General features: G+C 37.9%; 1 protein-coding gene across 1 annotated transcript; it reads left to right on the plus strand.

The window, feature by feature from the left end:
• The first annotated feature begins 368 nt into the window (after window positions 1-368).
• hs3st2 (heparan sulfate (glucosamine) 3-O-sulfotransferase 2) lies at window positions 369-31,583 on the plus strand. The gene is made up of 2 exons (XM_084089618.1): window positions 369-1,385; window positions 29,446-31,583. Exons 1-2 carry the CDS (start codon window positions 853-855, stop codon window positions 30,062-30,064), a joined length of 1,152 nt encoding a protein of 383 aa, XP_083945744.1. The 5' UTR covers window positions 369-852; the 3' UTR covers window positions 30,065-31,583.
• The last annotated feature ends 40,506 nt before the right edge of the window (window positions 31,584-72,089 follow it).

Here is a 72,089-nt window from a genome sequence, read left to right on the forward strand (position 1 = left end):
ACCTCTGGTGTGATAATCTCGTAAATTATAGTTTTAAGCAGAGAGTTGTTTGCTTTCGGGTCTAAGAGAAGTAATTTTCTAAAACTATAAACATAATTTAGTATAATTGAAGAATCGATTAAGATTCCACTCCCTGGTCGCAAGCAATTCGTTTAGACGCGGGGCAAATGAGAATTTAAGCAGAATAATGGCACTTAGTGTAATGGTACACGCAGCCGTGCAGTAGCCTACTCCTTTAAAAAGACAAACGCACGAGGAATATGAAAATATGACGTGACGTCAGGCGTCGTCTTTAAATATTGATCTCGAGCGCTTGACTGCCGCAAAGCCGCTCTTGAGAACTTCAGAAAGACACAAACATGAGCTGAACGGTGACCGGGCGAGCGATGCGCGGCTTCGCGTTGGGAACTTGGAAGCAAAATGTGCCTTTTAGACCTGGAATATGCGATTTCCAAACCGGATTACATTTAGTAAGATGCTGTGTCACATTACCAGGTCTAACAAAGGAATTACTTTAAACATTGTCAACACTATATCAGCACAGAATCAAGTCAAGTCAAGTTGCTGGAGTCCAGATATATGAGGTGATTTCACGTAGCCTACAAAAGTGACGCGACGTCGAAACTAAAGGGCAGTGGAATTACATTTGTTTTTTTTGCTAATTTGGAAACTTTACCTTGTTCTTCTCAGACTTCCTGTCATCTTATGTGTCCGCTCGGAAATATTAACTATCATTTTCCCAAATGAGATGTAAGTTCGCGCAGTCGGAGTTGATGGGGAGCTCGAGACAACCAGCAAATCTCACAGAGAAACTTACGGGGAAAAACATGCCTTGTTTTCATCCATGGAGACATGGCATATAGGTTCCTGTCCAGCCGAATCGTGCCATCCTCAAACAGATTAAGCAGAAGATTTATTTTTATATTCACTATATCTTTGTGTTTCATGTATCTATGCTACAGCATCCTCTTCTGCTCCGGTACAATCATGCCTAGCCAGAGATTGGAGGATCACCGCTGCGTCCATCTGAAGAACATGGGAAGTAAAAAACTTTTACAGAAGTCACATTATTGCACTATATCAGCGAAAGCGAGAGTTCTCTCGGATGAGACGAGGGCTGTGGGTCTCTTGAACCTTACTGGCAACCAAAGCAAGCATTCAGCCTTCCAGAAAACACAAGATGTGGTAGATCACAAGCAGAGTAATAACAGTAATTCGCCAAAATACGGGAATAAGAAGTTGCCCAATGCACTTATAGTTGGCGTTAAGAAAGGAGGCACCAGGGCAGTTCTGGAGTTCATCCGGATTCATCCAGATGTTCGAGCTCTTGGGACCGAACCACATTTCTTTGATAGAAATTATGACAAAGGATTGGAATGGTACAGGTAAGTTTTTTTCTGGCTTTTTGCATTGGCATTCTAGTTAGTAAATTCAATAACCTAAGGCAATTGTATAATACCAAAAAAAAAAAATGTTTTACAAATGTCTTTATTAAATGAACGCAATATCACACAAGTGATGCTGTACTGAAAATTGGCAGCAGGTAATCACAGCCATGCGAATATTCAATACTACAGCACAATTGCAAGAATTATATTAGTATTAGGCCTACTAGTTATAATGAAGTCAATATTGAGTAACTTGCAGTTCAAACAAAAAAATAAAAATAATTAAAAAAATCGCAAGTTAGTAGGCTATGTTTATTTTCCACCAATGAAAATACTTCCAACTTCCAAAAGTCAAGCATCAAGCTTTACTGTATGTGTCATCAAGCAGTGCACTGACTAAAAGCCAGAATGGATTTGATAATATATGATTATCCATTATACCACAGATTTATCTTCCCTTCTCAAAAATCTCTTTACAATCAGCATGAAACAGAAGTTGCAGTGTTCTCTTCTTCCCTATTTTTACGTACTGTATATCTGAGTAAAATGGCTTCTCGAACAAGAAAAAAATTAGGGGAGGGCTTGATTTTGTCTTTTGGGAATTGATTGAATGATTTGTTATTGCTATGATCTCATATGAGTGACAGGTTGTCCCGCCCTCCCTCCAGTAGACACATCATCAGAGAAGAGAAGAGATGTTGTTGCAAGACGGAGAAGTTATTTTGATTAAAGATTACAAGAGCACATAAAATAGAAAAAAATAATAATGATGATGTGCATGTATAAATCATAATAAATACTGAAATATTCCATAAAAAAAAATGTATTTAAAATTTTTGATTTCATGGTGACTTTAATCACTCCAGCTCACTATGGGTTTTACATTCAGTTACTAGTGAGGGAAACCTGATCGTGGAGAGAGATAATATATATATTATCTTATATATAATTAATTTTTTTTACTAAACCAGCTCCATTTTCTCTGATGCTGTTTACAAGAAAAAGACGGGGAAAATCCCAAAAACCTTTTTTGTTCTAGGCAAACTCTAGTCAATCAAGTTACCCATAAAATGATGTGCTCAGTAAAACTACCCAGTATTCTGAACATGACAAAAGTTGTACAAATTATTTGTGATACTGTGCGTGCATAAACAAATATTCAATATTAAATTGTTTATATTAGGTTTTGGTTTAAAAAGGAAAGTTATTCCTTGGATAGCAGCCATCATGGTCCAATATAATAAATATAAACAAACAAAAAAACTAATTTAATCAAATAATATTAATAGAACAGTCAAAATGTCAATTTTAAGCAAAACATTCTTCAAAATTGCACACATTTGAAAAAGAAAAAGAACTGCCTAATGGGTGAAATGTCATAAAGGTAATATCAGCAGAGTGCAAAAATGATGAAAACTGCCTTTTTTTGTGGTGGCAGTAAGACAAGAGCTGAAAACTCGAACTGCTGACAAGGAGATGTTAGCAGTAAGTCATACCGAGAGAGCAGGAATGATAGCGTTTTGGCCAGAGACCCAGAGCGGAATGACACAGAGTGATTGCAGTGTTCGGTTTCAGGGGGAAAATATGCAGATAAAGGCCAATGGATCTCTTTCAAGAGTAAACCTTCCATAAACCCTGCCAGAGAAAGGCATGGATCATATTGATCAGTGGGCAGATTAAAATCAACTCCTTCCTTTCCTTCTTCCCTTTCTACTGATGGGCTGCCATTCAAATACCCATCGGGGAGCCGTTCGACTGTGCAAGAAGTCGGTGTCGATTCTGTGTGGCGTGTAGGGCCGTGATGCAGGGGTCTCTGGGAGACAATATCAGCCCTCCCTGTTTCAGAACGGCATCTGCCTGCAGCACAGCTTCAGTTATTACACACACACATCACATCCCAGCTCAGACAGGACAGAGAGGACTCCCCATGGGTCATGTCCAAACGTGAGGTGGAAAAGACATAGAAGCCAACAGTACATACTTGTGTGAGAGCAGCCCTTCAGCCATTAGCAGGTGTTGCTGCTTGTTCAGTCTGCTCGTTGTCTGGAAACCACCATAAAACACACTTCTCCTCTATTTACGTTCGTTCAGGGGCAACTCCACTCACCCACAGTCTTCTGGGCTTAAATCAATTGAAGCAGATGTGTTTGTGAGATGTGCGGATCGATGCTAGTCCCTTGTATTTGGACATGGGGAGATGCGGGATTCAAAGATGTCGTCATTTACAACATTATTACCGGTAATCTACAGCCACAGCAATCGGTCATGGGTGCGTTCACGATCAAATTTTTGGGTGAGCTATCCCTTTAAGTTTTATCAATACATTTAATTAGAATAATAAGACACTGTAGGGCTGTTAGCAAATGAAATCATTATCAACAAAATTTCCACTGCAGAGGAAACACAGAAACTGCATCTGAAGTGGCATCTAGATGTATTTAGACTGTTTAAAGGGTTAGTTCACCCAAAAATGAAAATTCTGTCATTAATTACTCACCCTCATGTCGTTCCAAACCCGTAAGACTTCCGTTCATCTTCGGAGCACAAATGAAGATCTTTTTGATGAAATCTGAGAGATTTCTGTACTCTCCATTGACAGCTACGCAACTACCACTTTGACACTTCAAAAAGTTCATAAAGTGATCGTAAAACTTTTTTTTTTATTTTATATACATTAATATAACACGTTGTGAAAAATGCAATGATACTTTTAAATATGAAACTAAACCACCAGTAGGCGGCGGCAAGTGACTGTCTTAAGTCATTGAGTCATTCATTCAACTGATTTGTTGAAATGGCTGAATGGGTCAATGTGTCATTAGCCCCTTTAACACAATCCTGGTAAATTACCGTAAAATTTCCAGAATGAAATTCACTGAAATTCACATGCTATTCACAGAAGCAACGGCGTTCTGCCTTTTTACCAGTAAAAGACCATTCACACATCAGCAGCAAAATACCGGTAAATTCTGTGATGTCAGCCATCGGAAATGATCTTTTAACGCCACGCCGTTGTTTTCATTCACCCGTATGAGGAGAAGCGCTTTAGTTTCACTATCTGTTCAATTTGACAACATTTTTTGATGTCTGAGTGAAAGGCATAATGGGTAATCAAACAGAATGCATTGTTACCCTTAAAAACACGAGATGCACATAATAGTAAGTAACCAACTGCAGCACTGATGAATGGACAAATTGAAAAAGTTGCAAGACAGTTAAAAATGATAATTTAGCGCAGATATTTAAATAGAAAAACTTTTAAAAAGCGTACTGTAAACAGTGCTGAGTAATCACGTCATCTTCATAAGTCTTTATTATTGGCCAAAAGCAGACTTCTTTCGTCATCGAGTTTTGACTTCGTACCTGCAAATACCAGTAATCTTCATTCCATATTCACACAGAGCACTCTACCAGTGGTAATGTTACAACTTCCCTTACTGGTAAATTGCCTGAACCAATTTATCGGTATTTTTTAAAAGGTCCTGTTCACACATGATCTGTTACCACTAATTTACTGGTAAATTAGCACTTCTAAGAATTGACCCAATTCTTTCAAAAACAGTGAAACATTCTGTAATGAAACTCCACTGTGTGTTGCTCGGATGCACAACAGTTATGCTCTGGCTTTGTTTGGAGCTATGTTCATTGGCGAAATAGAGCAAAGTAGTCAATATTGTGTCTAAAATGCAAGTCATTTAATATTAACTACTTGTTTGTTGAACTGTTGTATAAAATCAATGTCACATTTGCAACCGTGCTGATATTTGGGAAAACAGCACTTATTGGTCATGTGGTGATGTAATATATGTAATATATTGATAGTTCATCCATGAAAGTCTATTTGTGCTCTGATAGGTCGTTTCAACGTAACGTACACAATCCAATCAAATTCACGTATACATTACCACTTCCCTTTATAATCATGACGTATCCAAATAAATTCACTAACTCTGCGCATTATGCATATTCTTATGCTTGCCCTTCACCTCCCCAGCACCACCTGCTTAGATCTGGTACAGGGGTCTTCCTCTGTCTAGCAGCAGAAGCTTGTTTCCATTAATTTCATGATCTGCGCATTTAGCAGAAGCAAGTTGTACTTGCTCTGCAGCAGCAGTAACCTTAGCACCTTCGGCAGTGTAGCAGATCTAGTCCAATTATGTTTTGTTATTGATGTTTTAAAAAATGATACTTGTCTGGTCGGGAAAGTAAGATTCTCTTTCACTTGCCGCTTCAAAAAATAATTTATCCTGCCAAGCGGACAAGCGTTAATCTCAAGCATATATATATATATACATATACACATACAGTGCCATGCCTATAAAATAGGCCTCTTATTCTCACACTAAGACACTGAAATAGTCCCCCTAATCCTCACTGAAAGCCATTTTATTTTAGCCACTGACTTCTTGCAATGAGAGGACCAATAAGGGCTGCAATAAAGGGCAGAAGTAATGAGAAAGATGAATTGGCTGATTAAGTCAAAAGTTTCTTATAAAGCCCTTTAATAATGTGTTTTAGAGTCTTGTTTTTCATTTTACTTCAGTCTTTGTCTTGACAGGGCCCATTCATTAAATTCACGTAGCGTTGTTGAGATTACCCCTGGGCTTTTACTAAAAGTTGTCCTAGATGGAGCAACAAAGTCCTTGCTTGAAATAATAAGATCTCTTCTTTTACCTTAAAAAAGTGCAAGCAAGGTTCCTGGACAATTTCATAAATGAGTTTTGTGTGCTCTACCACTCCTCCGAAGCCTACGAGAGACTTGTAATACATATGTGGATGCTCATTACTTTATTTTTAGAATGGACAAGGATCCTTATGGCCTCATTTGTTGTAGGCAAACCTGTTTTCCCATTATGAGTGGACACTTGTGAGCCTGCTGATGTAGGTTTCATATTCATTGGGTTCATCAAATCAAACAAATATTCTGCACTACACACCATCTAAACTTAAAAGGGCATCTGAATTCTATTGATTTTACTATGGTTGGAAGTTCTTCAAGCAGATTCCCTAAGAAATCCTCAGATTGTACGAGACGTCTTTTAACATTTGCTGGAGCCAAGAAATTCCTCCTGGTCCTCCATTAATTGGCTCGAAAGGGAAAGGAGCATTCAGAAAGGTTGACAAGGACAGAAAGTTGGACAGAGCTTATTTAACTGGGAAAACCGCACATTTCTCCATGCACATGAGAGACCTTTCTATTCCCCTGCATCACTAACGGGAATGGCTAATCCCAGTATGGTTCAGAGAGTTGTAGATCTTCCTGTTGCATTAATTACCTACACACGTCTTTCTTGGATGTGCCCCAGAGAACGGCAAGCTACCGAGATGTTTTGATTTGGTGATTTTAGTGTAAATTACTCATTAGACATGAGTGCCACTAGCAAGAGCGGCGAGTAAATATGAGCTACTCCGAGAAAGTGCGTCTACTGATGGGAGTCCATTATGGGACTGGCTAGATTAAGGATGAATGTTGAATGCTCCGAGTCACTCTAGAGACAAACCACAGAACCGCTGAGGAGCTGAAGGTGAGGGCTCGGATTCACTTAGAATACTTGAAGAGAAGCAGTCATCATATATTATCATACATTATGGCATTCCACTGGCCCTCTGCTGTGCAAATTAAATTGTGCATATACCTGGCCTATAAAATGCATTCACCCCTTTAGAATTTAGCACATTTTATTGAGTTACTCTGAAATGCATTGCCAGGCAATTTACTAAATAAATTTAAAAAACGTGGAACTAAATGAAATTCATGAAAATCTTTCCCTTGTAAATCACCCCTAAAGTTTTCTTCTATGCACAATAACATCAGCTGAGGTGTTTCAAGTACTGTAAAAACACATATGCGTGTTGGAGAATGTGCTTCAATGTAGTACATTTGTAGGAAAATTGTACACCATAAAGACCACTTCATACACTTCAAGTTGAAATATTTTGTTGGAAAAATAAAGCCCCATGAACCTTTAACACTATAGGGCTGTGTTTCGTTATAACCAAGCATTGCATATTAGAACAAGTTCCCTACAGTGAAGTGCAGGTTTTCATGCTTGAATGTTCCAAAAATACATTATGTTTCACATATTCTACATTGTTGCAGCACCTCTCTTCTCAGACTGTCAGTAACGCTATGTTTAGTTCCTGTCTCTGTGAAGCCACTCCTTCTGAAAAGCATGATGTGCTCTGATTGGTCGGCTGGATTAGTGTGTCGTGATTGGTCAACCGCTATGAGCGTGAGCAATGATGCTCAAAATTCAGCTTTGCCATCACAGGAATAATTTATTTATATAGAGATATTAAGAATAAAATGGCAAAATTTCACAGTATTAATGTTTACTGTATTTTTTATCAAATAAATGCAGCCTTGGTGAGGATAAAGGCCCGATATACTCATGGCAATGTTCTTTTTCGTTCTTAGTTTAGGGGTAAAACGACCATATTAAACATGAAAAACAGTGTCAGTACAACTGCATTTTTCTACTATTTTTCTACTCTCCAGTGTGTTCATTTTTTCACTCACAGACGTCTGACCAAGACGTCAACTGCACAAGCCAAAGTAACCAGAATTTAGATTTTCATGTGAAATAAGGCGGACCTACCTAGCCAGAGCAAGCTGTTTCGAACTCCCAAAACGAACTCCAAACGAAGTTCGTTTCTAGTCTGATTTTGTTCGAAATTACATCACATCAGTTCGTTCTTTGATTTCGCTTGAAGTATATCAACTTTAACTTTTTAAGCACTCCACGGTCATCTGGTAGGGGGGGAGGGGTTGCTACTATATTTAATAACCGTTTCAAATGTCGCTTGTTAGCAGTACAGGATTATTCTAGTTTTGAGTTGCAACTGGTTAACGTAGATTTAAACTGTCCAGTTATTTGTGCTCTTATATATAGACCCCCGAAATACAACAAACTGTTTATTCAAGTATTCTCTGAGTTTTTAACCACAGTCGTGCCGAGTTTTGAGAGGATTTTAATACTTGGTGATTTTAACTTGCATATCTGTTGCCCTAATCAGCCCATGGTAAAAGACTTTTTACATCTTATTGAGTCATTTAATTTCACCCAGTTTGTCTCAAGTCCTACTCATAAACTTGGTCATACTTTGGATTTGATTTTATCTCTGGGTGTTCCTGTCTTGAATATAGATATTGAGGATGCCTGTTTTTCTGACCATAATCCAGTTATTTTTAATATTTCAGTTTTTAGTTCATCGTTAAATTGTAAGCCTTTAGGTCGGTATGTCCGTTCTATAAAACCTTCAACTGCTAGTGAGTTTTCAAATGCTTATACTACATTATCTTCAGTATTGCGTACCCCAGGGTCCCTATCTTTTGGTCTGGGTTTAAATGATATAGTGCCAATGTTCAATTCCATCTGTAATGAAATTATGGACATGTGTACTCCTTTCAAAATCATAGGTGTAAAATCCAAACCACAGCCATGGCTTAATAATGATACTCGTTGCCTCCGACAAGTGTGGAGGAAAGCAGAGAGGCAATGGAAGAAAGATAAGTTGCAGGTGTCTTATGATATACTGAAGGATGCTATGATTAAATATCAGAAGGCTGCTAAAACTGCAAAGATAAAATACTTCTCTGATCTTATTAAAAAGATTCCAAATAATCCTAAAGTGTTATTCAAGACAATAGACTCAGTTTTAAATCCTGACAAAACAACAAGCCTTGATATTACCCAGATAACATGTGATAACTTTTTAGAGTATTTCATTAACAAAATTGATGCTCTTACAGCTAGTATTACATCTTCAGTCCTCATCCTTGATTATGTCATTCCACCCTCATTAGTACATTATTTAAGTGATTTTAAACCAATCTCACTTCCTGATTTGGTGGACTTAGTCTGCTATTTTTGATATGTTCCAATCGGGATTTAGGGCTCAACACAGCACAGAGTCAGCCCTTCTCAGAGTATCAAATGACTTGTTTTTGGCTGTCGACTCAGGAAAGTGTGCAGTTTTAGTTTTAATTGATTTGACTGCTGCATTTGATACTATAGTGCATGCTATACTGTTGGAGCGTCTAAAAGAGTGGGCAGGGATTCAAGGAAAAGCTTTAAATTGGTTCAGCTCATATCTATCTGGGAGAACTTATTCTGTGGAATTAGGAAATTTTTCATCTCCTTCTGCTCTATTGAAGTGTGGGGTTCCACAAGGATCGATATTGGGTCCAGTCTTGTTTTCTATTTACATGCTTCCATTGGCTGAGATTTGTAAGAAACATAATGTATATTATCATCTTTATGCCGATGATACTCAGCTTTATTTACCTATAAAAATGGGGGATAATTCAGCTTTGCAGTCTCTATTTGACTGTTTTAATGATATTAAGGAGTGGATGTCAGCTAATTTTATCCACTTGAATGAATCAAAGACTGAAGTGATAGTGTTTGGCCCTCCGAGTTCTTCCAAACATTTAATTAATCAATTAGGCCTTTTTAAATCGAAGGTACATAATCAAGCTAGGAGTCTTGGAGTTCTTTTTGATGCCGAGTTAAAGGGGACATATCATGCCAAATGCACTTTTTTAGCCCTTAAATGCATTTTGTTGTATATTTTGAGTGTTTAGAAGTACAGAAAATATGAAATTATTCTCTTCAGGTGCTTCGTTGATATCTTTATATTCTGTTTTGGTCATATTTTTCAACCTGTTCCGATTTTTCTGTTCTCTATGACGTTTTTTGAACTATTACGTCACAGTATTTGCAGCGGAACTGCCAAATAAGGACATTGACTTCCGGCCCACCACTTCGAGCAATCCGCCATTTTTATTTCTCGCTGCAATTTTGTAGTCCAAGCTAAAGGATGCAGAAGTTACGAGAGGGTAAGTTAAAATGTTCGGTTGTTGGATGTAGTAACCCACACGCTTCATTACACCGTTTAATGTAGATGAACTGCTGCGCTTGTTACAGGACGCATGTTTAACTGAAAGAATGAGCAGAGAGAGAGACCCGGTCGTGCGAGCGTGCTCACTCTCTCTCTTCAGAGCCAGGCGAAAGTGTAAACAAGACATCACCGTCTCCAAACTAGACGCTGTCTTGCTCTCTCTCCCTCGCACATATTAATCAAAATAAATCGACACGGTGGTAAAAGGTCGGAAGACCAAAGTTTCATGTGTAAATACAGTACACACCATTGCGATACATCCATATGAAGACGTTGTTCTACAGGTTCGTCGTCTTCATTTTCATCTCGCTCCTGCTCCGACTCTGGCTCAAACATGTAAGGCTGGCTGGACAAGTCTTCCGTTCTTGACATTTTGTTAATAACGTGTGAATAAAAAGTTTCTGTGCCGCTAGATAATCGTATCTCTGCTATCAAACTACAAAAATGGCCGAACGGGGTGGAGTTGAACCGCTGCAACATAGAGAGGGGGCGGGGTATGAAGTGTCTCAGTTGTATTTAAAGAGACCGCACCAAAATGAGTTGCTCTCAGACGCACATCAGAAAAGGGATAGAAAAGGGGCCTGTGGAGCTATAATAATGAGGAATTCAGACCCAAGAATTGCAGTTCCACTTTATATAGACTACAAATGTATGATTTATATGTAAAAAGGAACAATTTAAAAGCATGATATGTCTCCTTTAAAGTTTGATAAGCATATAAATTCAGTGGTTAGAGGTGGCTTCTTCCAATTAAGGAATATAGCAAAATCGAAGCCTTTTTTTGTCTTTTAATGATTTGGAAGTTGTTATGCATGCTTTCATTACGTCCAGATTGGATTATTGTAATTCATTGTATTATGGTATTTCTCATGCATCACTTTCACGTCTGCAGTTGGTTCAAAATGCTGCTGCCAGACTTTTAACCGGGACTAGGAAATATGAAAGTATAACACCTGTAGCATCCCTTCCAGTCAAATTTAGGATTAATTATAAGATGTTATTATTTGTTTTTAAGGGCTTAAATGGGATGGCACCAAGTTATATTAGTGAACTCCTTCAGATACATACATCCTCTAGGCCTCTAAGATCTGTACAAAGGTTTCAGCTAACCATTCCTAAGTCTCGACTTAAATCAAAAGGAGACAGGGCCTTTTCTGTTGCAGCTCCTCGTTTATGGAACAGTTTACCCCTCCATGTTAGATCTTGTGCCACCCTTGATGCATTTAAATCTCATTTAAAGACTCATCTCTTCTCTCTTGCATTTGATTGTAATTAATTTGTAAGAGATTGTTTTATACTTTGTTTTATAATCTTAGACTATATGTGTTGGGCTGTATGTAAAGCACTTTGGCCAACGTGCGTTGTTTTTAAATGTGCTATATAAATAAATGTGATTGATTGATTGATTGATATATCAGGGCCTTAAGAGACCACACAACCCTGATGTTTGTAGATTTGTAGATTTCAATTCAATGAATTTAGTAGCATCACTCCATTGGTAGTCGCCGTGTTGATATGCTTTTGCATGAAGTCTAATTGTATCCAGCCTTTGCTATGTTTGCAGGCAACGTTGACAACTGCTGAGATTTCAGATGAAGGCAACCTTTCAAATATTATTCTAATATTTTAATATGGTAGGTTTTCTGTGGAAGCTTCTCAGTTCATAAAGACAGGGGAGATGCAGAATCCAGAAATAATCTGGAGAAAAACGTGCTGCAGTCTGCTGAAATGCTGAAACTTTGGAGATGATTAATCTTCCAGCAGGACAATGACCCAAAAATATACCAAAAATGTAATAGTTATACTGGAGTGACATAAACTAAAAATAAAAAGAGAGAGAGAGAGAGAGAGAAAAGTTCATGCTCTAAAGTGGCCAAAATCAAAGTCACTCCAGATTAATTATATGCATCTGAAAAATTACTTGCTATTCATAAATTGTCCCCATCAAACTTGGAGCATCAGCAGTTTTGTTAAGGTGGGCAGGCATGTTTTGCATCACCTGTCTCAACCGAAGAAAATAACAGCTGGGGTGAGGGAGAGGAATGCTAATGTTAGGGGTGTAACGGATCCTAGTGGGCCAGAATTATCTCAAACTGCCCATCTTGACTAATATCCTCGTAAACGCAGTTGGTTATGTCTTAAATAAACGTAAACAATTGAGAAATTATATTGGATCCGTGCATTAGCTCTTAGAGTGACAGCAGGCTAATAATCATAAATGTTAATCAAACTACAAAAAAATCATTTTAACAAAGTATCATGTAGCTTTAACAAAGATTCATTATTTAAATACACTGAAGACTAAGCAGTGTTATTTTACATTCGATTTTTCACTTTCTGTACCTGAATACTGTTAGACCTTTTTTGGCTGATCTGAAAAATGATCCGATCAGTGACTCAAACACCGCAATATGATCCGAACCTGAGTTTTGTGATCCGCTGCACCCCTAGCTAATGTATTCAATATTTTTTTCTTATTATCTGTAGTTCAGAAAAATGTGTGTATTTTTCCCTTTGACATCATACAGTACTCTGTATCAATGTGGGAAAAAAATCCAAAAGATTGTATAGTACATATGAGCACCAGAGAGAGCTATAGATATCATGCATCACTTTTGGCTCCAGTGCATAAACATAACCATTTCCCATTTTAAAATCAATTCACACGCCAATGCATATTCACAGGTGCACCTTATGGGAGAAGATGGTGGTGGGAGATGGTCTGGAGTGAAGTTATTTGTAGCTACTGTATGGATGCATGACTTTATTGGGAATGGCTACCATGTCTGCCATTGAACGGCATCATCTGTGATGATTACCCTTAAGTAGCTACATCAAGAAAATGAAATAAAATTAAAATAAAATGCTTATGAACACAGTAGTACAGTGTTATTTAAGGCTTCTATTTTAATGCTAATAGACAAGAACATCTATTTTTTGTCTAAAGTGTTAAGTCATTAATGTGACAATTTGCAATTAAATTCCGTTAAGATCACACTTTACTTGTGCTTCAATGGATCACGTATAAGATGAAATGCAGGCATTCTGTGTTTTGCGTTCAGGTGTCCCTCCATCCATTTGCATTTCTGCCACATACTGAGTAAGCCTGCTTCTTATTATTTCATGATAATGTTCCCATTATATCCTGCAGCTTTGCAATGAACCCTTTAAACCAGGAGAGAAAAATATGAAGCATTTTCTTTGTGGGTGAATCAGGCCCATTCCCCGCTGGACAATGAAAGCTTTGGCTCGCCTCACTTTTTCACTTCCACAACCTTCTGAAGTGCGCAGTACTCTGTCTGTGGCTTTGAAATGAATGATAACATATTGTTTTTTGACAATGCCACTGATACAAGGCTGAAATGAATTGGGATAATGAAGCAACAATACCATAACATTTTTCACCAATTCTTTTAATCGTTGACATATGTTTTTTTTGTTTTTTTTTTGTTTTTTTTACAGAACCATCCAACACAGTTCTCGGCTGTGTGAAATTAGAAGCAATTTAAGTAAGGAATAATTTGAATAATAGTTGTTGTGGGTTTTGGTTCTTTTTCTGTTGTAGTAGGCTATATAGACCTTTGAAATAACTGAAATCATTTGGCGTAGTGATATAGAACTGTAATGCGGTCAAGACCTGGCTGGAACTATTTTAACCATGCGTTTGCCTGAAAATAATTGCACACCTGAGAACGTTCGTCAACCAATCAGATTCAAGCATTCAACTGTCCCGTGGTATAAAGTGATTTAAAGTGCTTGTGAGTATGATTGAGAATACAACAATATTTTTAGACATGTGTTGTGTCCCAAATTATGTAATATACACCATGCACTATGTACTCTATAATCTAGTGTATGAACTTTATACGGTTATTCTGCCATCAAGCATCAGAGTCTGATAGCCTCAAAGCTGTGTGTGAGTGTTGAGTGCATGAATTGTCCAAAATTCCAAACTTTGTTTTTTCAGTTAATTAAGTGCATCATTCGGGCATTTGAAATGCATGTGTTCTTTTTGGAATTTTCAGTGTGAACATACTTCTACTACAAAAGAAAAGCATGAAGAATAGTGCATAAGTATGCAAATTGGGACACACCTATAGAATATGATGGTCGTATTTTACTTCAAATGCATGTGATGTTGCGCATATCACGTTGAAATGTGAGCGTTGGACCACCGTGCTCTGAAGTGAAGCCAGTATCCAGGAGACATCACCTCTTTGAGCTCTCCTCCTCCTCCTCTTGGGGATGTATCTGAAGTAAATGAGACCAAAAATACTGTGGCACTGCTGAGATGCAAAAGATGTTTCAGTTCCAACACAAATGAGTTTGGAGATTGACAAGTCTAGGTCCTTTCATCTTTTTATAGTCTCTGTTGAGGAGCTCTTTGAGCAACAACACATGAAGTCTGCCAACGCGCTGTTCTGAATCAAAATACACTCTTTCCCGGCGAGGTGTACGGTAAAGTTAATTTATCATCGTGCAGCAGCCTTGCAGTCTATTTTGGGGTAGTCGATGGTCTAATTGTTCCTGTTATTTCTGGCTAGATCAATAATACCAACAGATTGTTATTGTTTAATTTCATATGTTGAAATTACGGCAAAGACGTTGCATGATGAATCTATGAGGGCAAGTGAGTCATTTGTAAATGCACACTGAACATGTTGTGTTGACAAAGGTATAGCAGCGCTTTAGCTTTTATAAATCATTCATTAGAAGTGAAGGGCTTGAAGATGAATGTCTGGCTTAAATGATAACACATTTTTTAGGTGTCATGTTATAATTCATTCAAGTGCTGCTTTTAGTCGCATTACTACTGCCAGCAATGTCAACCTACACCCACGGTATGATGCATGTGTGGATGGTTCATGGTTAACTCTTAATAGACTTTCTCTGAGGCGAGTTCCTGTTGCTGACTGGTCATTAATGGTCTGAAAATCTGAGCAGTTGAAATATTCATGATCTGTATTACGGTGATGGAAAAATGAAGCCATTTGCTCTTTCCAGGCCAGGAAATGAGGAATATTAGTAATACTGACTAAAATATGTTCATTGCTCAGGGATTATGTGACTTTGTTATTACTGCACATGATGATGTGACTGAAAAACATTTCACAGCTTCTGCAGTTATGGTAAACTAAATAAACACTTTCAATTAACTTTCTCCTGGCAGTGACACAGAGCATGACACCGTGCCATAACCAGATGCAAAATACAATGTAAGGTATTTTTTTCATTTATCTTTGTTTTATCTTTTTGCATGATGGAAGAACATTGTTTTGGTTGTGCTTCAGCTCTGCTTGACTGTGTGGATGAATGTGGTTTTCCTACTGCAAATAAAACATTCACTACTAGGCTTAAGAAGTGTAATCAGTTTATATTGAAAGAATCTCAAGCTAGCTGAAGACATTACTGTAGCTTTAGCCATTAATAATCACAGTACTTCCTGGAAAAGAAATTCCAGCACAGCGCTACAACAACCATAATGAAATAATCCTTCACAATAAATAATGCTTTACAATGAATACTGTTAGAGAGCTACATATAGCAATTTATCTGTTCAATAAAATACCTTACTCACCTGTTGTAGTAAAAACGCCATCTCCACATTGCTTTTACAACATTTCAAATCCCTCAGTTCCAGTGGTGGGCAGTGCATTTCACACCTAGGACTTCAGTGGTGTCCTACCTGAATTAAGAACTTTTATTAGTGTAGCAGCGCACAGACTCTCTATAATTGTTGTGAAATTGCTGTTTTTATTTTGCACCGGCAGTTATATGGTTAATGCGGTGAGTTCAGAAAAGGCCGGGTAGAGAGAAACGAGCGAGTGAGTTCGGCTTGTGCGTTATAGTGTAGCCTACAGTGGTTCTCGCGTTCCTATTATAAGTTCAGAAACGGAGCCTCCCTTGTATTGTCCTTTAATGGTGTGTTCACACCAAACACGAAGTGTATTCGCATCGCGTTACTCGCTCATCTCGTGGGATGTTGTTTTTCGCGTCAATAAAAACATCCCGCGAAAAGGAGTGTCATCATCATCATCAACAACAACACAATTTCTTTCTGCCATAATTTTTCCATCATGTCTGAAACAAATGATATTGCTGCTCTGTACTTGTTGTGGAAGTCCCAAATACGGAGGAAAGCCAAACGCCGACGTGTCTGGTCCACAGCACCATCCAGAGGCGCACTCAACTCGGTGAATTTCACCGTCTTCACGCGAATTTTTTAACTTGCGCGGAAGACGCGATTGAGGCGATTATCGAGCTTTCGCGGCAAACGCGTCGCCCAATTCGCGCCTATTCGTGTCTTTGCATTGACTTTGTATGTAATTCTACTCGCGCAAATAATTAAATTCGCGTTTGGTGTGAACGTTACAATAGTCCCTTGTCAGACGTTACAATAGTTTGAATGTTAAAAAAAAAAAAAAAACCTTTATCATATATTTCCAAGAAAAATTAAGAAGAAATTAATATTCACCACGGGAAAAACAGGGGCAAAAAAAGCATTATACTCACCAAACCTACTGATTATTTTTTACACAAAATCCATCCTAATTTCTTTCCTCAAAAAGACTTAAATTACTCTGTTGTGCAGGTTATCTGTCCCGTCCTATTTCTGGCATACATTTTAATTCGCTTTAGGGCTGAGACTGTCTGCTCGACAGAAACAGTGGACACAGGGACAGTCACTGCAAAACATGACGATGTGTACAGCTGGCCCATGCTCTCACACAGATTTTTGAAGGAAATCAATGAGATCAGGGGGACTTTTGCCTTCAAAATTAGTCATGGCATACATTACAGTCAGTCAGTTGTGTTATTACCCCGACAGATCGAATAGAGTTCTGTGACTCTGCGTTAAGCTGGATGGCTGAATAAGGGATTTTTTTCCGGTACTTTTGAACTTGGGGTCGAGGAGGGAAAGAAACATTAATTTGTGGGTTGAAAAACTATTAATCTACAGGAATATATTTTAGTTTATGCAGTTCGCTACAGATGCGATTAGCTAGCTCAGCCTCTGACTACCAGTAATAGTATGCGCTCTGACCATCCAATCAAAGGACGTGAAAATGCAGACGTTATTGTACGCCTGCTAGACGGCCGATGCAGTCTAATCGAAATCTGATTGGCTGTTTAAATCTTACTGATTATCTGATTGGTTAAAGCAACAGTTTCATTGCCATTCATTTTAAGCTACAGGCGCCCACACTATTGATTCTGAAGGCCTCAAGGCAGATTTCTTTGGCCATGGCAACACATGATGGCTGAAATATAATTGGATAAAAGCTCTTAACATAAACATACACAACTGGAAGCAGCGCAACCAAGAGAAAAGCTATGAAATTAAAAGAATGGACTATTGGGAATAATTTTATACTTATTCATGGAAAAAATATATTAAAGTGCAAGTCAGTGATTCTGATAGTGTTTAGACCAGCAGAGAATGCCTTGCTCTGTCACATTCTCTTTTTGCCAGCAGACTCTCCTCTGTTTGAAGTTTTTTTTTAAGGCGAGACACCTACAGGTGAATAGGGTAAAAATTTTAACTAGCAGATATCACCATGAAACTTTCCCAGTTGATTACCTACATTAAGATGAGAAAAAAATTTATTACAAGTTTTCTGTAATTTAATGTTTAAATATGCAAATTAGGCAATATCTAATTAAATATGCGCTAATTTGTATATATTTTAAAAAACGAAATCTGAGTATTGGATAAAGCCAGATTAAAAATTATTTTTTCATTGTGTTCACATATTAGATGGGGAAAAAATTATAGAGGGATTTATGGATATCTACTTTTGTTATCCTATAAATCAGAATATACTGTCAATAGTCTTAAAAAAATGATTTTCGCCATGTTTTTTGTAATAAAATGTTATATAAATCAGGCTAGGAATAATATATTTACAAATCCCTCTGTAAATGTCTTCATAATATAACTAGGTACAAGACTGGAAAGTTTGGTGTATATAGGTGCTACTGAAGTGGAGATTTCGTACTTGGAGTATGAGAGAAAGGTCATTTTGAGAAAACGGGCTTTAAAGATTTATCATCAGCCAATGAGATTGCGCATTCAGCCCTTTTACTTTCGCGATTGGTTGCTGATAAAAAGGAAATGACCATATTTGGATCCGACAGCATTGTACAGTGAAGAGAGAGCTTTCCAGCCATGCCTGTGATGACAGAGAGCAGACAGAGATCGCGGATCGGCGGGATGATTTACAACGACAACTTTTGTTGAATTTACGCGAAATCTACAGACGCAAACAGACAAAGTGTAATAAAATAAAGACCTAAATGTGTATTTCGGACTTTTTTTCACCACAGTCTGAAAGAAGACATGTTATTGAAGACAAATATCCAAAAATCTCAAAATTGACCAGTAAAAAAAACCCAATGTTTTTGCCTGCCGTGTCTCGCCTTAAACCAGTGATTCCCCTGAAGTTCAAGATTTAGCTGCTCCATGTCAATCTTTTTCACTCGTTATGACAACTAACATCTGCCACTCCCACACTATACACACCACAAAGTAGCTGGAGCAACTTTTCTCTATTTATGGACATGACGAGACACACAGGCGAGTGACGTATGTATGCAATTTCTCGCAAAAAACATCCCGATAGGTCTAAAATATAAACACTTATAATAAGCTTACCATAGTGAACCAGGGTAAGACAAAAACAGGTTTTGGAAGAAGGATTGATGATGTATTGACATTTACATTTTGACCAAAAAAGTTACATAGTGTACCTTTAAATGACAGCACAGTTGGAGAGACAGGAAACTAAGCAAGAGGTACAATACACACTGGATTCGAACTTGCATCCCCATGAGCCATGCACTTCTTTATACATCAGGAAGCACATGCCTTTCTAGTCTCAGTCTCAGACATCAGGCCCACCCTGACCATCTGATGCAATCGCATATCTGATTGGCTGGTACTTTTTGGAGTCAGGGGCTAAGTTCACCTTGAAATTAAGTTGTTTACAAGGTACAGGGTCAATACTGTTAATCTCTTTGAGGAAGAACTAATCACTGAATTTTCCAGCTTAGTAGTGCTAATTTGTTTTTTGCTTGCTTTTTTGTTTGAAACAAATACTGATACGATCCACCTTTATGCAAAAGGACTGATATTTTAATAGATATAGGAAGTAGGTGTGTCCATAATCTGTAATTCTTGGATGGACAAATATTCAGATTACAAGATTATAAACCCCCACCTAAACAGAACATGAAACAAATCTAACTGTGATTGGCTGTTTTATGTTGGTCTCTTCCTATGTAAGTGGGTGGTTTTTAGACGGATAAAGCTGCAAACTGGGCTAGAGCTTATGTTGTAGTCAAATGTCTGGCTATGCGAGACTAATGCTCTACAGTTTCCAGCAACCTTTGTGCTTAACATGTTGGATACATAGACTGTAAAAAAATATGGACGACGCCCCTTCACTCTCTTCCATTGGTGAGAACTGAAGCCGCCAGTGTCCCGATATGGCGCTGACATCTTGGGGCTTGAGTCTGCGCAGTAGCGATTTCGGGACCAGACCTGCGCAGTAGTGAGCAGGAAGTAAAGCCGTGAAATCAACGCTCCGCCCTCACTCTCGCAGAGTGCACTTTTTAAAAAATTGATTGCAGTACGACTAGAGGCTTGTTAAAATAAAGTAAATACAATCTCCTCAGTCCTCCGAAGATCCCGAAAAAAATGTCTGTTGGTGCTTCAGTGACGGGAGAACCTGTCAATCACAGCTGTCAATCATGACGTTACACCACCGTTTTTATAGCATCACGTAACTAACTAAAAACCAACTTATTTTTGAAACAGACACTTGAACTAACATCAGCGTGATAAAAACGACAGCAAATGAAAGAAACCACCTTTGGAAAAAAGATATTTGAAGTGTAATTTAATTGTTTAGTTGGTCTCACGTCCCGTTGAATAACACGGGGAGGCGGGGTTTATGACCTATACTAGGACCAGTCACCGGGGGGGGGGGCGATCGAGACGTTTTGGCTTCACTTTTCAGGGCTTGTGCGGCACGCTTGGTTGGATACTATGCAAATGCTCTGTTCACAATATTCATGTAATAGAATGCTGAAAAATTTGCATAAGAAACAAACTGATACTTTTTTTGACGATAAGCCACATGGATTAAAATCATTGATGCCAAAAGATTCATAAAACAGTTTGACATTTATACTGTATAAGCCCAATAAACTGTATGTAGCATAGTGATTGAAGATGCAAAGAAACCCAACTAAACTCCTGAGTAAACTATGAAACCATAGATGTTGGCCCGATCCCTACGAAGGCTCAGGAACAGGATATTGTTAATGGGGCTTGGCTCATTAAGAGTGTCAGCGATGACAAGCATTTGAACTCAGACAGGAAATGAGGCTCGCTGTCTAAAACGCTGTGAGCGTATATCCCTACAGCTTTGTCATAGTGATTGATGCTTTTCATTTGATCTACCAATCAGACCAGCACTAGCATGAATATGGTGATCCAATCCTTTGTCCCACCATAAAGCACTTTAATTAGCACAATGAGGCTCAGATTAATTAGACAGAAATGGCAGCATAACTGCCCAGATAATAACCGCATATGTAGGTTTAAGCAAGTCTTCAGCTAATGCAATATTGGAGTGCGTCTGAGCATGCATTATCTAAATATGCCCAGGTTACGCTTAATACCCGTGGATTGAGTGATTCGATTTCTATGGTCTGTTCAGTGTAGGGAATGGACAGCATGTTTGAAAGAATAAGCTGAAAACAAACCTCAGCACGCCGTCACACGTAAATGGACTATCAGCCCTGAATCACAAATAGCTTCAGATATTTAATCCTGAGATTTTATAAGTACAGGATTGTTGGACAGGTCAGAAGTGCTTAAGTGCATGAAAGCTTCAAGCACACGGTAGGGGAAAACAGAGTTATTCCCAGCCATGCTCAAACAGCATCAGGAGTGCGTTTAGTACATCATATCGACTGAACATTCAAATCTGACCTTTTCATCAGACATTGGTACATTTCTAAGGATCAAAATGCTGGATCAGGAGGTAAAGGTTCAGGAATACAAAATTAAAAGAATGCGCTATAAAACATTATGACTTGCAGCAATCAAAGCACAGAGATGACTTTGCTATAGCTGCGCTGTATTCCCCAGTCCGTCTGAACTTTTAGAAAACCCTCATGAGGGTACATCAGAACAGTGTATAAGGATAACTTTTTAAAAAATATATGGATGGGATCTACAAAGTCAGTCAAAGTCAAATTCTTAATGTTTCACAGATAACCTAAACTGGCAATTCCAAGCTAAACTCTTACAGAAAGAGAAAAAGAAAGGCAGATTAATGAGAGCATATGTAGGCAAGTTTATTTTTTTTTATTTTTTTTTTTATTTATATGATCTCTGAAAACATTGGCTGCAGTAACGTAGCTGTCTGAAGTTTTTTCCCTTTCTAGTCATTAAAATACTTTAACATTTGTTCCATTAAGTATTATAAGAGTGTGTGTAAGAAAGAGATGCTCTACATCTATTCAGCTGTGGACCCGTTTATAGGTGACAGTCTTTAGCATGGTGCACTGCCTCACCAGCCAAAATAAGCTGGTTCAGATATTTCCACTTTTCGAATATTGTCTTCATTTTTATTTAAAACATGTGATGGGAAAAGAAAACTCTAATTTGAACTCGGGTCGGTTGCATCAAAAGCTGACGCCACCTGCCTTGCTCGCCACACCACTGATTTTGTCAACATTTTTCTTTTTGTCTGGCGAAATCAGATAATGGTGGGCGGAGTTAGTGTAACTATCCTCTGCCAACGAGACGGGCTATTTGCACTTGGTGTAAATAGACACTCCACACCACATGTCCTCAAACTAACCACTTCTGAACAATGTAAAAAAAATGTAATAGTGTAAAACTATATAGGTGACAACATTCCATTACAATATACTGTTAAATAAATAAAAAATGTATCCGTTATAATGTCAAATCAGGTAAACATGTTCAATAAATGTGATACTATAAAATCAGCATATTAATTCCTTGACTTCAATATTCAATGAATCTAAAAGGATTCACAAACAATCATACTAAAGGTGTTGATTATGTAAAATTCTTACTCTTTAGATGCTGTTAATATGTTAATTTGTGTGTGTGTGTCTGTGCAAACATATGGAATTGTACTTGATCCACATTTGATGTATGAATACTAATGAGATCATGTTGGCACTTCGCTGTCACAGACACGCTTCATTTGCACGGTATCTCTCATTTGAACGCTCTCTGACTATTGCATCTGTGTAAAATCATAGATGCAATGCTATTTATTTACAAAAGTTGTCAAAGCCACATCATCTCATTGTCAAGAAATCCTTAAATTGGCCCAGAGTAGAATGAGATTAGATTATTTCAAGAAGGACTTTAGCGTCACTGCATTCTGTGTCCATTTTACTGCAAATCTGCACTGTCATCTATTAGAGAAACATACCGCAATGTGTGAAACACAAAGGTGTGGCACAGAAGAAAGTCATCTCAGCATGCAGGTTGGCCAGAAGCCTTTTTTTTTATTTTCATCAGAATCAATGACCTCAGTAGGAACGGCACATTGGTTTGCGCTTAGCACGGCATGCACTCAGATTTATTTATTTATTTTTGTCTGATGTTGTGTTTTTTGCATTCATCGTACGGTTCAAAATGTGGCCCAAGCATAGAGATACCTGGGCTGACTAAAGGCCTGCTGGAGACTTTTAATTTAAGAGGATAACTTTAGGTTGATGGTATTAGTATGACACAAGCTGATGTAATTCACAGAGCTTGTTCTCCAGAGCTCTCACGACCTTGTCAGCAGATCCCAGACATGTCAGAAGAGCTGCCTGGCTCTCTGAAAACTTATCTTCAGCAGAAAAGACAACAGGAATACATCGTGCTCTGGCAGACAATTAACTGCACTGTAACTTTCAGATGTAATATCAGACCTTTGCCTGATGCCATTTCTCATTTCTCTGAGGTGGTGGATCTGTTGGCAGCAAGTAGTGACTTAACCCCCTGATGAATTAGAATGTCAGTCTGCATTAAAAGTGAAAGCCAGTGATACCAGACATCAGGATATCCTCAGTTATGTAGGGCTGTGTCTAAAGATACAGTGATATAATGAATCCAGGGCTCAGAAAGATAGCTGGAGTAAATGTTGCGATGAAAACATCTCCCTTGGAACGTTAAGTTTTAAACTGGCGGCAATTGTTTTATGTCTTACTTGTTTGTGATATAAATTCAATTAGGAATTAATTCTCTCTAATTCTGCAAGAGACTGCCTTCAAAGTTAATTCAATGGGAAAAGATAAAATTGTTTCCTTTGCTGCACCATGATAAGCGTATTAATTATGTAATTGCAGAGGAATTATGCCAGTGATTAAAATGTTTACATTTTTTGCATGCTTGCTGTTGCTATTAAAATCTTTCCTATTACAGGGTCTTGGCAATTTCAGGACTCTATGTACACAATTTACATTCAGATTGTCCTTTTATTCTTATGCTAAATAGAATTAAAAAACATCGGGCAAGGGTTGGTTAATAACTGATTAGCATGTGTTTCCCATACAAGAACGTAACTCGCAGCTTAAAGGGATAATGAAATGAAAATTCTGTCATTAATAACTCACCCTCGTGTCGTTCCAAACCCTAAGACTTTAGTTTATCTTCGGAACACAAATAAAGATGTTTTGAATGAAATCTGAGAGCTTTATGTCCCTCCATTGACTGCTACGCAACTACCACTTTGTCGACTCAAAAGATTGAGTGTTTTAGTCCAAATTTTCTGAAGAGACTTGATTGCTTTATATGATGAACATATTTAATTTAGGCTTTTATTCACATGATATTAGCAGATGATCAACATTCAATATTCAATCAATATTCGCTTCACCTGTGACTGGTCATAATGTTTTGGCTCATCAGTGTAGGCAAATATAGGCAATATTTCATTATAGTATAGTAGATTTATTATAGTAATTGTTTAGGGCTCTTTTTCCATCTCCACCACCTTTTTGTTACAGCTCAGGATAGTAGTTCCTGTGAACAATTAAGGGCTGTTTACACGACACCGTTTTCAACTAAAAACGTAAAACTTTTTATGCGTTTTGGCCGCTCGTTTACACAACAACGGCGTTTTGGATGCCTGAAAACGCAAACTTTTGAAAACGGGTTTTAAAGTGCAAGTTTTTGAAAATGGTCTCCTTGTAAACAACAAAAACCAAATCTCTAAAGAGGATGACGTCATGCACATGCGTATTACGAAGAACTGAGCAGATTTCAAATCGCATACTTCCGGGTGGTCCTGCGCCAGCTGAGTAACTGCCATTAAGATTAATAAAAATACTAACAAACAGCTTTCTAGAGGTTTTATTTTGATCTCCTTAAATAAAACATTACTATTTTATGAAAATTAAGGGAAGCTCTAACAAACCTTTACCATTATTCAGTTTTACGTTTATTTCTTGTTACCATCTAGTTTTATTTCTGCATTGTCCACAAAAAGTTAAAAAAAAAAAAATTTTCAAAGTGCCAAGAACTTTCCACTTATGGCTACTTCTCTGGCTATTCTTCATTGTGGACCCAACAGTACGCTTCTGTGCACCACTTTGCAATTAGCACCTCTCTATTCCAGCTTTCAGCTAACTTAGCCTTCACTCTCCTCTCATAATGAATTTTCTTCTAAAAAGACCAGACTCTTATGCAAGCAACAGAGCACCTGCCAGCCCCATCTCAAGACAGCAGATGAGAGACACATCAGTGATGTGATAACAGGCAGACAGGCAAATTCATGGCATCTTTTGATTCTTGCAAACGCAATTAATTAAAGAACTGCGAGTACCGAGGTAGGCAATGGCACCAAGACAAAATAAATTGGAGTTTGGACCGAAGTCTTTCTTTTAATAAATATTCTAAGAGGCACGCAATTGTAAAGAATTGCTTTTCCATGCAGTTTAATAATAATTTCACAAAAATATTCACATAATAAAAAACTGTTCATTCAGTGAGGAAAATTATAGAGTGCACTTCATTTCAGTTAAAGCATAAATTCTCCCTTAGTGATGCATGAAATATTACAGTTTGCAACGAAAATGAAGTCTGGTGTCACCTTCAATAGAATTTTGTTTTTGTGAGTGCATTTTTGATGGATGTCTGGAAAGAAATACACGTTTGATTATGTAACATTGCATCAGGTTGTGATTGGTGCTATGCATTCAGACACACATTAAAGTTGTTTAGTGGGTGAAGCTCCATTGCACCGTATGCAAGATTAATGGCTTACTCTGGCCCTGAACCGCTAAGGCTAACAGAGACACCCTGGCCAGCAGCGCACCATTTATAAATCAAGCTAAATGGATCGATATTTTCAGGACTATGGAAGTAAAGTATGGCAACTCCTGCTTTAGGAAAGACCATAATGAATCGAGGATGAGTCTGAAACTCGAGGAAGCTGGTGGAAATTCGAGGTTATACTCTGACCCCTGTGTTCCATACAATAAGACGGTCAATAAAATTTCCATCTTTATTACAGTCTATAACTAAGATTTAAATTCTTAAGCCCTCACTAATCCTGTCTTATAGCTGTAATTCTCAATTTAATGGATGAACGCTGATGTAATCATGAAAAGTTCATTTATAGCTCTGCTTAAATACCATCTGAGGGAAAAAAAATATAAGGGATTTGTAAATGTAGCAAAAATCTCTATATTAACTAATGTGGATATCTTATATCTTTACATGTTTACTTGATCAATTATATAGAAAAGTACATTAGCAGGGAGCTTGTGTGTTAAATGTTTAACATACAGCATATGTTCCATATATGTTTGTGTGATTTTTGTTTTGTTTTGTTTGTAGGGCATTTCAACACAATCTCATGGGAATCTGTAACTATTTTACGTTTTGGCAAATTGCTGGCTAAATCCTATCATTACTTACTTTTCTTGTGAGATCAGGTTGGACCTTTCCACCACATCTACACCAGATGAGAGCAGTGTGACCCGAATAGCAAATAGAACCCATTATAATCAGTGATGCTGTACTGGATGTGGCACGATGCGACAACAAATTCCCAACAGTAAACTGATGCCCCATTCTATTTCTGACGTACTTCAAGCGTTCGTGCTACTTCTGACATAAAGAACAAATGGACTTGCAATGGTCGCTTTGTCTCATCCAGTGTAGACAGCCTCAAGCTTTAGACATGGTGTTTTAAAATTAGTCGAAATTTACAAATTTACGTTGCGATGTGACGGACATAGAAAAGAGAATGCAAGCTTGCAGTTTATTGTAAGAAAGGGGCGCGGTTTAAGCTGAAAAAATTACTGGAGACAGGAACCAGTTTAAGATGACAAAATGACTAGAGACAGGAACGGGTTTAAGATGACAAAATTATTGGAGAAAGGGGCGGGTTTAAGCTGACAAAAGTGGACAAAATGATTGGAGAAAGGGGCTGGTTTAAGCTGACAAAAGTGGACAAAATGATTGGAGAAAGGGGTGAGGTTTAAGTGGACAACATGATTGGAGAAAGGGGCAGGTTTAAGCTGACAGAAGTGGACAAAATTATTGGAGATAGGGGTGGGGTTTAAGTGGACAAAATGATTGGAGAAAGGGGCGGGGTTTAAGCTGACAAAAGTGGACAAAAGTATTGGAGAAAGGGGCGGGTTTAAGATGACAAAATGATTGGAGAAAGGGGTGGGGTTTAAGTGGACAACATGATTGGAGAAAGGGGTGGGGTTTAAGTGGACAACATGATTGGAGAAAGGGGTGGGGTTTAAGTGGACAACATGATTGGAGAAAGGGGTGGGGTTTAAGTGGACAAAATGATTGGAGAAAGGGGCGGGGTTTAAGCTGACAAAAGTGGACAAAAGTATTGGAGAAAGGGGCGGGTTTAAGCTGACAAAATGATTGGAGAAAGGGGTGGGGTTTAAGTGGAAAACATGATTGGAGAAAGGGGCGGGGTTTTAAGCTGACAAAAGTGGACAAAAGTATTGAGAAAGGGGTGGGTTTAAGTGGACAACATGATTGGAGAAAGGGGCGGGGTTTAAGTGGACAACATGATTGGAGAAAGGGGTGGAGTTTAAGTGGACAAAATGATTGGAGAAAGGGGCGGGGTTTAAGCTGACAAAAGTGGACAAAAGTATTGGAGAAAGGGGCGGGTTTAAGCTGACAAAATGATTGGAGAAAGGGGCGGGGTTTAAGCTGACCAAATGATTGGAGAAAGGGGTGGGGTTTAAGTGGACAACATGATTGGAGAAAGGGGTGGGGTTTAAGTGGACAAAATTATTGGAGAAAGGGGAGGATTAAAGCAGACAAAAGGTATGTTCAACTTCGGCTGCGGCTGGATGTAACCGATTGGAGAGAGTTGCCATTTGCAGTCGGGGAGAAAATGCTGCAAACAGAGAGGTGAAGTCGGACACTTTGTGCTTTGCGTAGTGACACTCGCGCTGTGATTGCATACTTTATCACAGCTGAAGTAAAATAAATGCAATATTTGTCAAATACAGACATTTCAGAGACATTTTCATTTAATACTTTATGTTCTGCTTATTACAGCGTAACTATGTGTACAAGAATAAAGTTCAACATAAGCCTGCACTATTTAAATGCCAATGTAGTGGGGTCTACGTTTTTTTTTATCCGTTTTATTTTGATAAACATGGCACAATATAATATTGCGACTACATGAAAAGAGATTTTACTGTTATAAAAATGCTGATTTGTGAGCAGTAGTGGAACTGAAGAGTGGAACTGAAGGTGTTTGAGTAAACACAAACACTCGTGATCGTTGTCATGCGGTGGATTCGGCCAATTGTGGAACAGTTGTGTCGTCATCAGAGCTTGTGCAGCTCCTCTGGAGAAGCTGCACAGAATGAATCAGCCGGCTGTTCTCGAATCGCTCTCGCGGTACTTTGATGCCATACGTCACAGTCACGTGGCGTCGGCGCTGTCTCAAGTCGGACAATATTTCTAAAATATTAGCCGTTTTGCTAACTTACACCAGTGAATAATGCTGTCCCCTCCCTCAAAAATCCCACCCTGGATTGACATGTTAGCTCTCAAAATGACTTAGCACTTCAGAGCGTTCTGACTAGCTAAACGGTAAAATCCTGCATTCAGATAGCAGTTATTCTGCCTAGGGCTCTCGCAGAAACTAGTGTGATTTCTCAAGACACCTGTTTCAGTGATATCTGTCAGCTGAGAGGGAAGTTTTCTGCGTTTCATTCCAAAACAATTGCTCACGGCACTATTAATACGCTAACTCCTACAACAACAGAATTGTGACCAAGTGGATATCACCTTATGTAGTTCATCAGGTCAAGTAAGAACAACTCTAAAGCTGGACTCGATGGTTTCTTGAAGAAAACTTGTGAAAATAACGACCTATTTCCCATGTCCCAGATTTGCCGAAGCCTTTCTCTCTGTTGTGCATCTGTAATGCAGGTGATGGTGATTTATGAGCAGAAGTAAAGGATGTGCCTGAGATTTGATAATTTCCCCATACCCTTCAGCATCACACTCACCGGGGAGATAAGAGACTGGAAATATTGGCTGCGAGTATTAAAACCTCTTGTGTGTGCTCTGATTATTTTGTCACTTTCTGTAACTGAATTCCTATTTGTCATGCTGAAGTCTACACTAATTTGAGGGGTGACCACATTCCACAAGCTATCTTACTTTTTCCTCACAAGGCTGTGAAAAGAAAATAGCAGTGCTATAGTTTCATCAATTAAATATAATACATTTGAACATGTTCTCTCAGGAAATGTGTGTGTGATTGCAAGGTGATTGCAAGATGGTTGCTTAAGTCAAAAGAGTGGTTCATCCTTCAGTGCATGTCTATAGAATTTTTTTTCCCTTATTTTATTGTTTGTCAAATGTCAGACTGCTTGGAAAACCAATAGCACACCCCAACAATTTGATGTATCATTCATGTCTGCAGGGACATAGCAGTTGCATGCTGCTGCATGTTGCATTGAATTGTAACACTTTTTTTTTTACTGTTGTTTTGCACATATTAACCAAGGGTGCCAATATTAGTGTAGGTGGCTTAAGTGAAAAGCCACCATTGTGAACCTTTCCTATGCTGTTCATTCATTTTGATTAATAATTCTGTTTTCACAGGGGCCTTATGCCGAGGACTCTGGACAGCCAAATCACCATGGAGAAAACACCGAGTTACTTTGTGACACGGGAGGCACCGCGACGCATCTCAAACATGTCTCGTGAAACGAAGCTGATTGTTGTAGTGCGAAACCCGGTAACAAGGGCGATCTCCGACTACACGCAGACCCTGTCGAAGAAGCCCGACATCCCCTCTTTTGAGGACCTAGCATTCATGAACAGGAGTCAAGGCATCGTGGACACCTCCTGGAATGCCATCCGCATAGGCATGTACATCCTACACCTGGAGAACTGGCTGCAATACTTCCGTCTGTCACAGATTCATTTCGTCAGCGGGGAGCGGCTCATCACGGATCCGGCCGGAGAGCTGGGCCGGGTGCAAGACTTCCTGGGGCTCAAACGCATCATCACAGACAAGCACTTCTACTTCAACCGAACGAAAGGCTTCCCGTGCCTGAAGAAGCCGGAAAGCAGCAGCCAGCCCCGCTGTCTGGGCAAGTCCAAGGGCAGAACTCACGTTCAGATTGACCGAGAAGTTATTGAGCAGCTTAGAGAATTTTATAGGCCATTCAATGTGAAATTTTATGAAATGGTGGGTCATGACTTCAGATGGGACTGAGGAGGACCTTGGTGAAACCAGCCTCTATCTTCTGATGATGAGTCCACCTTCAAGGGATTGTTCACCCAAAAATTAAAATTCGGTCATCATTTACTCACCCTAATGTCGTTCCAAACCTGTATTACTTTCTTTCTTGAGTGGAGCAAAAAAGAAAATATTGAAGAAGAATGTGCTGGGTACTGTTTTGTCATTTCATATAAAGTCATATGAACAACTTTTATAATACTTTTATTGTGTTTGTGCACCCTTTTTAAAGTTTGAAATCTCTCTCTATATATACACTATATAACTTGTATTTATATTTACACTACCAATTCAAAAGTTTGGGATCAGTATGTTTAAAAAAAAAATTAAAATTATACTTTTATTTAGCAAGGATGCATTCAGTTGATCAAAAGTGACAATAAAGACATTTACAATGTTACAAAAGATTTCTATTTCAAATAAATGTTCTTTTGAACTTTCTATTCATCTAAGAATCCTGAAAAAAATGTGTCACCGTTTCCACAAAAATATTAAGCAGCCCAACTGTTTTCAACATTGATAACAATAAATGTTTCTTGAGCAGCAAATCATCATATTAGAATGATGTCTGACTGATCATGTGACACTGAAGACTGGAGTAATGATGCTGAAAATTCAGCTTTGACATCACTATACATCATTATGATGGAAACAGTTATTTTAAATTGTAATAATATTTCACAAAATTACTATTTTTCTCTATTTCAGATTTTAAAAAAAGCAGCCTTGGTGGGCATAAAAGTCATCTTTCAAAAACTTTAAAAATAATTGTACTGACCACAAACTTTTGAATGGTGGTACAGTTTTAAACAGGTTTGGACGGTGAATAAATGATGACATTTCATTTTTGGTTGAACTATACACTTAAATCAGTTTGTGGGACAAAAGGAAACAGAACACCTCAAACTGATTAAGACCCAGTGCTCTTAATATATTAAAAAGACAAAATATGGGCAAACAACAAAGTTGTATGTACTGTAGCTCAAGAGACTTTGCCTTTGACATGAAATGCTTTAATACATTTAGAACTCACGCAAGCTCATTAAACGAACAGATTAAGTGAGAAGCTGTTGTTCAGTGTCACAGCGTTTGGTATGCACAGCATTTGTTTCATTCATCACCATCCTGTTACTGTTTAAAACAATCAACCAAGTCAATCATCTTGATATGAAATAGAAACCCATAAAGCATACAGTGACTGCTGAGGTGTGTCATTACGTTTATCTCACGAAATGTAATACAAAAAAAAACAAAACAAATTAAACAAATCCTAAAGAACCAAATTCACTTTCATCCTCACTGCAATACGCGAAGTTGCTTCAAGTTCTGTACATGCAATGAGAACAACTACCTCTGTGTTTAATTTTATTTATTTATTTATGGATATTTCTTAAGGCCAATAGAGAAACTGGTTCAACAGATTTAAGGGGTCATGACATGATTTTTTTTTATTTTAATGTGTTCCTTGAGGTTCGCTTATAATGTTCATAAAAGTTTTTTTGCACAAAACTAATAATATCAAGTATATATATATATGCGGAAACAATATTGTTTTCAAACTTCAATCTGACCCTCTGTCTGAAATTATCTGTTTTTAAGGGGAGGCTTCTTTAAGGCTTGTCAGTAAACAGCCACTGTTTTGATTGCCTAAAGTCATTGCATAGGAAACCATATAAACACCCAGTCACGATTGCATGTGTATGTTTTGAAAACATCATCATCTACAGACAAAGCATTATGAAATCATTTACTTGTGTGATGCAGCTGCTGTCAGATCCAGTACAGGTGGCTGCTTCATCTTTCAACAAATGCTTCTTTGCAAACACTCCATTACAATGTGCGTCATTTAAAAAACTAAATACTCAGAACAAACATAATCCTCCAACGTGACATTAAAATAAACCATTCACTGGTTTCAGATGCTGGGACCCTTCTTAAATCTCTACAGAGAAACAAACAAGCTGTTTAAACTGAACATACCTTTACGGTTCAATTCACTCTTCCATTTGTCCTGCTGTCGGCAGACTCAAGTACGTGGACTATGTCAGAAACTGAATGTGCATCTGTATGCTGTGTCCAGTGTAGACAGCATCAGTGATTATAATGGGTTCCATTTGCTTTTGATGCGACACTCGCATCCAGTGTGGGCCAATACCAGCTGTTAAGCGTCTGAACGCCAGTGGGCGGGGCCTATTGTGCGATGATGTATCAGAGCAAGGCAGTCATATGCAAATGTGTTTGCCCGTGTGACATAACAGATCCCGCAATATCAAAAAAGCTGTTATTGGAGCTTGATTAAATAAATACGGTTGATAATGAGGAGGACGTTTTAAGATATGAAACTTGAAGGGTGTTTTAATGTTACAACGACCTATTAAATGTCAAAAGATCAAGGCAAATTTGATTTCTCATGTCATGACCCCTTTAAATATCTTTTCATTGGTCATTTTGATGCACAATTCAAACAGAAGGAAGAGGTAATTCAGCGCATGACTGTCTATGGTAAAAAGTAAAAATAGGATTTTCTTGCTCTTTTGATGCACCATGTAAACAAACTCTAACATTCAACGCTCAGCTCTCTCCCCAGTCATTCAGTAATCATCACAGCAGCCGTTCATGGTGTTAGCAACAGCCAGGTCAGAGGTTTGATTCTTTGATTCTCTGATGAAACTGATTAAATGCATAGCTTGAATGCACTGTGAACCATGAGCAACGCAATGAAACGCAATGAAAATACAATGCATTAAAATGCAAGAACTGTTAATGCAATGATTTTTTTTTTTTTTTAATTAGTGCAATTCAACATGCTTTTGTGTTTCATTTTGAGTTACTTCCATAAACTTCTATATGTAACAATATAACTTAAAACCAGAAGCATTTTTGAAAAGGTTTGTGTACAGGCGACACCGTTGTCAAATCCGGATCAATGAAAATGACTTTAAACGCTGTATTATGCAAGCTCAGAATTATAATTAGTTCTCTTGGCAGATCTTGGCGATCTTGGCATATGATATTTGGCATATGAACGGCCAAAATGCATAAAAAGTTTTCAGTTTTTAGTTGAAAACCATGTTGTGTAAACAACCCCTCAAATTACAGTGGTTTTGGTACAAGAAACATAAGTAGACTTCAGAAGAAAGAAAATGGTGCAAAAGTGTTCTGGTATGGTTCCTCCTCACTTAAAAAAAAAATGGCTTCAGCTATACAGTGCTTTGGTTAAAATCCATAAATGAGAAAACAATATAGTGGGTGTTTATCTTTTATGTACAGTGATGTCCTTTATTATAAATGCAGTATATTTGCAGCATTTTGAATGAAGCAGGGCCTCAGTCCATCTTTCAGAGCGATGAATCAAGCATTAGCTCGTCCTTTAAAACACATCTGTGAGCTCTGAAAAGGTCTACCATTGATTTGCTATGATCATGAAGGAGGAAACAGCGCAATTACTGGTAGAGGCCAGTTTAACCTTCAAAGTAAATACCGAGAAATAAACAGACAGTGCTGAAAATGTCATGAACTTTGAGCTTTTCAGAAGCATCTTGTACCCTGGCCTTAATAAGTAATGTCAACAAAGTCAGGTATGCCTCGTCTGCCTGTCAGAGATGGTTGGAGAGTGTGAAAGTCCATTAGGATGTTATTCTAGTCTAGTGCTTTTAAATGACATATGAAAGCATCCCACATAATGATCAACCAATATGGAGTTTTTAATGGCTGATGCAGATAGTAATATCTAGAGATGCAGTGGCATCAATGCATCTCAAACTAGCACTGAAGAATCCATATTTTACCAATGACAAGGATAATTAAGATTAATTTAATTGTGATTTTAATTTAGATGTAGTGGATGTTAAAGGTAAGATGCACAATTTCAGCCATTTTTCTAACACAGCCCATAATGACACATCAGCAAACCAATGTTCCCTTAATTGTCTCTGTTGGGTGGACAGTTCAACCACCTGAGCAAAAACATCCCTTATAAAAGGCCTGTACAGCGTACACACAAAAACTGCTTACATCATGCAGTTTCAACATTAAAGTCCTATTTCTATTTTATTTGACCGATCTATTAAATCATTTCAGGAAACATTTAATAGTAATCTAAACACCTGAAACACACACACAAAACCTATTTGAGGCATTTAACTAGGGATGGGTGTCGAGAACCGATTCCATTTTAGAACCGGTTCCAAATTTCCCAGAACCGGTGATTCAATAAGAAACATGCATTTCGATTCCGCTAATCGGTTCCTGTGTGCGCATTAGTTAGGCTAGTTGTTTTTGTTATGGTATTTTTAAAACATAGGCAAAAGTTCCTAGCCTGTTGATTTTTGTTCATGGTTTTCAGCTACAATGAAATGTTTTGTAATAAGACTTAGAATAATCGAAATTAGGAATCGATAAGCAGAATCGGAATCATTAAAATTCAAATGATACTCAACCCTAGTATTGTGCAGTTTTCCTTACCACTATTTTTTTTTATTAATTGTTTTAGCATTTTAATGGAACCGGAATCAGAACCAGAATCGTTTGGCAGAACCGAAATTGGAAAATATCTTATATTCTGGTTTAAAATCGCATTAAAATGCACAGACAGAGACTGATAAGCGGAATCGAAATAAGTGTTTCTTATCGAATCACCGGTTCTGGGAAATTTGGAATGGTTCTCGATACCCATCCCTATTGACCTGCACCCTATTGAAAGGCAATCAAATAGCTTTCCCCTGTCTTCTGCACAGCATTTTTTTTTTTTTTTTTTTTTTTTTGGGGCCATGCAGGTGCGCAGCTTAGAGGGAACACTGCAGCCAACATCCATACTATATAGTACACAAAAAAACAGAATGTGAAAGAATAGGATGTCTGAATTCATAGTATTCAAAAAACTATATCATACTATATAGAACTTTATTTATTAAAGGGACACTCCACCCATTTGCATTAAGCTTTGCATTGTTAGAAACCCAGTCATACTATTGAATGGTCGTGCAACACTCTCTCATTTTCCCCTGAGACGGGAGAAATCCGTTATTTACCTCTTACACTTCCTCCTACAATGACGCAAAAATCGTCATTTTGCATCATTGTAGGAGGAAGTGTAAGAGGGGGAGATTTCTGTTGAGACTACAAGCGCTAGTTCCTCATCTCTCCAATCTTTCCCAGGGGCGGGACCCGCTCACGCTACAGACCTATTACAGATCAGTGGGTGGGACTTGACTCCGAGTTAGGGCGGACTGGTGGCGCCGGTGATCTCACTATGCAACTACGAACCGCTACGAACACAGAGATAGAGTCCGTCTGCGGCAAAGAATTTCAACGATGACAATTTCTCCTGGACGAAATCTCTGAATCAGACGAGGAACACGGACGTTTGTGTTGTGAACTATCCTTGTTTCGCACCGCATATGTTCTGACTGAACATCCAGGTACCATGCAATAATTCACCTTTTCGAAAGAAATACAAACGAGGAGTAATGCACTAATGAGTTCGCCAACTAACTTGACATTTTGTGTGAAATGAATTTCAAGCTCTGGTGGTAGCTAGCCTTGTAGACGGAAGAGTGATTTCTCTTATAGGCAGATATGCGCTTTCTGGATTAGTGGGAGTGGCTTGCGGAGCTGTGCAATGTGGTGCATTGTGGGAGTTGTTGTCTTTCATACAAATGCATCCTTAAGTTATTTTTTGTCTTTCCTTGGTCACGAAGGCACCAAATTCAAAATTTATTTTACATTTCGACTACATATATGACCCACTTTAAATAAAAAACAATGTTCAAATGGGTGGAATGCCCCTTTAATGGTTGTAAAGCAAGTTTCAAACCAAATGTAGTACCTACTATGTATGCGGTTTTGGACGCACAAATGTCCACAAGTCTGAAACATTTCTGATTGGCTTGTTTTCCAAAGGCTAAAAGGCTATTTAATGAACATACGGTTGGCAAAGAAACAGGTGTGATTTCTCAGGACATGTCAGGCATTGTGTGCTATTCCAAAAAATACCAAACTTAAACATCAAATAGTTGTAATTGATCAGTTTAACCTCTAAAAAAAACTTGGACTTAACATCTTAAGCTGATGTATACTCATATAGTTTTAAGGGTTAGGATGTGCATAGCAACAATATGTTGCACCATTACCAACATTAAAAATAGACGTGCTAATGAGCAAAAGGAAGAATACTGCTCCACACTTGAGACATCATTTGAGGTGCTGAAGAGTCAACATCCATCTGCTGAAATTCATTACAATTCAACAAAACAGTGCTCATGGCAAAAAAAATGTTTGCCCTTCATACAACATACATCATTACAATACAACTATACAGAACTTGCCCGGGTTGGCCATATAATTTATAGTGGAAAAGCATTTTGTCATGCTATGAGGAAGAAGGAAAAAAAAAAAAACATTTTTCAAAAAAAAAAAAAAAAAATCTCCCAAGTCAAAAGAACCCAAAACCCACAGATGGGATTGGCAATGGGCGGGAAATACCTGCTGAGAACTGTTCAAAAGTGAGAGTACCGAGGAAAAGCAGGGTTTGCTGAAGCTGAGTTTGTGCATCACTCATAAAAGATGCAATCTTCTATACAGCAAAGTAGTTTGTTTCAAATGTCTGCACAAAAGCACCACAAGTTTTCTGCGAAATGCCTCACAATTAGCATTCCATCTCAATTTGATAAGGCCAACCCCTTGTCACGGCTGTCAAGTCAGAGACAGTTTTGTGTCCTGCAGCGGTTTCAGCATTTAGAGCTCAGACTGGCATGTAGAATGAGCAAGGCCATCAGAGGGCCACGAGTGTCACAACACTGTCTCAGTTAATGAACAGCATGCCAGAAATGTCTGTCTTCATGCAGTATTAGTTAATTCTTGTTAGAGAGAAAGAAAGTAAAAAAGGCTGCTTTTGCACTGAACTTGGTCACGTTTATTTAGGCCACAAGACTGTGGATGTATACCACCTGATTCAGGTGGCAAAGGTAAGCACTTTATTTGGGTCCTTTAATAAGCCATGCAAATGGTAATTTTCATTAATAAAATATGAGTTTTGGGTGTGTTTGTTTTTTCCTTTTTCAATAATAGTCAGTGAAACGAGGTGCATAACAACCTGAAAATACACCACCATTCAAAAGTTTTGGGTCAATGAAAAAATAAAAAATAAAAAATCACTTTTATTTATCAAGGACACAACTGTTTTCAATAATAAGAAATGCTTCTTGAGCATCAAATCAGCATATAAGAATGATTTCTGAAGGATCATGTGACACTGAAGACTGGAGTAATGATGATAAATGATGGTTATGAACATATTTTCACTTACTGAAAGGAAACAATTTCTATTTATTTTACTTCCTGAACTTTTTTGGACAAGTCTACATTTTCAGTAAATAAAAAACACCAGCTTTTCACTGAAAATTGCCTATAATAATGTTGTAATAAATGGCTATAACTTGCTTAGGGATTGTTACATGTAGTCAAAATTTCATCTGGAAATCTAGAATATCCAAGTACAACTTTCTAAAGGAAAAAATTCAAACTTCAGGAGGATTTGTTTGAGTTGAGTTAAAAAAAAAGAAAAAAAAAAAGCCATTTTTCTTAAATCTGGTAAATTCATCCATTCTAAGACAAAATAAATGTAAAATTTGTCATTTAAATGAGCTAGATTTAAACTTCAAGTTCTCCTGTTTAAAATGATATATGGCACTTGATGCTGACTGCTATAATGGGTTAGAAAAACAAAGAAAAGTACAGGCGAGTAAGGTGCTCCAAAATGGTCTAGGTCTAGAGTTTTGTTGTTGTTGTTTTTTTTGTTTGTTTTTTTTTCAATAATATTCAACTCAACCACCGTTCAAAAGTTTTGGGTCAGTGCAATTTCAGAAGGAAATTCAGAAGGAAGGTCAGAAGGATCATGTGACATTGAAAACTAGAGTAATGATGCTAAATGATGTATATATATATATATATATATATATGAGAACCTGGGTCTCTGGCATGGGAGTCAGGCACTCTAGCATCTGTTGAGATCAGAGGAGTGAGGTTTACTTGCACAGCAACTACTAGCTGGCCTCCATTACACTCACCCCCCTAAAACATATATCTCATGAAAGTGACTACATCGCTCACATTTCAGCAAACATTTTAGTATATCTTCTCAAGGGATAATACTATAGAAATGAAACTTGTATATTTTTTAGAGTAGTCAATGTGCTGCTTGCATAGCAGTATATATTTACTGTCCTCTGAAAATAACTCAACACACAGCCATTATTGTCAAAATAGCTGGAAACAAAAGTGAGTAAGTGATAATAGCTGTACGTCGTTTAACCATGCAAAGCCACATGTCCTATTCATCATCTTCATGTTTTTATCTGCTTGACAGGGCCATACAAATTTGTGTATCTTGTATTAGAGCAGTTAAAATTTGTGCTTTGAGTACAATTCTCTCATATTGAACACTGGATGTTCAACATGGCACCTCATGGCAAAGAACTCTCTAAGGATTTGAGAATTAGAATTGTTGCTCTCCACAAAGATGGCCTAGGCTATAAGAAGATTAGTAACACCCTGAAACTGAGTTACAGTACAGGCCAGGGTCATACAGAGGTTTTCCAAGACGGGTTCCACTTGGAACAGGCCTCGCAGGGGTCAATCAAAGAAGTTGAGTCCTTGTGCTGTGCGTCAGGTGCAGAAGCTTGGTCAGTGCTCAGACCATACGCCGCACACTGCAACAAGTCAGTTTGCATGGCCGTCGTCCCAGAAGGAAGCCTCTTCTGAAGCTGGCTCACAAGAAAGCTCGCAAACAGTTTGCTGAAAGCAACCTGTCCAAGAGCATGAATTACTGGAACCATGTCCTGTGACCTGATGAGACTAAGATAAACTTGTTTGGATCAGATGGTGTCCAGCATGTGTGGCGACGTCCTGGTGAGGAGTACCAAGAAAATTGTGTCTTGCCTACAGTCAAGCATGGTGGTGGTAGCATCATGGTCTGGGGCTGCATGAGTGCTGCTGGTACTGGGGAGCTGCGCTTCATTGAAGGAAACATGGATTCCAACATGTACTGTGACATTCTGAAGCAGAACATGATGCCCTCCCTTCAGAAACTGGGCCGAACGGCATGACAATGACCCCAAACACACCAGCAAGATGACGACTGCCTTGCTGAGGAAGCTGAAGGTGATGGAGTGGCCAAGTATGTCTCCAGACCTGAACCCTATTGAGCACCTGTGGGGCGTCCTCAAGGTGAAAGTGATGGAGTGGCCAAGTATGTCTCCAAACCTGAACCCTGTTGAGCACCTGTGGGGCATCCTCAAGCGGAAGGTGGAGAAGCACCATGTGTCTAACATCCATCAGCTCCGTGATGTCATTATGGAGGAGTGGAAGAGGATCCCAGCAACAACCTGTGCAGCTCTGGTGAACTCCATGCCCAGGAGGATTAAGGCAGTGCTAGATAACAATGGTGCTCACACAAAATATTGACACTTTGTATTGACACAGAATATTTGACATGTTCACTTTCAAGTTTCATTTCTTTAGTATTGTCCCTTGAGAAGATATACTAAAATGTTTGCTGAAATGTGAGGGGTGTACTCACTTTTGTGAGACAGGCCATGGGCTGGCGCTTTTGATAATTGAAGTTGTAGGCCTTTCAATAGGCCTCCTCGATAGTCCGGTAGCATAACTTTGATTGTACTCCCCTTGTTTAAAGGGTTGATAGTGCTCTAGCTGTACACTCTAGGCTCCACTATGTTGTGGATTTTAGCAATAATTAAGATCATCATGTTGTAGGCTCCCTTTGAGCCTCCCTGATTCTAGACCAGAGCCTGGTCATATATATATAATTATTTCCCTAGCTAACCCCAGTGTTTCCCCTAGGTTTACAGGTTTGGGGGGGGGGGGGGTTGGTTGGTTGGTTGGTTGGGGAAAATTGACACAGACTCTATCTATCTATCTATCTATGTGTCACATTAATTGGTTGTCTGGGAGGGAAATGCTTTGTAAAAGTTAACATAAAACACAAATGTTTAAAAAAAAATGTTAACATAACATATCTCTTTAAAAAAACAAAAAAAACATATTTAAATCTTTTTAAAATTGACTTTTGCAAATAACCTTTGTTAAATTTATAGAAGTATTTGTTAATATTAATGGACCAGAGCTTAAATAGTTTTATTTTTTAACTAACAACTAAAAAAAGATTTATAAATATTAACAAATATATTGCTCATTCATTGTTCGTTAATGTTAGTTAATACATTTAAGTTATATGACAAACAAATTTTAAATGGGCTTTTTTTGTGAGAAGTTTTTATTTCTATGATGCATTTATTGGAGAGAATAATCCTGTCAGACGCAGCACTGCTGTGAACGCGCGTTCACGTTTAAACACAATTTAAACAATGTATTATTCAATGCATTACTTCTATATAATTATATATTAAGTTGCTCAAGCAAGTGGTAAAATATTTAACCATGTATTTATATTAAAATCTTTTGCATTTAAATTTTAATACAATAAATCTTGCATGTCACAAAGAACTTGTTTTTCCACCTCCACGAATGTCATTATGTCGCCTTGTTGAGGTAAATTGTAGTTTTCCTTGCTTTACCCCGGTCTTAAAGTGAAAAAAGTAGTATTTAATTAAATAAATTTATGGTGAGATTACTACATTTTATTTAATTAATCGCACTTATGGTGAAATGACTACATTTTCAGGTCAATCTGTGTTCATTTTGACCACGAAACATGCGCTGTCACTTTAATTCAGCGTTTGCAGCACAGCAGAAATCATAGACAGTATATAAACGGCAAAAGTAGACTCGGTGCGGAAACGATCGCTGCACTGCTGTATACGCACCGCAACTGGAACGGATCGATCATCGACGGACTGCATCCGCGTGCAGTGTGAAAGCTCTGTAAACATGGGTACGGAAAAAAATACTCACTGCACACGCACTGCAAACGAAATATGTGTGAAACGGGCGTAGACTTGGAGCAGGAGAGCTACTCCGGCTGCTACTCGCAGTAGAGCGAGTGTTGCCATCTTCAGTTCAGCGACATATTTCGCGCCGCGCGCTCTCTGTCCGCTAGTGCTCATCTGTATTTGACGCAAGTGTTTGTTTGTGTGCGAGTGTGCGCGCTTGCGCACTCATTGGGATAATTGTAAACGCGGAAACACAGACAGAAAAGACATGCCATCGTGGAAATAAGATAAATAACATATTACTTAAGGGCTATTTAGTTTTTTTAAATAAAATAACAAATTGTAATCTGGCGCTATAAAGAAAATCAAATTTACTTGACTTAAAGGGGGGCGGGGGGAGCCGTTAGGAGGGCGGGGCGCCCCCCTTATATAATGGTAGGGGAAACGCTGTACCCTATGTCTGGTTAGAAGGTTGAAGGACTCTCATGAGGCCTCCCTGCTAGATCAGCCCTAAAGCTGGAGACCCTTATTTAGGGTCCCCTGTTAGAGTGCCCAGCAACCACAATGTTTCAAAGTACTGTGTAGATCCAGGATTGAGTTACTCCCCTCGTTTGCAAGGGCTATAAAGCTCTTTGCTGAGTTCTACTCTCCAGGATGCCCGTCTCTATGATACGGTTTCACTATTGGTTTTGTGAGAGACTCCGTTTAGGAAAACAGACAGGTTGTTGGCAAGACTAGGTCAGTAGATTTGATCAGGTCAGCCTCCCTGGTGGCATGTGGCATTGACTCTCAGAAAGTGACTGAACGGGACTTTCGAACCCCCTGGCCATATTCCCTTAAAGGAACCCCTTCCATGGAAGCTGTTGGTTTCAAGCCCTTGAGCGGCCTTGGCAGGCTTTTCCTTGTCTGGAGGCCTCTTTGAGGCTTATAGCTTGGGCAGTGACCGTAGGGAATAATGTCACTGACAGCCTGTATGTGACCCAAAGGGGGAGTGTTTTTCTTGGCATTTCAGGTTGAAACTGGCAGTTCTGACGTTTTGTCATGAGCCATAATTGACCCTTCGCAAAGACCCGCCCCCCTTAGTTACTGTCGCTATGTCCGACAAGCTACGCTGCTCTCACGCCACACGATGTTCTCACGCAGTGAAAAATACATCGCGGAGCAGAGAGGAGACTGACAACACGCTGACAGACAGGACAGACCAGGTTACTTTTCGGTAACTTTTGATATTAAACATATTAAACAAAGTCTCACCTTTCAAATTTGGTCATTTTTTAAAAGAAATTTAAAAGATACATACCGTTTTCTGGCTCTTAAATGTGTCTGACAGATCACTGTAGAGCATCAGTTAAAGCTGCTCGTGAACCGATCATCTCTTCCTTCTAGTTCATTTATAGCATCAAATAAACATGAATGAACATAAGAAGGAATGTTGTTTTAAACCGCGGAAAGGCGTCAGTACATTCCGTTTTTTAAATTCAAATCCTCCCATGTTAATCTGCTATCTCTCCTGACTGCTTTGTCGGACAAAATGGCGGATGGCGGATTATGATTGGTTAGATCGCCTGTCAATCAAGCTCCCTGCGAAGGGTGAATTGCCATGCACTCCCCTCAGCATGGTGGGATTATACATCGTTCCCCATCGATGCAGTGCGAGTTGAATATTATTCAAAAGGGAACGTCTAGTTACAACTGTAACCTCTGTTCCATGCCTCGGGGATGTCTGCTGAACAGTACCATCAGACGAAAGTGGATGACATGTTCTCTAGGCGCCCCTTTTATACTTCCGGGTCACACTAGGAGTGACGTCATAGGCTGTCGCCTGTCAAATACGATTGCTGTGATTGGATAGCTTTTCAGACACCGGCTCACGTGGAGGGCGTTACCCATAGCGCCATCGACGCAGTGTCTCGTTCCCTGTTCTCAGGGAACAGAGGTTACAGTCGTAACCTAGACGTTTTCCACCAACTGGCAACCCAGGGTGTCAAAATATTACTGGGTAAATTGGCAGTGGGCGGGATCTCACGTACCGAAACAAAGATGGACATTCCGAAACGGAACGATCTTTTCAATGTAGAGTAACTGGCTGTAACATTGTTTTTGTTTTTTTCTGAGAAACAAGTATTTGAACTTAGCATGTTTCCTAAACATATTATGGTATTATTATGCTGTAGTACAGTCAAAAAAAATTGGTCAAATCCTTTGAGGTGTGACAGGTCAAAAATTCAAATTTTAAAGGGCGGGAGACATTTGATGCATTTAAAACTAGCTACTTTTTATGCTAGGTTAATTTTCTGTTAGATAATAGTTCATTTTATATATCTAATAGTTCTCAAAAGATACAAAACATGGGATTTGTCTCTCTAATTCTTACAAAAAGGTGATGGGACAACAAAGTGTGTACTGTATTCTCTGAATGTGTCAAATTTAGCATGCCTCTTTTCATTTTCATTAAGAATACATAATTACGTTATAATGTGCAGAGCTGAATAAGTGAACTTTTTCCTCCATTTTCTTGAAAGTACTTTTAAATAATAAAATAGATATTATTTTACTTTATTTATAAGTAAAAATTTATATTTAAGTAAATGCTTTTATAATATATATATATAAAATTTTAAACAAAAAGTCTTCCAGGCTAACATTAAAACTCATTAAATAAAGTTCAATGGGGAATAAACAAAGCAAACTTTAAGAGCAGTATAATGGCCCAAGAAAGGTTCCCTCAGCATTTTAAGTGATTAAATCTAATTCTCTAAAGTAATCACCTCTGCTCTGCTGCGTGCGCTGTGAAACTGATGAGCAAAGCACAGAGCTGGAAAATGGTTCCCTCTGCGTAAAAGTACATGACACTTGTAAAAAGCTCGTTGTGTTTTGATACGGCTTTAAATCAATTTTATCGGTGCTAAAACCACAGTGTGTTTTTCCTCATCCCTCTCCTCATCACATTCTCATGAGAGCGAGAGCCGTTAATAGCGACAGCGAATTTGTGAAGTATTTTTATCAAAGCATTTCACCTCACTGCTCTTCTCCAAGCGGCAAGCCCACACCGGATAATGAGAACGGTGCCTGGCCACGTTTGCCAGAGAGGAATACTTGCCTATGGATGATTTATAGGATGACAGGCATGTCCCACCTTCAAAGGATTACTTATTATGTACAGGACGATCACGTGAGCAAACCTTTTCCTGCTCCAGCTTTGAATTCACAACGGTCATCAGCACTACTGCACCCTTTTCCTAAAATAGGCAGTGTATGACATAAAGAAGTGGTTTGGTTTAAAAAGCAGTGGTAACAGCTGATGAGGGTGTGTAACTGAGAGACCTGGAAGCGGCTCCTCTGATTCTTTATGCTTGACATACTCAATCTGACATCTCCTGTGCCACACTAATGAAGAGCGAGCTATTAGAGCCACAGCACACACAGTTAGCAGCTTTGATGAAGTCAAGGTCTCGACACATCCATGCAGAGAAAAGACAATGAAAAACCACACGCACAAGCCCACGCATACACGATTTTCAAATAAAATAAAAATAAAATTGGTTCTCATGTTTCATAAATGAAGGCCATGCTTTGTTATCCTGCACCAAAAAGGGGACTATAAAACTCAATTTCACAACACATATGCAACATTCTTAAAAAATATTTTCAGTTCTGTATTTTCTGTATTTGAGGGGAGAGTAAATTAGACCAAAAAAACAAATACAGAAAACACTTTCTATTATATTATATTATATTATATTATATTATATTATATTATATTATATTATATTATATTATATAATGGGGGGGGGGGGGGGGGGATTAAGGGGCTGTTTACACAACACCATTTCCCACTAAAAACGTAAAACTTTTTGGCTTCACTTTATTTTGATGGCCCCTTTAACATATTCTGTTGACTATAAGTTGCACCTACATGTCGTCTAACTATCATTAGTGTCAGTAGAGTATTAGTAGACTGGTAGGGTTTGGGTTAGCAGAACTTGATATGTAGTTGCAAAGTTACTTAAAGTCAGTAGAGTGTCTGTTGGAGGACCATCACAATAAAGAGTTAGCAGATATTAAGCAGACAGTCTACTAATACACTAATGAGAGTTAGATGTTGCAAAATTACTTATATGGTCAACAGAATGTTCAATAGGGACCATCAAAATAAAGTGTTATCAACTTCTTTATGCGTTTTAGCCGTTCATTTACACAACAAAACAGCGTTTTTGGGTGCCTGAAATGCAAACTTTTGAAAACGGGTTTCAAAGTGCAAGTGTCTCTGTGTAAACAACAAAAACGCCAATCTCTGAAGATGATGACGTCATGCACATGCATATTACCACGTATTATTACGTTACATGTTCAGTCTATAGTGTTTCATTGCCATCTAATAGCCTGGCAGCAGAATACAGCGTTTTTAATCGTTTTCGTGGATCTGTGTAAATGGAGATCGTTTTGACAATGGTGTCGTCTGTACGTGGAAAACTCAAAGGAAAAACTTCTCTGTTTTAAGCATATCGTTGTCGTGTAAATGTACCCTGAGTTGCTTACACAAAGACTTTTTCTTTCAGTCATATTCTTAAGGATGCATTTAAACATAGCTATCTTCTAAAATAATACTTACTGTATGTTTTCATTTTGCCTGTTTTTAAACCCATTTATTATGAATGCAAAACCTGGCACAGTCTCTCTTTAATGATTAACAGCAGGAATACTGATAAAACTTCCATTTAGCGACACGTCTTTCTCAAGGTATCTTTAGATGAGACACTGTCTGGGCGCAGACTCGCCATCTCGCCATGGCGCAGAAATGCCATCGCCATCTCCACCTCCTCTCCTAGTTGGGCTTGTCAGAAACCTCCTTGGTGCTGCTCATTTTCCTGTGGCCTGTTGAACACGCACCGGTCGCTTACCTTTAAGAAAGGTCAAGCGCTGAACACTTCTCCAGGCAACAGAGTTGGTCTAATTAAGCTCCAACAGTGGAGAATTCTGAATCCCCAGACGCCCGGCTCAGAGAAAGAGAGGAGACCTCTGCAGGTCATGGCCATCTTGTCCCAGATTCATGCCTGTGTATGCCATTTGCATTCTCTTGTAGTCAATGCAATATAAAATCCCTCAGGAACATCCGTGGTAAGTTAGAAAATGTATATGACAGGAAAGGAGAGAGGATTTTGAGATGCTCTGAGCAAAAAAACTGCTTGATGAATGAGGTTGGGAATGTTTTCTGTCACTGGCTCTGCAACAATCACTAAACTAGACACTAAACTGAAGGTCTGGCTGTATTCAACTCAAAGAGCAGAGCTGGGGGTGAAACGTTACAAGTAAGGTGTGTTAGGGGATCAGAGTACTGGAAGTAATTCCAACGATATCTCACGACCAGTTCGTACGAGTGAGTAAAAGGTGGCTAATTCGTACGAATTCGTACAACCTCACTCATGCGAATTTGTGCGATTTGTCTAAACCCCAGTGATGGGTATAGGTTTAGTACTAGGTTTAGTAATTCATACGAATTGGGCAACTCGCAAAATACGAGTTAAATACAAAATACAAATACAAATACAAAAAAATACTTCACTTGACAAGGATGCATATTCTCTGATTGTGTAACTTTCATATTTTCAACCATTGTGCTTTACAGAAATTGGAGCAATTCCACACCATTTACCGGCGCTCGCGGTTCAGTGTTAAATACATTCTCACAGAGCTATTACTGCGGGTGAGATCACAGACAGCTCTGCTTGGAATGATGCATCAACCCGTTACACAACAATGGTCATAATGCCAGTGCATTAACTAAATCCTGCGTCCACTTCTCTGGCGAGAGGCCGTGCAGATGATATTCTCAGATGTAAATGAGCGCCAGCGACTGGGTCTGCATTCTAAACATTCATGTGGTGAGAGAGATTAATTATCTCACATTCACACCCCTAAAACGCCTTGTACACTTGCTGTCCACCTCCACACTCCAATGAGTGAAATACTAAAGATGTACCACATGAGCTAACAACTGAAATCACAAAACCCTCATACATAATTCCACTGATATAAATGGGGCTAAAACAAGGAACTGTGTGTTGTTTTGGAGTTTATGGAAAGAAAAGGAGGAAAGCATTGCATGGTTGGTTGTCTCATTGAGCATTGTGGAACAGCGTAACAGCATCTTCAATTCTGATATATTGCAATCATTTTGCTAGAGTCAGGAGGAATTTTGTTTCAATCGAGCTGAATACAAAAGGCATCCGTGTGAATTATGTGTTGTGAGCAATACAATAACTGTAGGCCTTCATAACCCAATTTGTGGCTGCCAGAAACTGTTAACACATTTATAACTTTTCCTGTAAACAGTTAATTTGCTAATGTCAAATTCATGTTTATACAGCATCAGTAACTCTGACAGAATAGTGACAAATATTGACTAAACGGTCTCTGTCTGACATTGTAAAATAGTATGTACACTTGCTTATTCAGCAACAAACCAAGTAATGGATTTCTTTCTTTCACGGGACACTATGGAAGAATAATCTGGCCACTATTTTCAATGCAATGGACATGAATGAGAACTAGGGCTTAAAAAAATGCAGATGCACCCTAAAAATATCTTAAAAGTATAGCCCATATGGTTAATGTGCTATATAGCTATTCTGAAGCCATACAATAGCTTGAAACAGACCAAAAGTCGTTATTCACTGATAATCTTCCCCTACATTAAACCTGGTCACCAGTTAGTGATTTGAATTTGAGAATCATATATTAATCTGTTCATTTATTAAACAAATTTCTTACAAACAACTGCTGTAGTTATTAATATAAGGGCAATGCATTTTTTAAACATGTATAGTGCATCATATGAAGACGTGGGACTGTGCAAATGCAGTGCAAAAGTTAACAGAAAACCAGGCTGTATACAGTCCAGTAACACGGGGAAATGAAAACACCTCAAAAATAAACAAATATACCGTATTTTCCGGACTATAAGTCGCTCTGGAGTATAAGTCACATCAGTCAAAAAATGCGTCATGAAGAGGAAAAAAACATATATAAGTCGCACTGGACTATAAGTCGCATTTATTTAGAAATTTATTTCACAAAATTCAAGACCAAGAACAGACATTTAATCTGGAAAGGCAAGTTATTCAACTACACAGTAGCACACAGAACAACAGGCTGAGTAGGTGTCCGGTGTGTTAACACAACACACTAACAGTTATTCAGCTACACAATATAGTATAAAGAACATATACCTGGGAGGCTGAATAGGCTAAATTAACATAAGCCAGTGAGTCCAACAAGCAAGTTACCAGTAAACAAGTTCACCAAGCACCCGCGATCTCATTCCACATCACTGAATCCATTGAATTTTCTTCATCCTTGGTGTCGCTTCTGAACAACTCCGCCATAGAGCGCCCTCTCGTGGCTGTAGACGGTAATGTTTTCATCTCAGTCTGAATTAATTTTGATATATAAGTCGCACCGGACTATAAGTCGCAGGACCAGCCAAACTATAAAAAAAGTGCGACTTATAGTCCGGAAAATACGGTAAATATAAGTGGGTATGCAACACATACCTCATGAGGAGCAGATCCTTGTAGAAATTTTGTTTGATGTGCAGACTCATTGCCCTTATTATCACATCGTTGCATAGACTTGTCTTGAGAAAACCTGACACGCTGTTTATACAAAACGCGCTAACTTTAACAACCTTGCACAACGTTAAAAAGCGTTTACATAAGAATTCGGCACAACCCCGATAGATTATTGGTTAAAGCGCTGTTTCTGCCATTTAATGTTCGTTGAACACAGTAAGCATCTCAAATAACTGCAAATCAATGTTTTCGTTACTTGTTTTCTGCGTTTCTAACGAACGTGCACACTTTTGAGGAGAGTGCGTGGAATCTGTGGATAGCAATTCAGTAATAGATCTTCCCAGCAATGCACAATTACTTGCAGATCACCGTGTATTGGTTTTATTTATGCTGTAGGCCTAGTGTATTTTTTTATTATTTTTTTCAGTTTTGTCATTTGGTGATTATCGAGGTCATATTTAACTAGCCTATATTTATGTCCCTGTGAGGTTCTTTAAAGTCCCGAGGAAAGTTTTTTTTAGTTAACAATGACAAAATTCACATTTAGAAGATATAAGCATTCAAATTAGTCTCTCATTTCCGCCAATATGGATGATGATATCACTCTGCACTTCAGAGTCTCATCATATTTTCTGTCCAATCAAATGCCCGCCCTACATCATAAATAGAAGGTAAAATCGGTCACTTATTCACACATTTACTATTTCTACAGTAAATGGCACATAGTGCACTATATAGGGGATGGGGAACGATTCAGACTGTGTAAGTATGCTTTCCATTGGGGTGAAGTCTGGTTTCATGTTAGTGTTACGTAAACCACCACAGCACGCACAAAGTCTGCTCTGTTACAGAGATATGATACCACAGAGCAGATCATATGAGTCGGCGCAGACCACACAATGTATCAGACCCATTTGAATTCTACACAGAATGCTATATTATAATGTGAAATGGAGAATGAGGAGAAACAGTTAGAGATCAGGAGAAAACTGCAGCTTTACCGAGGTCATCGGCTCTGGACGAGCTGTGATATAACAAAACTCTACTGGCTATTTTAAAAAGAGTGAGGAGCTGTTCGATTATGTCCCACCCTGTCTTCCTGTTTCAGTGGAAATAACATCACCACATTGAATATGCTGCACCTTTCAAAGCAGTTCAGTGGGCCTTTAAGATTAGGAAGATTTATGAAGCTTCCTTCTAGTGCACAAAGCTCAAAATATGCTTTAACATTTGTTGATTTCTTAACGCTTTGACACAGTATATGAATTAATGGATGTGTAACTATCTCAGAATAACAATTCTTTTAAAGAGAAAGATTATAATCTAATATATAATTCTAATGCAATTTAAGTATTTCCTTATTATTTAATAATTCATGTATCAAAGTGTGGGGGTCCCACAACCTACAGTATGGTCCTGTATTAGATATCTTCTTTCTCTCGATAACAGAACTGAAATGGCTTGCGAACACAGTTTCTGACTTTAAAAGCCAGATTAAATTTTGCAGAAAGACCTGTTTTCTTTGATTGCCAGAGATCAGCTTTTCCAATTTTCCCTCATGTATTGACAATCCTACATTTGAAAGTGTCATACAGGAAAGGTATCGAATAACACAAAGAGGAATCATTCAGAGTAATTGCTTTGTTGATACTGAAGGCGACATTGGAGATGGACTGCTAGTGGCATGATGGGGAAGGAAGTCCATATCGGTCTTGAGAAGTCTTTGAAAAACAACCCCTGCGGGGACACAGGAGTACTGGCTATGTTTCAGGTGATCCACACAAAGGGCCCGAGGAGAGGTCGATACAGCCAGAGACACACAGGCTGGTCCTCAGAGCTGGTCTTGGCCCTTCAGCGCTGTAGACTTCATACAAGGTCAGCTCAGGCTCTGTATTTATAGAGCGACAACACGGCTTCCTGTAAACCTGCATCACCTGCACATTTTATATCAACTTACATAGGAGATTATTTTAGCCTTTAATTGAAAGCATAAATCTCGCTTCTTCATACAGGTTTTGTTAACACTCGAAGGAGGTGTCGTCGCATTTTGCTGAAAGGTTACAAAACAAACAAGCTGTCTTAAAAGGGGAAATTTTTAATTACTGTGGATATAAAAAATAACTTGAGAGCATGTCAAGCATGTGTGTCAACAATACAAGTGTGGAAATGAATGGAAGATTAAAGACTGTTTGCACTGCACACAAATCCGATTTGGCTATATATCTGATCTTTAGGGATCACTGTCTTCACTGTCATTTTGCAAGTGATCAGATGTGATCCATTTGTTCAGACAATATCATCAATATATGATGTGTTTACATAAGTGGTATAATCAAGGGAAAATACAATTTTAGTATTTTTGCTGTTTTAGTAAAAAAAAAAAAAATTAAGTATGTCCACTAAATAAATAAATATGAAATGTATTTACATTGATTGCTAATAAAAAGTTTTTTAAAAATTATGCAACTGTTCAAAAGTTTGAGTTTGTTGCAGAACACATGATGAAGAAGAAGAATTTCATGAACGTCATGAAAGTGAGTCCATTGCGTCTGTCACGTGACAAATGAACGAAAGACTCGCAAAGTAAATTAAATATTTATGTTCCCTGTAAATTATCTTTGGCTGCATTATAATGATTTCTTAATTCATAATATGACCAAAATTGCGTAGGTGGATGTGTTCGTGGAATTTGGCTGTTAAACGCACAGTATGGCATTTTTCGCCACTAGGGGTCGCTAACCTATTTACAATAACAAAGGCGTAGTTTGATGACGCAACATTTGCTAAGAATTATGGATCTTGTCGTCAATGTCAAGCCGACCGATCTAATAATGTTTATGGATGACTGAATACATCGATGTTTTTATCATGACTGTGATATGAAGCAGTTCGGGATTGCTAAGAGACAGCTATCAGCTCCACACGCGACGTGAGTCCCGCGGATATAAAAGGAATATGGACATTTCATTCTACCGAACTATACGTAGAATTACTACTCACAGGTCAGTTTATTAGACAAATTAAACTTGTGAGGTAACGCAGCGCTGTTTCACTTGGTCTAACATTACACTATCACACTAAACTGCATTTGAATGTGTTGAAATGTATGTGTTAGTCTGTCTGTATGAGACTAGCAGTAAGCTAGATCAACATTAGAATAACATACTGATCATATTCTGACATTTTATCATTGTTGAACTATAAAACATTGATTAGTTTTATGTAAATGTGCTCACCTGTTTAATAAAGTACATGTAGGAGCGGTCGAAGTCTCGGACGTGGAGCTCTCGTTTATATACTGTCTATGGGAGCTCTCGGCATCTCGAAAACACCGCGCTGATATTGATTCTCGTTTTAGTTCTCCTTTTTTTATCCAAAGTCTGCTTGCCATGGTCCATAATGTTTGAACGAAACAACAACAGCGTGCAAATAGACATTGCGAACTACAAAGTTGTCCACGACAAAACGGAAATAAACAAACGGGACGTTTCTCAAATTAAATTACAAATTTCTCCTGGTTTGAAAGTTGTTGGAAACAGGCGGGATAATGTAAGTACACAACTAAAAAAAATATATAACATAGATATAGTAATTTTTGCTATTTTTAAAGCAAAAAAGTTACATAATGTGCCTTTAAAAGCATAACATTTAAAGCCACTTAAATGAACGAAATGACTCGAATAAAGATTCGTTCATTTTGATGAACGAGATCGGACGAGAGAGTCTATAAAATGATCCAAACTTCCCATCACACAGGCAGGCAAACAAACACAACACAGGCTTTAACGAGACCGGACAAAGAATACTGAAAACACATGAACTTACTGATGATACACAGCTGAACAGAATGACAAATATTAGTAACCAAGACGACAAGAGTTACGGGAACAAAAACAAAGGAAAACAGAAACCAAAAATAGCATAAAAGTATGTGAAAGGGAAACAACACAGACAGACTATGTGTCAATGTGTGACAGGGGTAAGTAGCCTAAGCTTTATTATTATTTCAAAGAAAGAAATGAATATTTTTATTCTGCAAGGAAAGTGACAATAACATTCATAAAGTTTTAGAAGTAGATTCCTATTATACATAAATGCTGTTCCTTTGAACGTTTTTTTTTTTTTTTTTCATGATAGAATCCTGGGGAAAAAAAACTATTATGGTTTCTACATAAATATGAAGCAGCAGCACAACTTTTTTCCAACATTCTTGAGCAGCAAATCATCATATTAGAATGATTTCTGAAGGATCATGTGACACTGAAGACTTGAGTAATGGCTACAAAGCAATAAATTACCTTTTTAAAAATATATTAAAATAGAAAACACGTTTTAAATTGTAATAATATTTTAGAGTATTGACTATTTTTGATCAACTAAAATCAGCTTCGGTGGCCATAAGAGACTTCTTTTAAAAACATAAAGAAATATGCCAACCCCAAACTTTTAAACCGTATCAATACTTTAACAGTGACCTCAGACTATACTGTATGTAAATACTTAGCAAATTGATAGGGAAAATACTCAAAAATACTCAGAAATGCACTTTTTAAATGGATAAGAACCTTGGTGAAATACAAGTAGTTTCACATCTAACCTTCACAATCTAAACTTAAAATATTGTTTATGTGCTACCCTCAGTTCAACTGTCCTTGAGGAAGTATGGAGTTTTTGTAATATTGGTCCAAAACATGTCACTTTTAAAAGAGAGATAAGCGTTTAAAATTATTATTATTATTATTATTATTTTATTTATTGTAATAAAATTGTGACCCTAAAGCCAAAAGTTACATAAAGACTCAAATTTCAAACCCCATATATGTTTTGTTTGGACATGATGCATTTCATCATGTATATTTTATACCACTGTACAGATAAACTAATAGGATTCATGCATCCATCCATCCATCTCAAAACCGCTTGTCTTATGTAGGGTCGCAGGGATGCTGGAGCCTATCCCACAGTAGCTGCTAATATGAATCAGAAAAGCCAAAAAAATAAATAAACATACTTTTGCTGTCTGAATAGACAAAGTAAGTCCTCACAGTAAGACTTGATCAAACCCTGGTCCTAATGAAGCATTCAGAAAACATCCAAGCATTTCAAGGGGCTTGAAAGCAAACGTCAGTTTTTTTTTCCAACAACCACTGAAATATGAAAAGCAGAATAAATAAGTTATACCCAAAAATATATAAATAAACAGGCCTCTCAGTTGGAGAAAGCTGCAGCGCTGTTCACTGAGATTTCATCTGAGGAAATAATAGAAGCTTGTGAAGGAGTTAAACTGGTCCAGTGACTCCACAGCTGATATAATGTCTGAGAGGGATGCAGAATACCCATATACTGAAAACATCTCGATCCTATTTTCTTCTTTCCTTCTTTTACTTCAAGGACACTTCAGATGGTAAGGACTACATCAAAAACTCCATTGTAGGCTAAACTCTCTGCAGGGCTTTCATGTTCAGATGAAGAGCTTAGGCTTTGGAAGGCTGTGCGTTTTGGGTTGAAATGCTATTCATTTTACATTTTTCACTGCACAGAAGGGAAAATAAATCAAATACATCAACTTAATTCAGCAATACATAGATAGGGGATAAAGATATCTTTTTTTTTATGAAACTGTTATGGCAACTATAGACACTGTTCACACGACAAAATTTTCAACTAAAAACGGAAAACATTTTTTTGTGTTTTAGTCGTTCATTTACACGACAACAGCGTTTGCGGGCCTGAAAATTGAAACTTTTGAAAATGAGTTTTAAAGTGCAAGTTTTTGAAAACAATTATGTTATCGTCTCCATGTAAATTACAAAAACACAAATTTGAATTTATTCAAGATTTATTCTAGCTTCATGCATTCCTTTTGAATGTGGGTAAGATTCATTATAAAAAGCAACATTTTGAGTAAAAAGCTGAGAAAATCGCGTTTTTGTCAAAGACTATGTCCAGATCGGATTCAGAACGATGATCAAAACATAGATGGAGTAGATCAAGTCCACCAACACCCCCAAAGCTTCACAGTCCTATCCCAGCTAATACAAATACGTAACTGTTACGTAAATGCATCGTAATCTGGTGACCAAACTTTCGTTGTGGCAACCGGAAAAGTGAAATTCCCCGATACGTTGCTACAACGTAACTTTGTGACGTTACCAATTAGTAAGCACGACGTTGTGACAACGTAACTTTACAGACATGCGACGTCGAGACTACGTTGTCAGTTGGTAAGTCATGAAATTACCAAAACGTCACGTAACTGGGACGTAGTTGGTTATTTTGTTACCTTAGGAGACTGTACTGACGACGTTGTCAGTTGGTAATTTGATGGTAATAAAATTACAGACATGCGATGTGGAGACTACGTTGTCAGTTGGTAAGTCATGAAATTACCAAAAAGTACGAATAAATTACGTAACTGCGATGTCGTGTGTTAGCTGGGATAGCTCGTTCTGGGTCGACATTTCATCCAGTAACGTTAAATATGCTGTTTAATATTGATGATCGCGTTATTTTACGTATGCATCTGCTTACATATGCTATCGCTTGTTTCTGCTTTGCATGTGTTTTGAGATTCAGTAATCTTTCACAAGATGTCATAGTGCCCCCTACCATATAACAGTGAAAACTTGGAAAGCCGGAAATTTCCGTCGAATGGCGGGGAAAGAACAAAGGCAAAGTTGTGGTCACATTAACTGCAGCCTCTGGTATTAAAGAATCATACTAGAATTTTGCAGCCAAAAAAAGGTCCATTGTCAATTAGAAATATATAGTGTAGTGATGTATGAAGCACTGCAACAGTCACTTTCAAACCAAGCGGCTTTCTGTTGGTCAATGCGGTGAATTTGCGTGACCAGTTTGAACTCAAGTGAAATCTGCGTGGGGAAGTTTTTCGCCCTCGAGCGAAACTCCCAATCGTGCAAAATTCACTGAGCGATGGTAAGTTTCTTATTTGTGTTGTTTTGTTTTCACTACTCTACAGAACAGAAAAGGAAACTGAAAATTAGCACATGAGCAGCAGTTTAATGTCTTTTGGCTCCCTTTTCTCACTATGTTTCCCTCTTATACTCTTTCAATCCTCTTGTAATTGAATTGGCTGTTGCTCATGGCTCTTCTCTCGCTAGTCACCTGAAGACTGGCTGCATTTAACACCAATTTGAAATGTCTCGTAGCATCTGCGACTAGCCGCAGCGCATCTCACAAGTGCGCACACTTGAACGGACGGCAACAGGGAGTCGCTTACCATCTGGCGCTTCTTGTTGCACACTAGCTTCAGTGTGTGCGTGCTTGGCTTAAAAGGCTAAAAAAAAGTTATGTTTTCTATGTGGAATTGGAACCTTTTCTAATCTGAAAAGGTGTAACAAAGATAAATAGTGGCCTTTGCGATGCCCTACGGTCTTTGTCATGCATCCCTGCACTGGGGAGGGTCAGAACAACTTCCCGTCGACCATCCCTAAGACAGAGAGATGTGCCACGGCTGAGACTCTCAGTGCTTCATCATATAAAGGTCACGGGCATTACTGTAAGGAGCCGCTGACAAGAGCCCACTGACAGTCTATGGAGAGATACGGGCCACCACTTGCAATGCAGCATAGCATCTCCACAAAATGGAATTTTATACTTCATCTGAAATCATGGCTGAAATTTCCTCTATATCCCCCTTCCCCATTTATCTGGATCTGCGGCGACGGGCGAGGGTTATAGTCTGCGAATATTTCTTAAGAACAGGCCAAAGCTGTCTGGGAAGCTAATAACATATTGTACTTTTTTTTTGAGGATGCTTGATCCAGCCTGCCAAAAAAAGTCCTGATAAGACCAGAGAGTGATTTTGCTTAGCATTGTGTCTTGTGTTAGAGTGCTGACACTGCCATTTTGTGGTTTGCTGGCTCTCAGAAAGACTACTAAAAAGGTTATCATTCTACAGCAACCAATCGGATAAACCATTATGCCACAAACCAAATCTAAATTCTCACCTTGAAGATTTCCTTTTCTTTTTTTTTCATTTCTCTTTGTATTTATATATCAATATGGTACAAGATGTCCTATTCGATACAATATGATAAACGAGTTGGTTCAAAAGTAAAAGTAATCAAAAAGAAGTCTGATGAATTTCTCAGTTTGAGTATAGTATTTTTTTTTTTTTTTTTTTAAACATGGGTCAGTAAAGAATAGACACAAAAGCTAAGGCCAGATTTAAACTTTGTCCCTGCATGCACGAATCCTCTTTATGTGTCATTAGTGTGTGCAATGTGATTTATTTATTCTTTTTTCTTTCTTTTTTTTTTTTTTTTTAAGCGCCATGTCTGATGTTGCTACTGCAACTTCTATTTTGAGACAATCAATTGGAATTTGTGAAATCATTATTTCCACCTGGCGGTGATCTGCATACCTTGAAAAAGGCTGAGGCCAAAACGGATAAATGAATGATAATAAGAATAAGAAAAAAATCACCCAAGTGCACTTTTTCTCTGGCATATCTCAGATTTATTATTGCATTTGATTTTAGTAAGGAAACAGCTACACTACATACATACAAGTGCATGCTTCATCACTATTTATTTTATATACTGCCAAAAAAAGTCCTGATAAGACCAGAGAGTGATTTTGCTTAGCATTGTGTCTTGTGTTAGAGTGCTGACACTGCCATTTTGTGGTTTGCTGGCTCTCAGAAAGACTACTAAAAAGGTTATCATTATACAGCAACCAATCGGATAAACCATTATGCCACAAACCAATTCTAGATTCTCACCTTGCAACAAATGTGTGCATCTAAATGGCAACAGATAAGAAAACGGGGTGAACACATCCAGTATATTACAAAGTACATATCCTGGCCTAGAAATCTAGCCTGTTTCATGTATTTATGACTGACAAATATGCATCACTGTATGTTTATCAGTTTGTTACAGTTTTTCTCAATTGCTTTGGCTCAATTCTCAAATTAGACGGGTTTTTTTCTCTCAAAACAATAGTTTCTTGTTAGTTTCTTGATCACATCAGATTTGAATTTCTTATTGATTTAAGCAAATTCCTGCAAAAATGAAAAAGAAAAAAAAAATGTTAGTGTTCTTTTTGTGTACTACAGTGTTGACTTTTCCCAGTCAATTTTCACCTACTCTCTGAATCTGTATTTACACAGACAAAACTGACATTCTTGTACTGTAAAGAAAGCAGTTAGTCAACAAAAAGTAGAAAACAAAAATTTCCACAGTGAAAAAACATCTAAACATTTTGACCAGTGTGGCTCTCACCTTTTATTTTGGTGCCAATTTATTGACACAATAACTAGGTTTTGGGCGAGTAACTACGTTTTGCAGATATGCTATAGAGTTCTGATGTTCCAGCAAACAGTTGTGACAAATGAGCTTACAGTTTTGAGAATGGTAAGACTGTTTTGAAAAATGTGCCAAAGCGATTGAGAAAAACTGTACAACTGTGTACTCCAAATGGATGAACATTTTGTATGCGATTCAAATAAATCTTACTTTTATGCAAATTTCTTTCTTTTATATCAAAAGTGCTTTTTTGCACAAAAATCTGATCCAAGAGACCCCTCACCTCCAAACATCAATCCATAGCAGGGGGTCTGTTACCATCTGCTTATAGAAACATGCTGGACGTGAGGCTCAACTCATGTCATGAGGCTCGAACTGAAGGCCTGTCAGCTTCAAAGTGAATCGCTCCTGTACTGTAGTTTGTTTGATCAGAGAAGACAAGTGATCTTAAGGCTTCTGAGAATATTACACTTTAGTTTTTTTTTTCTCCAGGTCCTCCTTAGAAACATTCTCCGGCACGCTCCTCTCACGGAGCGTGTGATTGTGTTATCAATGTCACTGCGGAGCGGATAATTAGCACAAACATCAGACATTAACACCCCCCCCCCACCCCCCCACCGCATTAAAGCAGAACGGCATTTAGTACACCAGTGTGATTTGTTATTAGGACGGATTACTGTATTTACCAACTCAGTGTGATTGCAGATGTACTAAAAGTGATTCAAATTTAACATTGTTTTTTCCCCCTCCTGCAGTCCACTTTTAATTGTATTGTATTCAGATATCTGTTATTATGTATTCAGATATCTGTTTCTGTAAATGGACAATATGCCTATTGACAGTGCTAGGTAGTAACTGATTATAATGTAATCTGGATTATATGTAATATCACTTTGTACATTTACTTGTGATTGGATTATGTTATATTTTAAAATACTCATAATTAGATTACCATGACGTAAAGTTTAATGCCCTTCATGTTGTGGATAACAACATGATTGAATATATTTCCTTTTTCTTTGTATTTATATATCAATATGGTACAAGATGTCCTATTCGATACAATATGATAAACAAGTTCGTTCAAAAGTAAAAGTAATCAAAAAGAAGTCTGACTACATTACCAAAAATGTGTAATGTAATAATTAAGTTACAAACTAATATTTTCATCATTTCATTTGCAATCTCTAACTGACTAAAATTTGTAGGAAATCTACCCAGCACTCTGCCTATTGACATCGGAAACTTTTAGACTTTTGAGGCTTGTTTTTCTAACTTTTTTTTTAACTGAGGAGAAAGTTTTCCGTTCTGAAAGTTTATGTTTTTATAATACAAGGAACTATTTTACCTCAAAAGATTGAGGAAAATTTCATTCTTCTTGATGTTTCTCAGTTTGAGTATAGTATTCTTTATTTAATTTTTTAAACATGGGTCAGTAAAGAATAGACACAAAAGCTAAGGCCAGATTAAAATTTTGTCCCTGTGTGCGCGAATCCTCTTTATGTGTCATTAGTGTGTGCAATGTGATTTATTTATTCTTTTTTCTTTCTTTTTTTTTTTGATCAATCTGATGTTGCTACTGCAACTTTTATTTTGAGACATAATCAGTTGGAATTTGTGAAATCATTATTTCCACCTGGCGGTGATCTGCATACCTTGAAAAAGGCTGAGGCCAAAACGGATAAATGAATAATAAGAAAGAAATCACCCAAGCACACTTTTTCTCTGGCATATCTCAAATGTATTATTGCATTCTAGGAAACACTAGCTACACTACAATACATACAAGTGCATGCTTCATCCCTATTTAGTTTATATACTTTGACCTAATGGTCGTATTAATAATTTAAAATGGCAAAAATGCTGATATAAGTGGCATTAGGAGAGGCTGAGGCATTGTGACTCTGAAATATGCATTGATGCAGAGTGCGCTCCTTCCTGTATAAATTAGCTACTGCTAGAGTTATTAGCATTCTGCTATTTATATATTTAAACTCTGAACTCCCTCCAGCGATGCTCGCATTAAAAGTGATAAGCGATTTGGCAAGTCTGAGGAATAAATCTATTTACTTACACGAAATCCATGTGATAGCTTTTTAATAGAGGCCATTACCATTGTTTCTAGTGATTCACTGCGATTCCATTAGCGGTTAATTTCTCTGATGATTAGATAAACAAATGCCCTGATGAAACTTTGATTATGTTTCCATCTCGAATACAGTACAAATCTAAAACACAGGATCAGCAGGTCCTCGGGACAGCTTCAGAAGGGATTTCTAGCGGCTTTTTGAATGCATCGAAAAACACAAATGACATATTAGCGTGTCACTTAATTGGAAGCGTGCCCGGACGGATTCCCATAACAATGCAACAACAGTCCGACAGCCTGTTGACAAATAACTCCATCACCTCCACCAGATCTAGCTGCTTCGAAATGACTGAAGCAATTCATTCACAGTGTAATTGCCAACATCAGAGCACATCGATCACAATTTTCTGGTAGGGTCCATTCCTGCAAAGGGAATTAAGACTTACAGTTCAGGAGTATTGTAGTCTCTGCCAAACTTTTGACATGATCTTTTATCTCTTCTTGTTGTTCAGCCATTTTCCAGAAGCTTTTATTTAAAAAAAAAAAAAAAACATCTATGTGTCACATCCGAAATAGAGCAAATTACATGGCCTGTTAGACAGGCATAAGAACTCATGGACCGTTTTTCTTTTGCACTCTCTTATGGTTTACACTTTCTACTGTAATTGCCTTCAGACTGTGTTTTGTTTTGCACTCTCTGTGTGTGTGTGAAAGTATTTGTGCACTTTTGATGTTCAGCACCCGAATTTCCCCCTTAGGGATCAATCCGTTACTTCCATCCACCTTTCCATCTGCAATAACAGACACAAAAGTAAGAACACTGCAAACAATAATTTTCTTTATTACTGTCAGACAGACAGACAGACAGACAGATAGACAGATAGATAGATAGATAGATAGATAGATAGATAGATAGATAGATAGATAGATAGATAGATAGATAGATAGATAGATAGATAGATAGATAGATACTAGATAGATAGATACTAGATAGATAGATAGATAGATACAGTTCCCAGCATCCTCCTTGGCCCACACCTGCACCTCCTCTACCAATACCCGCACCTGCCAGTCTTCATCGTCATCATCATTGTCTTCAGCTGTTGTCTCGTTATCTTCTGTGTATTTAGTTCCTGCTTGTTTTCAGTTCATGGTCGGTTATTGTTTGTGCCTTGCACGCTGTCTCACCTAATGGTTGTATTCTGAGTTACTTATTAAAAGAATATTTGTTACTTTTCTATATTCATCGTCTTCATTGGATCTTTAGACAGACAGACAGACAGATAGATGGCTTAAACAGACTTTCCACCAACACAGATGCAAGACCCAACATTCAGATACATCATCCATGCTAAGAGCCTCAAAATCAACAGCCCTGGGCAGTTTGTGACTGAATCAAGACCCAATGACCACTCTTTCCCTCTAGCTGAATATGCATATCTCACAGAATAACACGCGTATCACTTGAGAAATCACTCAGAGCCTCACACGGGGCCTTTGGGAGGGTAAATCACTAAGTGCACAAGCACTCCTGCCATTAGTTCTCCCTCCATTTCCTTGATTGCACAAGTCGTGAACCATAATGTGCATGCCAACCTCCCCCGCCACAAATTCAAAACCAGAGCTTTTCCTTCATCTCAGCTAGTCCAATTACCAGCATGTTTTTCTTTGCCGAGTTTATCAATCATTTATTCTGTGGGGTGCCTGTTGAGGGAAGCAGCAAGGTGTTCTCTGATTCCACATTCAGGTCGTGTTTGTGTTGTAGCAAGGACGTGAAACCGCCCTATATTGCTTTGCATACTAGTCTATCATGGAGGAATGACACTTAACAAGTTGATGAGCCCCGCGGCTGGCAGGGTCAGTGTTCGGGTGGAATTATTTCACGCTTGGGTTCAACATCTGGCGCGTTTGTGTGACAGGCGAGGAAAGCAGCTAGCAGCTCAAACCCGCAATGTAGATTTTCGGATGTGATGTGATGCCACACTTCGCTGACAGAGCGCAAATTTGTCAGCTGCATGCAATGAATGTGAATGTGGGAATTCGTGACTGTGTGTATAAGAGACTCCTGACCATGTAGTGCTTTGATAGAAGCATGGACACATTCACAGGGTGGATTAGCCGAGAGATCACTCTTAATCTCCCTCGCTGACAATGTATCAGAGTGTGCGTTCAGAATTGAATGAGAATGCCTCTGACATTCTAATTTACATTCCAGTCCTGAATTTGAATCGGGGACCAAACAGGATGTAGCACTGCAGTTCAAATTTGAATGTAAGGAGATAGAATTAATCTGAAGGAGAATCCCATCCATCTCAACTAATCCATTTCTGATTTCCTATAGTGTCTTAAGAGACAAATGACAATACAGAATCACTTGTTGAGGGACTAAATATAACCATAATAGTAATAAACAAATAATAACTATGAAACAAGATTTTTTCAAAGCGATATGTCTTGAAAGCAAAATTCCAGAATTTATATATACTGTAATTCATTCATGAAACTAATAGGCGTAGGCTGATAGGTCCTTCACATGCAATCTGCAAGCTATCACATCATCACCGCTTGGCACATGCTGATTGGCCTCTGCTAATCCTGCAGCCAATGAGATTGCTTGCTCAACATTTAAATAGTCTGGTTTATTGTTTGCTCTGAAACTCTTCACCTCCCCCAGCTCCACCTGCCTAGATCGGCTATGCAATTTCTATAATACATGCTAAACTATCCAGAGTCGTCCAATATAATATACAGTTATATAAAGTAATTTTACTTTAAAAGACTTGTAATTTTGCATGATTTCTTACGTTATGTTATTTCTATTTCAAATAAAAGTTGCTGAAGATTATATTCATAAATGAATTCTGAAAAAAAAAAAATGAATTATATTTTAAAATAGAAATTTGGAATTATAATAATATTTCACAATATTAGTAATACTAATGTTACTGTATTTTTTGGACACATAAATGTAGCCTTGTTGAGCATTAGAGAGACTTATTAAAAAAAAAACTTACCCACCCCAACTTTTGAATGGTAGTGTATATAATGATAGTTACCTCCAAAATTGGATATCAAATTATGTACAAAAATAAATAAGCACCAGACCCATAAGTACTAACTCAAACTCATGAACTGAAAGCAAACCTAAACTCTTCTAAATTATGCACTGTAAAAAAATTTTTTTTTAAATTGCTGCCTTAATTTTTTTAAGTACAATCAATTTGGATGTTTAAGTCATTTCAACTTAAATTACTTAAACAATGAGTTGAATCTTGTATAACTTATAGAAAAAAAAGTTAAAAATTGCCAACTTATTTTGATGTGTTAAAGCAGTGTACAAACACATGTTGTCATAACTTATTGATCATTTAATTTTTTACAGTTTAGACCTAATATAAGTCAACTTAATAAAAAGTAGGCGTAAAAGGTAAAGGTCTTATCATAATCATCAAGTAATCAGAATATATATAATGATTTATTTTTTGTGCAATTCTCAAAAACTTGTTATATCCACATATAAGAAATATGCCACTGCAGCTCTCAGGTTAAAGTAGAGTGTGTGCGTGTTTGTTGCAGACACCGATCATTTCCTCGGTCTTATCTTACCCGATAACACAGTGCTCACTCAACTCAGGGCTTTATAATTAAAACCATAATTACACAACTGTGCAGACAATCTCATTTCCAGCTAGCAGCAATTAAATATAATGTGACAGTGACTTAATGATCATTAGAGAGGAACTCTGTATCCAGCAGCCTGCAGATCTCATGAGACGCATAATGCAGAGAAAGACAGAGATCGTGTTGAGGCCCTTGCCATGCACCTGTTTAATCAAGAAGCAAAAAAGAGACCATACAACTCATTTTCAACATGTTGTGATAGAGAGGGCTGCATTTATCGGCACGGCTCCAAAGAATCCTTGGATCCTCGTGTTTTTCGGCAATCAGCACCAAGGACAGCTCCACCGCACAGACTCCAATACAGCAGCTCCAGGAAAGAAGAAAAACACAGAGCACAGCAGAGAGAGCTGCCACTGACATCACGCCACCGACTGTTTAATTGCATTCCTGCGCAGAAATGAACACAGTTTGGACATTCTTGGTCTAAATCACAGGCAGAACCATAAAATATGTTTTAGGGCCAATAAAATGCAGTGTGATTATAGAGAAGACTGGAAAGAATCAAATAAAGAGAAGGATTACAGTGGAGACTTAGTCCTATTCAAAACTTGAGAGTTGAACGGCTTTTTATTGGACTGTTTTAGCTACAGGGAGTTCTTCTTTTATGATTATCAAAGGGAAAGATTTGGTGAAAAATAATCTGGTGCAGGTTTCGCCTACTTAAAATTGATTATAGCAATTCCACAGCACTCAGAGTTTCTGGCTTGAGGGAAATGCTTACTTTCTAGTTAAATGTATGTCATGAGTGACTAACTGACTGACTGAACTCAATAGAGCAGGGACCCCATTCTCACAGCAGCATTCATAACCATTACTGCCAGCGTCGTAAACGCAGAGGGACTATAAATATCATGTTAACTTCTCACCCTTCATTCAGAACTATTGGAGAATCAATCAAAGCAAGCTGTCAGTTTCCCCATAGACTTTCGCACCAATCGCTTGATTACAAGGATAGACGACTCTTTGCTGTTCTTCTGAAAGGCTTGGATAAGCAGGTTATCAGATTCACTTTTTCAATGATTTAATTAAGACATACCGTTCAAAAGTCTGCAGTCAGTACAATATTTTTTTTTTTTCTTATAAATGCTGTTCTATTTAACTTTCTATTCATCAAACAAATTCTAAAATTAAAAAGTGTATCACGTTTTCCACCAAAATTGAAAGCAAAGAAATGATGCTGAAAATGAAGCTTTGCCATAAGAGGAATAAATACAATTTTTTAATATTTTACAGTAGAAAATATGTTATATTTATCAAACAAATGAAGCCTTGGTGAGCATAGAGATTTATTTAAAAACCATTAAAAAAAATTAAAAAAACTCCTTTTGAATGGTGTTGAATACACTTATAACAAGTAAGCAAAGATATAAAGCACAAACATTTTACCTGTATTTTATTGTGTAGTTATGTTTTAGCATGCTTGTATTTGTCAGGATAGGATTGTAACTAGTGAAGGGTTTGGGACTCGCACTCAGTGAAGTTGTTATATGTCATAAAATGGTAGTTTTGGACTGTTCCAGCTCAGAGGTGACCTGTATCCAAACATGAAAACCATAATTTAGAAGGCCTTTATTAACCCACTGGAGTCGTATGGATTACTTTTATGATGGATGGATGCGCTTTTTGGAATTTCAAAAACACTGTTCAATGCCATTACAAAGCTTGGAAGAGCCAGGATATTTTGTAATATAACTCTGATTGTTATCATCTGAAAGAAGAAAGTCATATACATATAAAGATAGCTTGAGGGTGAGCAAATTGTGGGATAATTTTCATTTCTGGGTAAACTATTCCTTTAATGAGTTATTACTTAAATAGTGAATACAGCTCGTTTTCTGTTGAGTTTATGTTGGTTTTTGATATACTGCAATATTAAATGTATAAGCATTTAGTGGCTTTTATATTCTCAGCGAATAAATCTGCATTCAGGGGTGGGATTTGGAGAGCTTATCTTATAAACCAGCCTGTCTATATTACCTATGACTAATGGAAATTCATCTTCACAACACGCAAAGAAAATAAAATGGATAGAGGCCATTGTAAACTAGAGGCAATTGCATAATGTTTGTCCACATGAAGTATGTGATATGCAAAGCTTAATGCACATTGCCCATTTTATAGGTTGGAAATACAGAGCACTCAGAAAACCACAGCATCCTCACCAATGCCATTAGAAAAACTCTCATTTCTTACTTTGGTATTCCCAGTAAAAGGTCAAACCCAATTACAGATATTTTGCCGGCGGCACTGTGCGATTCCACGAACAATGTTTCCTCAGCCATTCAAATTAAAGGTTGAGACAGAAACAAGTCAAGGAAATTAAACCACGACACACAGGTCAGTTTCAGCATTGCAAAAAATGCCTCCCATGCTTCAGTATGTCAAAAAAACCTTATTTAGACAGTATGAGAATCATTAGAGCATGAAGATACCATGTCCAATTCTAAGCTGAACATTATTAAAGGTTTCTACTGAGGTTTATAGCCAACGGGGACAGAAAGTGCACAAGGAGGAATCTGTTGATTTCACTGCCTACATGCTGGCCTAGACTGGTCTTTATTTATATTTATATATATATATATATATATATATATATATATATATATATATATATATATATATATATGTGAACAGAAAATAAATGACTGACAACTGTCGTGATTCATAATTTCTTGTCCATAAAAAGCATCAGCTGGTATGTGAGATTTGTTATATTACATACTGAAAGTTTATGTAACATTCCGGAGTTTTTTCTGCAACTAGGTAAACACATGATTTCTAGTGATTAAAATATAGAAAGGTGTCCCAAGTGTTTACGACAGCCATCATGATTGATTTACACCAAAAAAAAAAAAAAAAAACAACAGTCTCGCCATCCTGGAAAAGGAGAATACTAAAACTCATTCAGCACTAGATTTGAGGGAGAAAGCTGTTGCAGTCCCTCTTTTCCATTTATTTTTCCGTGTGATCTATAAGTCTATTTGTTTATTTATTAATGGCAGGCTGCGAGACGAATGGAAAACAGCGCAATGGAGACGTGAGATGAAATTTATCTGTTCATTTTTTTTTTTTTTAAAGGGAACTTATAAAACCAACCCATGCTGGTGACCTCTCAGTGTATATCTGAACAAGTCGCTGCGTTCTACAAAGAGCAGTTACGACACAAAACCAGCTGCGAGATGTTTTTCTGAAACGCGTTTAATTTCTAATGTAAAATGGCAGCAAATGGCCCTTTACGAGCCCGAAAGAGAAAGTGTCGGAGTAACCGTATATTGGTAGATTGATGAACTTTCCTTTTAACAGCCGCATTCTATCACTTTTATGAGTCTGGCATGTGAGGTGTTCCCATCAGGACAAATGGGATGGAAATGTTGTTTGCATAGGGTTGTCCTCAGCCAAAATATAGGCATGCCCACTATCCCATCAGCCTCGGCTGGAATCTGCTCACTGAAGCGATATTACAAGAGGGCAGGGATCATTTCCGTCATAATGTCATGCATTAGCATATATCCTGCAGCCGGACTCAAAGGCATCTGGCACTTCCATGAATGTAATAGACTTTGCTGTTCCATTATTTTACTAATTATTTTACATTGTGAATTAAATGTTTTTTCTCCAAAACACATTGGCCATAATTATTGGCACCCTTTTATTAAATACTTTTTGCAACCTCATTTTGCCAAGATAACAGCTCTGAGTCTTCTCCTATAATGCCTGATGAGTTTGGAGAACACCTGACAAGAGATCAGAGAGCATTCCTTCATACAGAATCTCTCCAGATCCTTCAGATTCCCAGATCCATGTTGCTTCTTCTTCTCCTCAGTTCGGCCCATTCATTTTCTATAGGGTCCAGGTCAGGGAACGGGACAGCCATGGCAGAAGCTTCATTTTGTGCTCAGTGACACATTTTTGTGTAGATTTTGATGTTTGTTTTGGATCGTTGTCCTGATGGATGATCCAAAAATGGCCCATTTTAAGATTTCTAGCAGAAGCGGTCAGGTTTTGATTTTTTTTATATGTTGGTGTTTCGTCCCCTGATGGCATAGAGGTAGAGGAAGACATACATGATACAAATTAAAAACACTCCTTTAATTTTGGTCTCTGGTACTGTGGGTGAATGACACAAGGATAACTAAGATAACTGTAAGCAGGTGGTTCGCTTTATTTACAATATGAAAAACAAATAAACTTATTTACAGCTACATACAACTTATAGAACACAGCAACCAATAACAAAAGGGGAGGGAACAAAAATCCTAGCACTTAACAGTTGAAAAAAAAAAAAAAAAATAGGCCCACAACATTAAAGATCCAGCAGTATATTTAACCATGGGTATGGGGTACTTTTTATCCCTGTTTGCATCAAATCCATGTGGTGGGTTTGCTTCCAAAAAGCTCTTTTTTTAGTTTCATCTGACCATAGAATCCGGTCCCTTTTGAAGTTCCAGTCGTGTCTGACAACTGAATATGCTGGAGTTTATTCGTGGAGGAGCGAGGAGGATTTTTTTTAACCCTCCCAAACAACATGTGGTGATGTAGGGGTTGTTTGATTTATTATTTTTTAGGCTTTCTGACTCCAAGACTCAACTAATCTCTGAAATTATCCATCTGTGATCCTTGATCTTTGGCCACTCGAACCATCCTCCTCACCTTGCATTAGGACGATATAGATACGTCCTCTTTCAGGCAAATTTGTAACATCTTTAGTTGATTGGAACTTCTTAAAGCTGCAGTCGCAGTTTTTCCTCTTTGTCGCCATCTCTGTTCGAAATCTGCAATTGCAGTTATTTACGGAATTATCAACTTTACGTGCGTTGTGCCTCGGCATGGCACAGCGCGGATGAATCCAATGTTTTGAGGAGAATGTGCGGCTGTCAATCACCGCGCTGGTGGTGTGGATACTGGCATTCGCAATCACAGATTCTATTTTTTGGCCAACATAAGAATTTTCACTGGAAAATATCATCTGAACAAGTAAGTAACATCCATTTTTGTTCTGACCAACTAATGTTACGGGGAAAAAAGCATTGCAGTAAATCGTGCTGATTAAAAAATGATTAAATATCATATCATGTCAAACCGTGCAAATTATACTTTGTTCTCAAATTGTTAATGTTAACAACATCAGCATTGCGTGACTACATTTAATGCCCTTCCAATATTTATCCTTGTTTTCACATGGGCCGGTTGCAGTCTCTTTTTTTCTCTGAAGTCGTTTGCGTTTTACAACGGGTGAATCTCCAGTTGTCACTGGTGATTGTCATTTGAACCTTACTGGTCCGCCATCAAATTGATAAGTTTAATTATATCAATGGCTGTGAGAAATGGCTATAAATCTCCACCTCCAACATCCTCACACGCAATAGAGCCTATTAGCCGAGACTCCGTCTTTGTGTGTACAGATGTGACGTAATGACGCAAAGACATGCTCGAATTGCCCACGGAAATCCACCAGTACCAATGGAATTAAAAACATTATTACAAGCTTACCGTTTTGAGTCGAGCTAAGGCAAGCAGATAGTTTCGAACACTGGCTGGTTATGTAATTGCTCAAAAATTTAGTTTGGATAATTTTTAACCCAAAAAAGCTACGGACTGCAGCTTTAATTATAGCCCTGATGGTGGAAATGTGAATTTTCAATGCTTCTTACAGCCAATTTATATTTTGTGAAGCTCAGCAATCTTTTGCTGCACATCAGAATTATATTCTTTGGTTTTACTCATTGTGATGGAGGATTGAATGGAATGGAATTTGGCCTTTGTTTTTCCTTATATATATACTCCTGTGAAATGAAGTCATAAGCCGTAGGGACTTTGGGGTGGTACTCCGTGTGTTTACACCGCAGGAACCAGGGTCTAAATTAAGTTCTGGCTGAATTGGAACGTGCTAAGCCCTTGATCACTTAGAATCCACAATGGGGTTGATTTATTTTTTAATTTTTTTCGCTTACGAAATTGTTTAATTCTATATGTATATAGGTGTGTTTGAGTTGTTTAAAAAAAAAGTAATTAAAATATCATAGAGTTGTTTGTGGTGGAGTAAATTAAACGCAATATGCATTGACGTCACAATCATGTTGCATTGTGGTATACGGAGCTGCCTGAAGTGTACATGAAGTAGACTCTGAAGTATACAGGGTCTGTCCATATAAACTTCCCTCGTCCACTTCATGAAGTGGAACGCACTTCAAAATGGCGGCAGGGATTCCCCCGAGGGGAAGTGCTTAGGGAAGTTTGCAAGTGCGTGTCTAAAAGTGGACTGGAACGCAGCCTTGATTTAGTTTTTCTATTTATCTTCTGTGATTCTTTGCAGTATCACACTACTGTTAGTAATACCTCTTTCTGAAAAGAACTTTTGTTGGATTTTTTTTTTTTTACTTGCAAACTACCCTTTTTTTTAAATAAATCTACTTTGTCTGGAGTATTGCCTTGATGTGTTTCGTTGGGGTCAACATCACCACCTCTGTGGCTAAGTGGTAGATCTCTCAACTCTCCACACTGGAGACCTGAGTTTGAGTCTGTCTTGTGACAGTGGCCAATGTGTTTTGGAGGAAAAAAAAAAAAAATCATAATGTGACTTTCCCCCCACTTTCAATTCTTTTACTTCAATGAAAGGTTAGATTTTTGCGACTTTTTTTGAATGAAAGATCTAAAGGATAAACAATGCAGATTTATTTTTTTACAGCCATCTTTGATCATATTTACCAGGAATGCCAATAATTCTGACCACAACTGTATCTGTATGTAAGCTATCATCTGACTAATACAACATTAATATAGCATGAAAAGTTATTTAAACGATAATTTAAAAAATTACGTTAAATCTGCAACACAGTTACTTAATAAACCTTGAGATTTAGAGGTCAACGATAAACATTTCCTGATGACTAAGCGCCTCTTTTCTGATCATTTGCTGGAGAAATATTTTTTTTTCGCTGTGTCTCACACATGCAGCATAAAATCTAAATTATTTGAGTTCATTACTCTGTGCTTAGCTCATAGTTGGCTAGTAATTAGAAAGCAAAAATCCAGCTTCCATAATGAATGCCAGCTCCTCTAAAGGTCTATCTTGATCTCCTACAGGTATTGTTTTTATTCATGCTTTGAAAATAAAGTATTGTCCGCATTAAAGGAGCTGGACAATGAAGCATGGCTCAATTCTCTCCGGCAGATGAAAAGACTGAAAGCGCCTTTCCTATTCCAATCACAGTCCTATCCATCCTCTCCACGCCACATTTATTATGGAGAATTATTGTCTTCGTCATTTCAATAAATAACAAAGGCAAAGCACAGTGAAAGTTTAATCACACCCAATAAAGGCATCATAGCATATCTTCTCACACTACTGCAACAAGTGCAAATAGGAAATAGTTCATGACTTGTAAACAGAGTTCATGGATGGAAATTGTATTTTTAGGGTATAGCATTTGCCATTTTCACACGATTACTTTTGTCACGTTTGAACAAATACAGTGGATACATCTTAGATCTGCTGACCTTAAAGGTGCAGTCACATGGCTTGACATCTGTTGTTTTACTAGCACACATAAGGACTTATAGTGCGTTCAAGTCATGTCGAAAAGATTGTATTTACGAGTTGAAAGCACTTGAACGCCGGTATTACGAAGTCGTAATACAAGTGGGAATACGAGTCACACTGGAGTTTTTTTTACAGAACTTGTTTTTCTTTGCACAAAGTAGAAAAAAAAAAATATTGATTGAATAATGTGGACTAGTTTTTTTTCTAGTTAAGGCTTGTAATAGGCATTTTTGCCTCTAACCCCATAAAGCTGAACGGCAAAAACATTTTAAATGTAACAGCGTTTGCACAAAACATATTGAAAGAGAAATGTCAATGGTTACTATGAATTTTCTGTTTAATTACAATATGTGATGCACTACAAAGCAGTTAAAGATATACACGTACAGTATATCACCGTCACCTTTCATCAATTGGAAAGTTAAAATAGAAGCAAGGAACTGCTGGCGTCTAAAAACGCACTGCGTTTCATCTGGTAAAACCTTTGGTGTCAAAACACAGGGAATGGCGTTGGATCTTGAAAAGAAAGTGGAGAAAGAGAGAAAGACATTTCTCAGCATAGCTGTTTCAACAAATCTTAAACAAACACAGATGCAAACTGCCGTTGTCTTTGAGTTGAGGCGGTGGTAGAGTCTCTGCACTGCAGTGCTTTGTGGGATGGAGCCACATGATAAAGAAATACCACAAGACAGTCAGAACACATTTTACACACACACACACACACACAAACAAGGGCGTAGGTTTGATTTTGAAATTGGTGGGGATGGGGACATCCCCAGAAGCTGAGCTGCATCTGTCATTAAAGAGATCGTTTACCCAAAAATTTAAATTCTGTCATAATTTACTCACCCTCAAGCTGTTTAGAACCTGTATGAATTTCTTTCTTCTTTTGAACACAAAAGAAGATATTTTGAAGAATGTCGGTTCAGCAGAAGAAAGAA

This window comes from Abramis brama (assembly GCF_963993115.1).
Source record: "Abramis brama genome assembly, chromosome: 1".
Classification (NCBI taxonomy): domain Eukaryota; kingdom Metazoa; phylum Chordata; class Actinopteri; order Cypriniformes; family Leuciscidae; genus Abramis; species Abramis brama.

Excerpts from the sequence above, each read along its gene's own strand:
- hs3st2 (XM_084089618.1), top strand. The coding sequence starts at position 853 with ATGGCATATAGGTTCCTGTCCAGCCGAATCGTGCCATCCTCAAACAGA. Across the intron at positions 1,386-29,445 it reads AAAGGATTGGAATGGTACAG|GGGCCTTATGCCGAGGACTC; the intron begins GTAAGTTTTTTT and ends CTGTTTTCACAG.